This window comes from Triticum dicoccoides, chromosome 5B (assembly GCF_002162155.2).
Source record: "Triticum dicoccoides isolate Atlit2015 ecotype Zavitan chromosome 5B, WEW_v2.0, whole genome shotgun sequence".
Lineage (NCBI taxonomy): Eukaryota > Viridiplantae > Streptophyta > Magnoliopsida > Poales > Poaceae > Triticum > Triticum dicoccoides.
In genome coordinates, this window is record NC_041389.1 from 407,470,675 (window position 1) to 407,532,505 (window position 61,831).

Genomic DNA, 61,831 nt, shown 5'->3' on the forward strand with positions numbered 1-61,831 from the left:
TTGTTCTATTTACTTGAATAATATGTTTCATTGCTTTGCACCCATTGTGAATGGGTTATTTATCCTAGATCTTGAAGGTGAATCAGTCTATAACATAAATGTCAAGAGGCATAAGCCTAATGAAATAAATCTGACTTACATCTGGCATTGTCGACTAGGACACATTAGTCAAAAGTGCATGAAGAATCTCAATGATGATGGAATTCTATCTTCGTTTGAGTTTGAATCATTTGAGACATGCGAGTCTTGCCTACTCGGTAAGATGACTAAGACTCCTTTTGCAAAGAGTTGCGAGAGGGGGTCTGTTGGGGATATAACTATTGGGTACAACACGCCCAGGAGGGGCCGGGTCATACCACTGGAGGTTCATAATGGAATGCCCAAGAAGATGTTGAAGATGGCGGTTCATGAAGCAAGCTTACTGAAGGCCCAAGACCCGGGGGAGACTTTAGGCCCACGGGCATAAACCGCCATATGTTTAACTTGTATGTTAAGGAAAGTTTAGTTATGTCACCGAGCTGGACACGTTGTGTATGAGCCGGCCGGGACTCTGTAAGCCGTCGGGCATCAGCCTATCTGCCTATGTATATAAAGGGGTGACCTGGCGACGGGTTAAGGCAAGAAACAACAAGTTGAGAACTAGGTCAAGCGTATTCGCTCCCTGGTAATCGAAACCCAAGTAATACAACCTAAAGCAGGAGTAGGCCTTTACCTCGTTGCGAGGGTCCAAACCTAGGTAAACTCTCTGTGTCCCTTGTCCTGTTTTAACCCCTTCAAGCTAACTACGTTGCGATGGCTCCACACCTAAGTCCTCATGCTAGGGCATCTGTTGTGACAATTCCACGATAGTTGGCGCCCACCATGGGGCCAGCGCACGGTGGTTTCGAGTTCTTGAAGGGAAGCTTCGTAGGGCTCAAGGGATACGTTGTGGGCCAGATTACCAAGAGTCAATGCAACAAGCTCTACATCGATGATGTAGGCTGGGTCCCCGAGGCCGGCTCGATCGAGTACGGGTACCGGGTCCCCTTCGGCGGAATTCATGTCTTCATCGGCAAGATTGGTGAGTCGGAAGCTGAGCCGGACACCTTCACCGACATCGTCGAGACGTCTCAGCGCGCGCGACCCGCCAAGGTTCAAGCCGCCTTGAAGCATGTATTTGTTTGCTTTACTCCAGGAGTAGATCTACAAGGAGGATCTGAATCCGGTGGTGAGACGGTCGTCTATTCAGGCGATGAGTCCTCAAATAGTGAGACCAATTCCATGTATCAAGTTCAAGATGGTGGGCTTGGGGGCTGTTCTGATGGTGACAGTATTCCGGACACTTACGAGCCGCCAAATCGGGTTACAGTCTTAATGGCCGGTTCACAGCTAGGGCAGAATTCCTAAACTGCGGCAGCAATGACTCCGGGTCAGCAATGGCAACGGCAGCCGGGGCAGGAGGCCATGTGCGCCCGCTGTCTCAAGTTTTATCTGATCTATTGGAGGCTCTGGCAACGTTGTTGATGGCAGAGGTGACCCAGCGACCCAGACCCAGGATAATGTGGACGTTGAAAAGTTACGTGATGAGATAGACCAAGCCAAGGAGGATCTAAACGCTGAGAACACCTGGGTGGCGACAGAGCGAGCCGCCTTGTAGAGGGAGGCAGAACGACTTCAAGCAGAGAATTTTCAGTTGAGATTAGATCGCGACGCATCAAACATTGTCTTCAACAGAAGGCATTTGAGTTGTTTACCTCCAGTTTACGATGTGAGGAATCTTTTCAACATGCCTGGGGCAGGAACCAGTAACCCACCTGGTGTGGATCAGTCCGTTGAGGCACCGACGGCTGGAGCACCGGTTCAACCTCGAGCTGCAGACCCCCCCATGTTTGAATTGACCCCTCCTCAGCACGTTCCGATGCCCCCGGGTCATTTTTCTAATCCTTTGGATAACATGATAGCTGCATCTGCTCGATTAGCGGCTCTCCTGGTTCAGGATGAGTCGCCAGCGGCGATGGAAATACGGAGAGCTAGAAAACTTCTTCAGACAGCAGTGGCTCAACAGGCGGCTTATTCATATAGTCGTGATTGGATTCATTCAACCCCAAGTCCGAGCTGGAGTTACAGCAGACACATTGATGAAGCGGTTGTGTCGAGCAGTGAGCGGCATCACAACCAACCTCGCGGGCCTGACCCGCCTCGCACTGGTAATGAGGCTCAGATTTTGGTGGACCAGGGCAGAGCGCGGCGTGATGCGGAGTTGGCAGCTCAGCTGGCGGCTCAACAGCAATCTTCAGTTTATCTGTCAGCGTCTGTCGAGGCAGGAGTGACCTCTAGAACCTTGGGTGTCCCGTGTTTAGTGTCGGCTCTACGCAATGAGCGCTTGCCTGAGGATTTCAAGGGCCCCCATAAGGTGCCTAATTACATGGCGGATCAGCCCCCAGAGGCTTGGATTGGGAGCTATGAGATGGCTATGGAGATGCTGGATGTCAGTGACGCTGCATGTGCTAAGTATTTCACCATGATGTTGGATGGGCCGGCTCGTACTTGGTTGAAAGGGCTGCCTGCTAACACCATTGGGTCATGGGCAGAATTGAAAAAGCGATTTATTCAAAATTTCAAAGACACGTGCAAGCAGCCTATGTCGATTTTGGATTTGGACTCTCGCGTCCAGGGTGAGGGAAAGTCAACAACCAATTGGGTGCGCTGGATCTCAGCCGTTATACACTCATTGGACAGTATCAACACCGGTTCAGCGGTCCTGATGTTAGAAAAGAATTGTTGTTTTCTTCCCCTTAAGCAGAAATTAGGGTGGCTTAAGCGCAATTGTAATGATATGGGGGAGCTCATGGCGGCACTCGTCAAGTATGCCTACTCTGATAGCACTAAAGACCCTGAGTCTGATGAGGAGAAGATTGGGAAAGGGAAGAAGAGTGTCAATGCAAAGGGGCAGCATAACACAACAAGTCATGGTGGCAATGGTAAACGTAAGGTGGACGGCGGGTTAGACTTTGTGGCTAACACCAATACGCAGAGTAATAACCAGCGTCGAAAGGGGAAAACGCAAGCGCCCCAGTTTGGAGGGCCAAAGTTCAACCTTGAGGCCATGATGAATCAGCCTTACCCGAAGCATGGAACCCAGGATAAGCCGGCCAGTCATCTGTGCAAGGATTGCTTCATCTTGAGGGAGTACAGAAACTCTAATTTTTCCCAAAATAATCATGGCCCGTACGGTGTTTCAGGTTCCGGCTCTCACGGGCCTGGCTTTGGAGGTGGCGGTTCAAGCTCTGGCTTTCAAGGCCAAGGTAATCAAGGTGGTTTTAATCAGCAATCTGGCCAATGGAATCAGTAGCAGCAGTGTGGTTACCAGAGCAATCTAAAGCAGCTAAATAGTGGTCAATATCATGTGTTCACCACAAGCCTGTGCAAGCGAGATCAGAAAATACATAAGAGGGTGGTGAACTCAGTTGAGCTGGCAGTGCCTCGTTATTTGAGGTGGTCTGAGTAGCCTATCGTTTGGAGCCGGGAGGATCACCCGCCCCGGGTTGACAATCCTGGTCAATTGGCGTTGGTAGTTGCTCCTCAGGTAGGAGGGTATAAGCTTACAAAAGTGCTCATAGATGGGGGCAGTAGCATCAATATCCTTTACTATGAGACTTTTCGTCGTATGAATTTGACTGACAAGGATCTTAAGACGTCTTCTATGGTTTTCCATGGGGTGGTGCCTGGTAAGTCGCGTATCCAGTGGGTAAGATAACCCTGGAGGTGGCCTTTGGAGATGATCATGATTCCGGAGCTGAGAAATTGACCTTTGAGGAGGTCAAGATCAAGAGCCCGTATCATGCTTTGTTCGGGCGGCTAGCTTATGCCAAGTTTATGGCACGGCCTTGTTATTTTTATTTGTAGCTTAAAATGCTGGGTCATAAGGGCAACATCACAGTGCATGGTGATAGGAAGATTGATCTAGACTATGAAGAAGGTATGTTGTGTATGCTGAGTCGGCTTGTGCTACTGAGGAGTTGAAATTTTATAAAGATAATGTTGACCCGGCGGATATGACACCTTTGAAGAAGCCAACTACAGAAGATGACCCCTTGTTGAAGTTTAAATTGGCAGATGACACTAAGTTGATTGATTTTGTGCCTGGCGACTCGTCCAAGCAGTTCAGTGCCAGTGCTAATATGGATCCAAAATAGGAAAGTGTGCTCATCGAGTTCATCCCTGAGAACCGGGACAGCTTTGCATGGAAGCCTTTTGACATGCCAGGTGTACCGAGGGAACTCGCTGAGCACACTCTTAATGTAGATCCAAATTTTAAATCGGTCAAGCAATTTCTTCATCGTTTTAATGAAGAGAGGCGCAAGGCAATTGATGAAGAAGTGGCCCGGCTCTTGGCAGCAGGGTTCATCATTGAAGTTTTTCATCCTGAGTGGTTTGCCTACCCGATGCTGGTACTTAAGAAAAATGGCACTTGGCGTATGTGTGTGGATTATACAGACCTTAATAAGGCATGTGCGGCAGATCCTTTTGCTCTCCCATGTATTGATCAGATTATTGATGCTACGGCGGGTTGTGAGCGTTTGAGCTTTTTGGATGCTTATTCGGGTTATCATTATATCAAGATGGTAGTTAAGGACCAGGAGAAGACAGCTTTCATCACTCCCTTTGGAGCCTTCTGCTATGTGTCTATGCCCTTTGGGCTCAAGAGTGCCCAGGCGACTTACCAACGGTGTGTTCAGAATTGCCTTCATGGCCAGATTGGACGCAATATTCACGCCTATGTGGATGATATCGTTGTGAAATTCAGGAAGAAGGAGACTTTGATAGATGATCTGAAAGAGACCTTTGGCAATCTCCGGGTCTATAAAATGATGCTTAACCCGGCCAAATGTGTCTTTGGCGTGCCAACAGGAAAGTTATTGGGTTTCCTGGTCTCTGAGAGGGGTATTGAAGCTAACCCAGAGAAAATCAAGGCTATCACTTCTTTGGCTAAGCCAGCATGTATCAATGACGTCCAGCGATTGGCGGGTCATATTGCAGCTTTAAGCCGGTTTATAGGCCGCCTGGGAGAGAAGGCTATCCCTTTGTATCAAATGATGAAGAAGACATATAACTTTGTCTCGAGCGATGCTGCTAATGAAGCATTTGAGACGCTTAAGAGACAGCTGCTGAGCCGCCGGTTCTTGCAGCTCCTATTAATAAGGAGCCCTTGCTGTTATATGTGGCTGAAAACAACAGAGCCGTTAGTGTCGTAGTTGTGGTTGAAAGGAAGGAATCGGGCAAGGAGTGCCTTGTTCAAAGGCTGGTTTATTATGTCAGTGAGGTATTCATTGAGTATAAACAGAGATATCCACATTGGCAAAAATTGGTGTACGACGTGTTCATGGCTAGCCGCAAGTTGAAGCAATATTTCCTTGGTCATCCCATCACTGTGGTTAGTTCTGCTCCCTTGGGGGATATTATTCAAAATGGAGAAGCCAAAGGTCGGGTAGCTAAGTGGGCCATTGAGCATGGACCCCATGCCTTGAAGTATATGCCTCGAACAGCTATAAAGTCTCAAGCACTTGTGGATTTCATCAATGACAGGACGGAATTGCAGATGCCTGAGGATAAGCCGGACAATACATATTGGACTATTCACTTTGATGGATCCAGGCAATTGTAAGGATCGGGGGCTGGAGTTATATTGACTTCCCCCACGAGGTGATAAATTTTGTTATGTTTTAAGGCTGATGTTCCCTTGTACTAACAATGCAGTTGAGTATGAAGCTTACTCCATGGTCTTCGGATGGCTAAAGAGATGAATCTAAGTCGGGTGAGGTGTTTTGGCGACTCAGATTTGGTGGCTCAGCAAGTGTTAGGAACTTGGGATTCAAAGGATCCACTTATGGCGGCTTATCACCGAGAGGTTGATGCTATTGTTGGTCATTTCAAAGGTTATCAAGTGGAGCATTTGGATCACAGGAAAAATGAAGTTGCTGACACTTTAAGCCGGCTGGGGTCTCAGCGTAAGCCGGTACCCCCTAATATTTTCCTTGATGTTTTGCATAACCCATCAGTTAAGTTGCCTATGGAGGAAGATTTGGCAGTTCCTGACCCGGAGTCACAGTTGGTGGCGGCTCTCCATGTTATTCCTGATTGGACTATTCCATATTTGGCTTATATGACCCGGTGAGTTACCTGAGGATGAAACCTTGGCCAGACAAATAACCCGGAGGTCTAAGCCAATGACTATTGTCAATGGTGAGCGACACAGATGCAGTGTTACACGGGTGTTTCAACGATGCATTTCTGCTAAAGAGGGCCGTGAAATTCTAAGGGAGATTGATGAAGGAGATTGCGGTCATCATGCTGGCTCTAAATATCTCGTTGCTAAAGCTTTTCGTCATGGGTTTTGTTGGCTGATGGCTCATGCTAATGCTGAAGATCTGGTCAGTAAATGTGATGGTTGTTAGAAATTTTCAAGACGAGCTAATGTGCCGCTCAAGAATTGAGGATGATTACAATTACTTGGCCGTTTGCAGTCAAGGGGCTGGATATGGTTGGACCTTTTAAAAGGTCCAAGGATAAAAAGACTCATCTCCTGGTAGCTGTTGACAAGTTTACAAAGTGGGTTGAAGCTGAGCTGGTCAACAAATGCGATGCAGCCACGGCGGTTCAATTCGTCAAAAAGGTGATCTTTCGTTTTGGATACCCTCATAGTATCATTACTAATAATGGTACTAATCTGTCTAAGGGGGCAATGAAAGAATTCTATCAACAAGAGCATATCTGGCTTAATGTGTCATCAGTGGCTCACCCCCTACTCTAATAGTCAAGCTGAACGAGCTAATCAAGAAATCTTGAGAGGTATCAAACCCTGGCTTATGGTCCCTTTGCAGAGGACACCAGGTTGTTGGGTGGAAGAGTTGCCCTCAGTGCTTTGGAGTATCAATACCACCCCCAATAGATCTATGGGTTACATGCCTTTCTTCATGGTTTACGGAGCAGAGGCGGTTCTCCCTAGTGACATACGTCATGACTCGCCCCGAGCGGTGGCTTATGTTGAAGCTGATAATGAGAAAGCACGTCGGGATGCTATTGACCTGTTAGATGAAGAGCGTGACCTTGCGGCGGCTCGTTCGACGATTTACCAGCAAGATCTGCGTCGTTATCACAGCCGCCGGGTTAAGACCAGGACCTTTCAAGAAGGAGATTTTGTGCTTCGGCTCATCCAGGATCAGACTGACATGCACAAGTTATCCCCACCTTGGGAAGGGCCTTTTGTGGTCAGTAAAAATCTGAACAATGGGTCATACTACCTTATCAATGTTCGAGACCATAAGGACTCACGCATGTCGGAGGAGGAGACCCATCGGCCGTGGAATATTGCTCATCTTTGGCCTTATTACACCTGAGCCACCGGCTCTTGTGATGTACATACTTTTACCAATGTATATATTATGATTAGTATAATAAGGCTGGCATCCCTGATGATTCAGGGCCTCTGTCATTTCATTTTTGAGAATTCGAGTCTTTATTGTTACTTCATAAGGTCACTTGGGGGCTTCCTGCTCATTGAGCATAGCTATGATTACCCTTTTGATCTGGCTTGTACGCCTTGATTGCAAATTGCTTGGGGGATTCCTGCTCATTGAGCATAGCTATGACTACCCAACTGGTCCGCCTTGTACGCCTGGATCCAAATATTTCTTGGGGGCTTCTTGTTAAGTGAACAAGAGCTTTGTTGTCCCTCGTAATAGGCTTGGACGCCAGGTGTATTCACCAAAAATCCGAGTTATCCTACCTTTGTATGCTTGCCACTCCGACCAGGTAATCCTGGAATGACTCGCCGTACTCTTGGCAGTCAATCTTGTAAAGACCCTGAACTTCTCAAAGTTAAAACGGCAATTGGTCATGTGAGGCCCGGCTTACAGGTTTGAATTAAGGAGTAACTCAGTGGTTGTGCAGCCCTTGAATAGCACTTGATGTTGAGGCTTGGCAGCCTTTGAATGCCTTGGTCTTCTGTTTTCTATTGCCATTGAATCTTTTTTGGTGATTTTTGTTTGTGCCATATTGATATATGGTTGAAATTTGATTTAGGCCATGATGCCTTGATCTGTATTTGGTAATACCTGGTGTTTTGTTAACCCGGCCTGGCTTTGGACATTAAGTCACCAGTGTATGATGATCATATGTTTGGAGTTTTGTACTCTAAAAATTTGGGATGTTATCCTTTGTTCTCCCTGGCGTTGTAAGCTGGCAGTATGAATAAATTGCACAGAGCACTACGCTCTGGGCCTGGGTTGTTACCCTCACTTTGTATGGCGTGGTAAGCTGGCAATACGCATAAGTATCACATGTATGATATTTATTTTTATATGAGGTTCTGATAAACCGGCCCTGGTTATGGACAATGCAGTCACCAGTTGTTTCCTGGGTCGACATCCATTTGATCCATGGAGATCTTGTGTTCGACCAGCGGTGGTTCATCGGCTGTGGCTTCAGGGGCATGGTGGGAGGTCTCTGTTGTCTGCTGCTCCAGCTCAGAAGGGTTTTTAGTGGTTTTTGTCACCTTCATTTTCTTGCTGGGCTTTGCCATAGCTCTGTGAATGAAACACAAGATGAGTTTAACACGACATTTGAGTATATTATTGAAAGCAGAGATTTAATATTCCTACCCAGGCACAGTCTTGAAGATTGGGACATGAGTCCCCGTTGAGTCGCCAAAGGAGGAATGAGATGTTCCCTGATAATTTTAATCGGAAGGATTAAGAGGTTGTTGAAAAAGGCCGGCCTTCGGATATGTTAAGTCGGAAATTATAGAGACCTCTGGACAATGCTTGCGGGGAGCTGGAGTGTTTGCTAAGCCGGAGGAAAGGATACTGCCTCCACTATTCCGGGTTGTGCGGCGAGCTTCGTGTTGCTGCTTCTTCAAAATAAAGTTGGGATCCAAATAAGCCAAATGATGAGAAAACCTTACTTTCCGGCTTGCTTGTCGAGTTTTCTGTTTTGGCAGAGATTCAGAGCCAGAGGAAAGAACAATTACCTCGTCGTCACCCGCACGGCTGGCTTCCACTTCATCCTGGTAATAGTCATTGTCAATGAGATGTACAAAAAATGAGCCAAGAGAGTCAAGTTCTACCTCCGACTCATCATCATCACCATCATCATCCAAGTTAAGTAACTTGGAGGGGTTGGTCTTATTCTTGGCAGGCTTTTTAGCCTTCGTCTTGGTCCGGGTCTGCTTGTCCGGCTTATCCTGCAGCTTCTTCTTCCAAAAAGGAGAATTGGCCTGTGGAGGTCAGATGATCATAAGTGGACAGTAGTAATGAAAACATGATTAAAAACTGGAAACATTGTGTGCAATACTTACAGCTGGCGGCTGGTTGAAGGTGCAGAAAGGACTAAGTCCGGTTTTACTGCACTCTGCCCAGCTTTCATTCAACAAAGCCTTGGTCGCTTCATTGATTTCTGTGTCAGATAATTGGTTTCATAGTGGCGTTGAGGATCTTTCAAGTTGCCAGTGTACTCGCACATTAAGCCGGGGCGACGGCTTAAAGGCAGAATCCTCCAAGACACCCAGCACCGAACAAGGTCGATGTCGGTTAAGCCATTAGCCATGAAGGCTTTGATCTTTGAAAAAATGGGCGCATACTTGTCCCGTTCCTTCGTGTTGATCCACTGTGGGAGCCGATGAAAGCACAAGTGCTCCCTAGGTGGTTTTGGTAATTAATGTCAACATATCTCTTGTTGGACTAACACTTTTACCTAGTATGTTTCAGATAAGTTCAACAATGAAGTGGCATGGACTAAAGGATGTGGAACCCCTTCAAGATGCTAAGGACAAAGGATTGGCTCAAGCTTCAAGCACAAGACTCTACATTTTATATTTTAGTGATCCAAGATCACATTGAGTCTATAGGAAAAGCCAATACTATCAAGGAGGGATGGGGTGTTTCTTAATGAGGTTCTTGCTTCAAGTGCTTAGTGATATGCTCCAAAACCCTCAACTACTTTCCCACATCCACATTTGACCAAAACCTAAAAGTCTAACTCGGCCCCACCGATTCTTTCTATCCGGCGCCACCGAGTTCAGATGTCATAGCCACGGCCACAAACCCTAGGCAAATTGGTCTCACCGATAGGGATCTCGGTCTCACCGAGATGGGATTGCAATCTCTCTGTATGTCCATTACCAAAATCGGTCTCACCGAGTTTGTGTAACCGGTCCTACCGGGATTGCAATGTAAACTCTCTGGTTCCTTTTTGTGACACTTCGGTCTCACCGAAATGAGCGAACCGGTCCCACTGAGTTTATCTGACCAACTCTCTGGTTAGCTTATTACCAAAATCGGTCTCACCGAGTTTATTACCAAAATCGGTCTCACCGAGTTTGTGTAATCGGTCTCACCGAGATTACGTTATGCCCTAACCCTAACCATATCGGTCCTACCGAGTTGCATGTCGGTCCCACCGAAAACCCTAATGGTCACTAGGTTTACTGAATCGGTCAGACCGAGTTTCTTGTTCGGTCCCACCGAGATTGGTAAATTGTGTGTAACAGTTAGATTTTGTGTGGAGGCTATATATACCCCTCCACCTCCTCTTTATTCGTGGAGAGAGCCCTCGGAACAAACCTACACTTCCAACTTACATTTTCTGAGAGAGAACCACCTACTCATGTGTTGAGACCAAGATATTCCATTCCTACCATATGAATCTTGATCTCTAGCCTTCCCCAAGTTGCTTTCCACTCAAATCTTCTTTCCACCAAATCCAAATCCTGTGAGAGAGAGTTGAGTGTTGGGGAGACTATCATTTGAAGCACAAGAGCAAGGAGTTCATCATCAACACACCATTTGTTACTTCTTGGAGAGTGGTGTCTCCTAGATTGGCTAGGTGTCACTTGGGAGCCTCCGACAAGATTGTGGAGTTGAACCAAGGAGTTTGTAAGGGCAAGGAGATCGCCTACTTCGTGAATATCTACCACTAGTGAGGCAAGTCCTTCGTGGGCGGCGGCCATGGTGGGATAGACAAGGTTGCTTTTTCGTGGACCCTTCTTGGGTGGAGCCCTCCGTGGACTCGCGCAACCATTACCCTTCGTGGGTTGAAGTCTCCATCAACATGGATGTACTGTAGCACCACCTATCGGAACCACGGCTCAAAAATCACCGTGTCTCCAAATTGCGTTTGATTTCTCCAAACCCTTCCCTTTATTTTCTTGCAAATTGCATGGTTTACTTTCTGCTTCTCATATACTCTTTGCATGCTTGCTTGATATGTATTGTGTTTGTTAAACTTGTGCCTAAACCCACTCAAACTTAGGGAAATTAAAAACTGCTACTTTTAGCACTTAGTGTCTAATCACCCCCCCCCCCTCTAGACACCACTTCTCGATCTTCTCAATTGGTGGTCTCCATTGCCTTGGTTTAATCACCATTGGAGGAAGATGTATGAGTCTACTTTGGGGAGTCTTAGACATAGAGTGCCTATACTTGATGGAGAGTATTTTCATGAGTGGAAAAATGAGATGCTTGTGATTTTCAATCAATATCATTTGAACAAATACATTGCTAGCCCTTGTGCACCTCATGTTGATCCTATGCATCCTACCCTTGATGAGACAATTGACATGATCAGGAATCTTAGAACTGTTAATCTTATCACTAGAGGCTTGCCTAGAAACTTGATTAGAAATTTGCCTACTCTTGAGTGTGCCTATACTATATGGAAATTTCTTGAGGAACAATTTCCGGATTATTCCTTGAAAAATCTAGATGAAATTCTTCATAAGTCTATTACCTTGAGTAAGATGAATTCCAATGACCCTATGTTTGGTGATTGTCTATTCGAACTTACAAATCTTATGCGTGCCAAAGGAAATGTTGGGATCATTAGCGATATTATTTCTGAAGCTACTAGACTACATAAAGGAGATCATTGTCAAACTCACACTAACGAATCACCCTCTCTAGGAATTGATCCACCACATGACGATGTTGAACATGGATACTATGACGAGGATGATGATAGTGACTTTGATCTTGATGATGCAATGAGACACCTTGGTCTTATGGAAAATCTTCGGGGATATATGGCAGGAGGAAAGGAATGGGTTCTTGACAGTGGATGTACCGATCACATGACCGGAGATAAAGACATGTTTCATGAGCTTGCTGAAAATGATGGTCCTCGAAAGTGTGTCACTTTCGGTGACAACTCAAAGGGTAAGGTGGTTGGCCTCGGTAAGGTGGCCATCTCACATGATAGCTCCATCCAAAATGTTATGCTCGTCGAATCTCTTGGCTACAATTTACTTTCAGTATCTAGACTTGCTGATTTCGGTTTCAATGTCCTATTTACTGAAGTAGATTGCCAAGTGTGTCTAGACAATCATAAAATGGTCTTTACCGGTATACGTAGAGGTGATCTTTACATTGTTGACTTCACTAAAAAGGCTCAACCTAGAACTTGCTTTATTGCTAAATCCTCTAATGGTTGGTTATGGCATAGACGATTAGGTCATGTTGGCATGCGAAATCTTGACAAGCTTATTAAAGGAAATCATATCCTTGGTGTTAATGATGTCATATTTGATAAGGATAGACTTTGCAATGCTTTTCAAGCAGGTAAACAGGTTGGAGGAAGGCATCCCGTAAAGAACATCATGACCACAAGGAGGCCACTTGAGCTACTTCACATGGATCTCTTTGGTCCCAACGCTTACAAGAGTCTCGGTGGAAATTCTTTTGGTCTAGTTATAGTTGATCATTTTTCAAGATTCACATGGGTGTTCTTTCTCGATGATAAATTGCAGGTCCAAAAGATCTTCAAAAACTTTGCTAGGAAGGCCCAAAATCAATTTTAAGTGAAGATCAAGAAGGTTCGAAGCGACAATGGAACGGAGTTCAAGAACGCAAATGTGGACACCTTTCTTGAAGAAGAAGGGATTTCACATGAGTTCTCAGCTACGTACACACCTCAACAAAATGGAGTTGTTGAGAGGAAGAACCGGACGCTCATCGAAATGGCAAGAACGATGCTTGATGAGTACAAGACGCCGAAGCAATTTTGGGCAGAAGCGGTTGAGTCAGCTTGTCATGCAACAAATCGCTTGTATCTTCACAAGCTACTCGGCAAGACGACATACGAGCTTCTCACTGGTAACAAACCCCAAGTTGGATACTTTCGAGTATTTGGCTCAAAGTGCTACATTCTTGATAAGCATCATCGTTCTAAATTTGCTCCTAAGTCTCATGAAGGTTTCCTAATTGGTTATGCATACTTACCGTGTCTACAACAATTTCACCCGAAAGGATGAAGAAACGGTAGATGTGAAGTTTGATGAATCTAACGGCTTGCAAGTAGAGCAATTGCCAATTAACGTAGGAGACAAAGAACCCTCAGAAGCAATTCAAGACTTGTCTATTGGCAAGATTCATCCAACGGAGGTGAAGGAAAGTAACTCGTCCGTCCAAGTGGAAGCTTCTACCTCATGAAAAGGTGAACCAAGAGTTGATATGGAAGCATCCACAAGTGGGACACACCAAGATGAAGAAAACGAGGAAGTACACCAAGAACGTCAACAACCTCCTTCTCCACCACGACAAGAGAACGACAACGCCAACATTGAAGAAGGCCAAGAAGAAGAACAAGATGAAGAAGATGTTCAACCAATACCCAAGCAAAATCTTTCACGAGTTCGAGCAAGAATTGCTAAAGACCATCCCGTCGAGCAAATCTACAATGATATCCAAACCAGGATAATCACTCGCTCTAAAACTCGTTTAGCTAACTTTTGTGAATACTATTCATTCATCTCTAGCATTGAACCTATGAAGGTTGAAGAAGCATTGGAAGATCCGAATTGGATAAATGCTATGCATGAAGAGCTACACAACTTTGAAAGGAATCAAGTTTGGACATTGGTTGAGAAGCCCGAGAACAACCACAACATCATCGGTACCAAATGGGTGTTTCGCAAAAAGCAAGATGAAGATGGACAAGTAGTTCACAACAAAGCATGTCTCATCGCCCAAGGCTACACACAAGTCGAAGGTATGGACTATGGTGAGACTTATGCTCCCGTTGCTAGACTTGAGTCCATTCGCACCTTACTTGCCTATGCCAATCACCATGATATCACCTTGTACCAAATGGACATCAAAAGTGCTTTTCTAAATGGTGAAATAGAGGAGGAAGTCTATGTTAAACAACCTCCCGGCTTTATCAATCATAAGAAAACTAATCATGTCTACAAACTTTGCAAAGCTCTTTATGGTCTTAAACAAGCTCCTAGAGCTTGGTATAAATGCTTAACCAAGTTCCTTATTGAAAAAGGCTTTGAAATTAGAAAAAATGATTCTACACTTTTTACTAAAAGGGTCAATGGAGAATTATTTGTATGCCAAATTTATGTCGATGATATTATATTTGGATCAACTAACCCTCATTTTAGTGAAAAGTTTGGAAAGCTAATGTTAGAGAAGTTTGAGATGTCGATGATGAGTGGACTCAAATTCTTTCTTGGGTTGCAAATCAAGCAAACCAAGGAAGGTACTTTTGTCTCTCAAACGAAGTACACCAAGGACTTATTCAAGAAGTTTAATTTGCAAGAATGCAAAGGTATGTCTACACCCATGCCTACTAGTGGACATCTTGATTTGACCAAAGATGGTGAACCGGTTGATCAAAAGGTTTATCTCTCTATGATTGGTTCATTGTTATACCTATGTGCTTCACATCCCAATATTATTCTAAGTGTGTGCATGTGTGCACGATATCAAGCTGCACCTAAAGAGTGTCATCTTAAGGCCGTGAAAAGGATAGTGAGATACTTAATTCATACACCAAATTTTGGCATTTGGTATCCTAAGAGGGCCTCTTTCAATATTCTTGGCTACTCCGACTCGGACTATGCTGGTGACAAGGTTGATAGAAAGTCCACTCCGGGTACTTGTCAATTCCTTGGTAGATCTCTTGTGTCTTGGTCTTCCAAGAAACAAAACTCGGTATCCTTATCCACCGCCGAAGCGGAATACATTGCCGCTGGTTCATGTTGTGCTCAATTACTTTGGATGACCCAAACTCTTAAAGATTATGGGATATATGTGAAACATGTTCCATTACTTTTTGATAATGAAAGTGCTGTCAAGATTGCTCACAATCCCATGCAACATTCTCAAACTAAGCATATTGAAGTTCGTCATCATTTCATTTGAGATCATGTTGCCAAAGGAGACATTAATCTTAAGCATGTTCGCACTGAAAAACAATCAACGGATATTTTCATTAAACCTCTTGATGAGAAAGTGTTTTGCAGGTTGAGAGGTGAATTGAACATCATTGATGCTTCAAACTTGGAGTAGGAACTCCATTTGATACATGCAAGACATGATCCTATGACAAATCCTTGATATTTCACTTTTGATAATAATCTTACGTCTTGGATATATTTGCACCTTGCATGTTATCTAACCCTTGTAGGAACTTGGATGGATCTAAATCTATGAGATTGCAACTCACTCACATCTTGAGCAATCTCTACATCACCAAGTCTCTACATAATGGTGGTTGAAAACAAGGAAGCACAAATCCATTCAAACATATCCTTTGACAAATTTATTATTGAGTTTCATGATTGTAATTTTGGATACACAAGTGCTCTTCCTTGCAAAAACTAATCCATGTAGGAAGGTGGACTCAAATTCCAAGTGGTGCTCCCAACTCTTGATGAGCTACATCAACCTTGAGCAACCCACACAAGTTCAACTACATGATCACGACCAATACCACTACCCAAGGTGTGTTATTCCATCTTAGAGAAGCTTTACTCCAAGTCACGAGTCAAAGCAACTCGACAAGATGTGAATACATCAAGATGCTTAAACGAAAAATGGTAACCCCATTTTGAGCTTAAACGATTAGTATGGCCTATGATCAAGTGTTCTCACTTGACTCCTAAGTCAATATACTCTAACATAGGTGACTTTGTCGCCGACCAATTCTAGATGAAGTTCTCTCGTTTTCCTTTCTGTGCTCTTGCATTTGTCTCATGCATATTTGTTTCTTCTTTTAAAAAAACTTCATCTAGATTTCTTTCAAGTTTCTTCTCTTTTACTTCCTGTTCTGCATTACTGCATCCAATTCATTGCAAATCATTCAGTTAATTCCTTGCAAATCCTTGTGAGATCTTACTTGTCTAGTGAGCTAAGGTCACAAGTGTTTTCTCTGTAATGAACTCGGTCACACCGGCCTATTATTCTCGGTCCAACCGAATCCTTTCGGTGCTACCAAAGCATACATCCCGGTGGCACCGATTTCACAACAGGAAAAACAACTTGCCACTTGCACCTGTGTTCTCTTAAACCAGCTCTACTTAATGAATCTTGTCCTCTACCAGCATCACAATATTCTTGCTGCTTTGATCTATGACTCAAGGACCAAACCCATGTGATGACAAATCCAGAAGACCCTTCTTGGAAATTGATGTCAAAGGGGGAGAGAGAGAGATCACATCAAAACTTTATCTATAGAGAGAGATCACATCAATACTTTATCATATCTCTAGGGGAGAGAATACTCAAGGGGAGAGTAATCTTCAATGATCCCAGATGCTTGGTGTTCAAGAGGAGAGATGTTACATGTATTCTAGAGGGGAAAGACACGTTCATATGTGCTTATTTGCTTTAGCTCTATTCAGTTACTTCCTTGAGCTCTGATTTTCTGTTCCCTATCTTTTCCCAGTATCCCATGCTAGATTCAGGGGGAGAAATACATAAGGGAAAGGAAATCTTTAAATTCATTGCATATCTTTACCTTTGGGGACATGTCTAATCCAATGTGGTACTTGGTACTCACTCTGTACATGTCATCCCAGTCTTGGTATTCGTGTGGTTTCTTCTTGTTTGCTCTAGCTAGTAGATGCATCTGTGTTATCTAACCTTATTTTCACAGGTTCACTCCATCCTAAGCCAACTCAAGACCACAAGGTAAGTATATGCATCACAGTCATGTGTATGAGGAATTCTTGCTAATGTACATACTGTTTGCAAGGAGGACTCATGAGCATGAAGGTACATTTCCCACATCTCTTTGCTCTGATGCATATAGCCAAGATACATGTAACACATTGCTTACTCTGTCATGATTATGCATTCACATGCTTCTATTTTCCATATTCACATGACTGCATATATGTAGGGGGAGCCTATGCATGTTACATGTCTTTCCAAAGCTTTACTTGTTATTCACTATATATCCTCTATATAAAGCTTTGATGTATGTTTTCATCAATTACCAAAAAGGGGGAGATTGAAAGCACAAGTGCTCCCTAGGTGGTTTTGGTAATTAATGTCAACATATCTCTTGTTGGACTAACACTTTTACCTAGTATGTTTCAGATAAGTTCAACAATGAAGTGGCATGGACTAAAGGATGTGGAACCCCTTCAAGATGCTAAGGACAAAGGATTGGCTCAAGCTTCAAGCACAAGACTCTACATTTTATATTTTAGTGATCCAAGATCACATTGAGTCTATAGGAAAAGCCAATACTATCAAGGAGGGATGAGGTGTTGCTTAATGAGGTTCTTGCTTCAAGTGCTTAGTGATATACTCCAAAACCCTCAACTACTTTCCCACATCCACATTTGACCTAAACCTAAAAGTCTAACTCGGCCCCATCAATTCTTTCTATCCGGTGCCACCGAGTTCAGATGTCATAGCCACTGCCACAAACCCTAGGCAAATCGGTCTCACCGATAGGGATCTCGGTCTCACCGAGATGGGATTGCAATCTCTCTATATGTCCATTACCAAAATCGGTCTCACCGAGTTTGTGTAACCGGTCCTACCGGGATTGCAATGTAAACTCTCTGGTTCCTTTTTGTGACACTTCGGTCTCACTGAAATGAACGAACCGGTCCCACCGAGTTTGTCTGACCAACTCTCTAGTTAGGTTATTACCAAAATCGGTCTCACCGAGTTTGTGTAATCGGTCTCATCGAGATTACGTTATGCCCTAACCCTAACCATATCGGTCCTACTGAGTTGCATGTCAGTCCCACCGAAAACCCTAACGGTCACTAGTTTTACTGAATCAGTCAGACCGAGTTTCTTGATTCGGTCCCATCGAGATTGGTAAATTGTGTGTAATAGTTAGATTTTGTGTGGAGGCTGTATATACCCCTCCACCTCCTCTTCATTCGTGGAGAGAGCCATCAGAACAAACCTACACTTCCAACTTATGTGTTGAGACCAAGATATTCATGTGTTGAGACCAAGATATTCCATTCCTACCATATGAATCTTGATCTCTAGCCTTCCCCAAGTTGCTTTCCCCTCAAATCTTCTTTCCACCAAATCCAAATCCTGTGAGAGAGAGTTGAGTGTTGGGGAGACTATCATTTGAAGCACAAGAGCAAGGAGTTCATCATCAACACACCATTTGTTACTTCTTGGAGAGTTGTGTCTCCTAGATTGGCTAGGTGTCACTTGGGAGACTCCGACAAGATTGTGGAGTTGAACCAAGGAGTTTGTAAGGGCAAGGAGATCGCCTACTTCGTGAAGATCTACCGCTAGTGAGGCAAGTCCTTCGTGGGCGACGGCCATGGTGGGATAGACAAGGTTGCTTTTTCGTGGACCCTTCTTGGGTGGAGCCCTCCGTGGACTTGCGCAGCCGTTACCCTTTGTGGGTTGAAGTCTCCATCAACGTGGATGTACGATAGAACCACCTATCGGAACCACGGCTCAAAAATCACCGTGTCTCCAAATTGCGTTTGATTTCTCCAAACCCTTCCCTTTACTTTCTTGCAAGTTGCATGGTTTACTTTCCGCTGCTCATATACTCTTTGCATGTTTGCTTTATATGTATTGTGTTTGTTAAACTTGTGCCTAAACTCCACTCAAACTTAGGGAAATTAAAAACTGCTACTTTTAGCACTTAGTGTCTAATCACCCCCCCTCTAGACACCACTTCTCGATCCTCTCAGCCGATGTGTGTTGCTGAGCCGGTGTTCACGGTAACCCGACAGGGGATTCTCGCCCTCTGGAGATGTATCTTGGCAATAGAACCAAGTCTGGTTCCAGTCCTTGGGATGGCTGGGCGGCTTGGCATAGGGGAAGGTGGCCTCTTTCCGTGTCTGAATTGAAACTCCACCTAGTTCCAAGTTGGGCCCGTCGGCCAACTCCATCTGCCGGTTCAAATAATAAAATTCCCTGAACAGTTCGGCAGTAGGTTCCTCTTGAAGATAAGCTTCACAAAAGACTTGGAAGTTGCAAATGTTGGAGATAGAGTTGGGCCCAATATCTTGAGGATGAAGTTTGAAGAATTGTAGCACATCTCAAAAGAATTTTGAGATGGGCGGGGTGAACCCCAAGATCATATGATCAGTAAAAATGATCACTTCTCCTTCCTTGGGTTCAGGAGGATTTTTGGTGCCTAGGACCCTCCAGTGAATGTCGTCCTTCTTGGCTAAGATGCGAGTTTCAACAAAAAATTCCAAATCTTCCTTGGTGACCTGGGATGGAACCCAATTACATGAAGTGAAGGTCTTAGTCATTGTTGATGATGATCTAGAAAGAAAATTTTGGCGGTTTAAGATTATGTTGTTAAGCCGGCTATTGGTTCAAAGCAGTGGATAGTATTCAAGGATTGTAAACATGCAGTGTGTTAAACCGGAGGATAGTATTGAAGTTATGCAAGGCAATCTATTGGCAGCTTAAGAGGGGACTAATGGTACCTGGCGGGTTATTGTTTATGAGTTAAGCCGCCTACACAGCTACCACTTTTAGATCTATAAGTGAAGAATTGCTAAGTGTTGGACAAACAATTTTCATAGATCGGTGCTATAATTTTGGATCTGCAGCAGTTCAGATAATGAAGAAAAAAATTGAACCTAAGTGGAGGCAGCAGAATAGTTCATGTGCTCAGATGGGATCTCTCATGGAGCGGAGGCGTTCAAATATCAAAAATGAGTGCTAAAACTGATGCCGCGCAAGATGAGCACTAAACTCAGATCAAAACTACAAGAAACAGGGAGGAACAAAGAGGAACAGAGATGAACTCTGAAGAACTCAAGCAAACCCTAATGCAGATCTATGGTGAGGAAAGAGGAAGGCTTACCGGGGCTGGTGGACAGCGGAGGCGCACAGAGGAGCTCTGGTGCGTTTAGGTTGATGCAGCGGCTGAGGTTGAGGCAGTGGACGAAGGTCAACGGTGGCGGTGGAGCTCGGGCGCTTGAGGCGTTGTGAGTAATAGGACGAAGACAAGGAGGCAAGGGGGGAAATGAAAAGGACCCCTGTCCCTATTTATAAGTAAGTGGATAGATGGCATGCGCTGGAATCGAGGAGGCTGAAAAATGGGTATGTGACAGCACAGATGCCTCAATTTTTGGAGGTTCATTAAAAGTGAAGACATATTGAGATTTGGACCTCAGGCGGTATTAATATGAGATGACGTCATGGCGGGTTACCACAATTGTTATTATGTTCCAGCTTTGAGTCGAAACATTATTTCTGCCACATGTTTGATGAGACAAGGTTATGAATTTAGTATTAAGGACAATGGTTGTTCTATTTACTTGAATAATATGTTTCATGGCTTTGCACCCATTGTGAATGGGTTATTTACCCTAGATCTTGAAGGTGAATCAGTCTATAACATAAATGTCAAGAGGCATAAGCCTAATGAGATAAATCCGACTTACATCTGGCATTGTTGACTAGGACACATTAGTCAAAAGCGCATGAAGAAGCTCCATGATGATGGAATTCTATCTTTGTTTGAGTTTGAATCATTCGATACATGCAGGTCTTGCCAACTCAGTAAGATGACTAAGACTCCTTTTGCAAAGAGTTGCGAGAGGGGGTCTGTTGGGGATATAACTATTGGGTATGACCCGCCCAGGAGGGGCCGGGTCATACCACTAGCGGTTCATAATGAGAAGGCCCAAGAAGATGTTGAAGATGGCGGTTCATGAAGCAAGCTTACTGAAGGCCCAAGACCCGGGGGAGACTTGAGGCCCACGGGCATAAACCGCCATATGTTTAACTTGTATGTTAAGGAATGTTTAATTCTGTCACCGAGCCAGACACGTTGTGTATGAGCGGCCGGGACTCTGTAAGCCGCCGGGCATCAGCCTATGTATATAAATGGTGACCCAGGCGGGTTAGGGCAAGAAACAACAAGTTGAGAACTAGGTCAAGCGTATTCGCTCCCTGGTAATCAAAACCCAAGCACTACAACCTAAAGTAGGAGTAGGCCTTTACCTCGTTGCGAGGGGCCGAACCTGGGTAAACTCTCTGTGTCCCTTGTCCTGTTTTAACCCCTTCAAGCTAACTACGTTGTGATGGCTCCACACGTAAGTCCTCATGCTAGGGCATCTGTCGTGACAATTCCACGGCAGGGTCCGAGCTGTTGGAACTTATACATAGTGATGTATGTGGACCAATGAGCACGACAGCCAGAGGTGGTTTCCAATACTTCGTGACTTTTACCGACGACTTGAGTAGATATGGATATGTCTACTTGATAAGGCACAAGTCAGAAACTATTGAAAAGTTCAAGGAGTTTCAGAACAAAGTGGAAAATCAACTCAGCAAGAGAATCAAACTTCTATGATCTGATCGTGGCAGTGAGTATATGAGCCAGTAGTTTGATGATCATCTGAAGAGTCATGGAATAGTTCCACAACTGACTCCCCCGGGTACACAACAGAGAAATGGCGTGTCAGAACGGAGGAATCGGATTCCGTTAGACATGGTCCGATCAATGATGAGTCAGTTGGATTTACCATTTTCATTTTGGGGATATGCTCTAGAAACTGCAGCTTTCACACTAAACAGGGTACCATCTAAGTCCGTAGATAAGACACGTATGAGATATGGACTGCGAAGAGTCACAGTTTGTCTTTTCTAAAAGTTTGGGGAAGTGAAGCATATGTCAAGCGACTCCAGTCGGACAAGCTCACACCCAAATCGGACAAGTGCATATTCATGGGATATCCAAGGGAAACCTTGGGATATTACTTCTACAACTGTGAAGAGGGCAAAGTGTTGTCGCTCGACATGGAGTTTTCCTTTTCTCAATCGGAAGGCTAGTGGGAGGACGGTCCAACTCGAAGAAATTCGAGAACCACATGGGGACGTTTCGGTAGGTGATTCTATCACAACGGAATTAGTCAGGGAACCCGTGGTGGGGTCGACGTCGGTTCCACAGAGGTCGGGAAGGTTACAAAATTTTCATGATTGCAATGTGTTATTCTTGGAGAATAATGAGCTAACTACGTATGCGGAAGCAATGGAGAGCCCTGATTCCGAGTTATGGCTTGAGGCCATGAGATCCGAATTAAAGTCCATGGATGACAATCAAGTTTGGAATTTGGTTGATCTGCCAGATGGCATTCGAGCCATTGAGTGCAAGTGGATATTTAAGAAGAAAATTGATATGGACGGAAAAGTCACAGTCCATACGGCTCAACTTGTTGCTAAAGGTTATCGACAAGTTCAAGGAGTTGACTACGATGAGACTTACTCATCGATAGCGATGCCTAAATCAATTCAGATCATTCTTGCTATAGCGGCATATTTCGACTATGAGATATGGCAGATGGATGTCAAAACGGCTTTCCTTAATGGAAATTTAACTGAGGATGTGTATATGACACAACCCGAGGGTTTTGTCGATCCAAAGAAGTCTAGCATGGTATGCAAGCTTCAGAGATCCATTTATGGATTAAGGCAAGCATCTCAGAATTGGAACATTTATTTTAATGAAGCGGTCAAAGAGTTTGGCTTCATCAAGAACGACTGTGATCATTGTGTATTCAAGAAGGTCAGTGGGAGCTCAGTTGCATTTCTGATCTTATATGTGGATGATATATTATTAATTGGAAATGATGTTCGAATGCTTCAATCTATCAAGGACTCATTGAAAAATAGTTTTTCAATGAAGGACTTGGAAGCAGCTTATATTTCGGGAATCAAGATCTATAGAGATAGATCAAGAAGGCTTATTGGATTAAGCCGGAGTGCGTATATTGACAAGGTGGTGAAGCGGTTCAACATGCAAGATGCTAAGAAGGGTTTCTTGCCCATGTCACATGGCATTAGTCTTAGCAAGACTCAGAGTCCCTAGACTCCTGATGAGCGAAGATGCATGGATGGGATTTCTATGCTTCGGCTGTTGGGTCCATCATGTATGCTATGGTATGTACTCATCCCGATGTTAACTTTGCTCTCAGTGTGGTGGGCAGATACCAGGCTGATCCAGGTGAGAGTCACTGGGTAGCGGTTAAGAATATCCTTAAGTACTTGAGAAGGACTAAGGATATGTTCCTGGTTTATGGAGGTGAGGATGAGCTTGTTGTGAAGAGTTACACCGATGGTAGTTTCCAAACCGATAGGGATGATACTCGATCACAATCTGGGTTTGTGTTCATTCTGAACGGAGGAGCAGTGAGCTGGAGGAGCTCCAAGCAAGATATGGTAGCTGATTCTACAACAGCGGCTGGGTACATTGCGGCTTCTGAAGGTGCAAAAGAAGGTGTTTGGGTGAAGAATTTCATTTCTGATCTTGGTGTGGTTGAGGGCGCGTCTAAGCCATTGGACCTCTATTGTGATAATAGTGGTGCCATTGCACAAGTCAAGGAACCATGGAACCATCATAAAACACAACACATACTCAGGCGTTTTAACCTTATTCATGACATTGTCGAAAGAGGTAATGTAAACATATGCAAGGTACACACAGATGCAAATGTTGCTGATCCATTGACGAAACCTCTCCCACGGCCGAAGCATGAGGCGCACATGAGCTCCATGAGCATACGATGCCTAAATGATTTACTCTAGTGTAAGTGGGAGACTGTAGGAGATATGCCCTAGAGGCAATCATGTGATGATAATATTTCTATATGTATTCATGAGTCATTTGTATTGTCCTTGAACATCATCAATGATATGTATCAATAAGTATGTGACTTGTTTGTGGAACTATGTATTGTATGATGATTGTTCTAATGGTCCCTAGTTGATAAGGTTATGCGGACACATATCCTTGACTAGTATACGACTCGGTTGATGACTTTGTTTCACAAGTCATGTGCATGGAGATGCTAAACCGATAGTATGGACTCGGGGATGGAGGTCACCAAGTCGGACATACCCACTTTGAGACGCAACGAGATATAGTCATCTGTTAGTCTCAAGTACAATGTCTATGCCATGTCCTAGACCTGAGGTCCTCACATGTTCTCGGGATGAGGATCGAGTCACTTAGTGTCTATCAAACGCTACGCCGTAACTGGGTAGTTATAAAAGGTAGCTTTCAGGTGAGTCGTGAGACATGACGCAAGATATGTTTGGCCAAGATGGGATTTGCCCCTCCTATTTGGAGAGATATACTCTGGGCCCTCTTGAGTGATTAGATTCAGAAAGCATGGCCATGCAACTTGGGTTAAGTGTTAACCTAGTTCGCGAATCTGTATCACGGTTTCGAGAAGAGAGGTCAAGCTATCACAAGGGTGACAAGTACTCGCCTTGAGCTCGACAACAAATATCGTGAGGCAAAAGGAATGTTGCATATGACACATTGTCGAGGTTCGTCAAACGACTTTACACACACATGGGAGTTGGCACGTTTTGCTAGGAGCCGCTACCAACTATCGACTTGGTCGTGTCCATGTGTACGTGAACCCATAGGGTCGCACACTTAAGGGGTTGCAGCCCATTCGGATTGGATCCAAGTGGAAAATGGACGCAGACCCCTAGTGGGCTCAAGTGTTGAGCCCACCTCGGAGGTCTATATAAAGGGGAGTGGGTGCACCACTTAGGGTTGATATTTTCCCACCCTCGATAGCCACCGCCACTCCCTATGCCCATGACGTGCAATTGGACCTAGCAGTTTGCCGCCCACCGCTGCACCCCGCACGTGTGGATACCTTGGAGGCATCGCATCTGCGGTGCTTGGACGAACCGTTCGAGGGAAACACGAGGTGCTGTTCACGGGAGATCATCGTTCACAGGTCTTCGCTGTTCGCGGGAGATCACCGTTCACGGGTCTTCGTTGTTCGCGGGAGATTGGCGACACGAGGAGGAGACGACCCGAGAGACCGGCTAGACGCATCACCAACTCTACTTCTACTGCGGTGATTGTGCGTCTAGTGGTAAACCCGATCTCGTAATCTATTTCCAGCAGCATGATCTTGGGTGCGCGGTAGAAAATTTTATTTGACGCTAGCGTTGTTGGGGAACGTAGTAATTTCAAAAAAAAAATCCTACGCACACGCAAGATCATGGTGATGCATAGCAACGAGAGGGGAGAGTGTTGTCCACGTACCCTCGTAGACCGTAAGCGGAAGCGTTATGACAATGCGGTTGATGTAGTCGTATGTCTTCACGATCGACCGATCCAAGTACTGAACGTACGGCACCTCCGTGATCTGCACACGTTCATCTCGGTGACATCCCACGAACTCACGATCCAGTAGAGCTTAGAGGGAGAGTTCCATCAGCACGACAGCGTGATGACGGTGTTGATGAAGCTACCGGCGCAGAGCTTTGCCTAAGCACCGCTACAATATGACCGAGGTGGATTATGGTGGAGGGGGGCACCGCACACGGCTAAATATCAATGATCAACTTGTATGTCCATGGGGTGCACCCCTCCCCGTATATAAAGGAGTGGAGGAGGGGAGGGGCCGGCCCTCTCTATGGCGTGCCCTAGGGGAGTCCTACTCCCACCGGGAGTAGGATCCCCCCCCCTTCCAAGTAGTAGGGGTAGGAGAGAAGGAAAGGGAAAAGAGAAGAGAAGGAAGGAGGGGGAGCCGCCCCTCTCCCTAGTCCAATTTGGACTAGGCCTTGGGGGGGCGTGCGTCCTGCCTCTCTCTCTTTCCCTTAAAGCCCAATAAGGCCCATATACTCCCCGGCGAATTCCCGTAACTCTTCGGTATTCTGATAAATACCCGAACCACTCAGAACCTTTCCGATGTTCGAATATAGCCTTCCAATATATCGATCTTTACATATCGAACATTTCGAGACTCCTCGTCATGTCCCCGATCTCATTCGGGACTCCTAACAAACTTCGGTCATCAAATCACATAACTCATAATATAAATCGTCACCGAACGTTAAGCGTGCGGACCCTACGGGTTCGAGAACTATGTAGACATGACCGAGACACGTCTCCGGTCAATAAATAATAGCGGAACCTCGATGCTCATATTGGCTCCTACATATTTTACGAAGATCTTTATCGGTCAAACTGCATAACAACATACGTTGTTCCCTTTGTCATATGTATGTTACTTGCCTGAGATTCGATCGTCGGTATCTCAATACCTAGCTCAATCTCATTACCGGCAAGTCTCTTTACTCATTCCATAATACATCATCCCGTAACTATGTGAGAACCCGGAATTAACTTCCAGACCCTCCTGTGTATATTTGTCAACCCCAGGATCATTGTTGACAACACAGCGAAATGATATCATTGCACAATGCGTAAAAGGTATTACAAGTTTAAATATATCTTGCCACAAGGCATACATAGAGGAATGTCTCATGACATTTATTACAACCAGAAAGCAGCGAAAAGTACAATGCGTAGCGACTCCATCTCAGCCATAGGCAGTCGATGTAGTCCACGTGACCTCACTCCTACGGATCGCCATAGTTGTCATAGTCATCACCTTCGTCTTCATGGAACTCTGTTGTTCAACAAAAGTATTGCCATGAGTACATTACATACTCAACATGCCTCCCACGGGGAAGGACCTAATAGCTACATGTGGCTTCAAAGGAAGGTTGTATGGCTCATTTGCATAAAAGCTAATTTTGTTTGAAATAACATAGTACATGGATAATAGCAGTTTTAGATGAAAACATGTTTTGTCTCCAAAATAACTTTCATCAAGAGAGGATCCTCAATCAACTCACGTCCTTCATAGGTTTCAAGAATAGGGGCAAAGAGGGAATAAGCAAGACAGGTCCCGTACGTCAAGAAAGATTCATGTGTTGCCCATGACCGTGGACACGGCTATTCGAATAGTTTTACACTCTGCAGAGGTTGTACACTTTACCCACACGACACAATCTCAACTTGTTGCCACCAGTGGCCGCTGGCGTAGTACACCATTTGGTATACCGGCAGGGAGATTGTGACGAGGTCTTTCATTAGACCAAACTTACTGTGCCAAGCCCACTAGGTTTCAACACGGAAGTAACAGCAGTTCATAGTCCGGGCCCCCCTTTTGTGCCTAGGATACTCCTCGCAAGGCAGCTATCGCATCTGCGGTACAGCGATGACGACAATAAGAGTGAACTAACTAATTAACCAAGCCAGTGCCCATATAGCATGTGGCTGTACTGTTATCACAATCTTCAAATCCAAGACTTATTAGGCCTCATGCGGCACGGACGACTGATTGCCCCCTTCAACACGTGAAGGGCAGCCAATCGCTCCTTCAATCCTTGATTCAGCTGTCGCCCGCACCAGTATTCATATGGTAAGTTTCACCCAGAGTAGAAGAGGGTAGAGAAGGTCAACAAAGGCCAACTAGCCTAGCTCAGCGTTAAGTTTCAACTGTCAATGACCAAGAGGTCAATTCAAAAAGGCACCTATAGGGTGATAAGCATGGCTAAGCATTTCTACTCTACCGGAACCTTATACTTCTACTCAGGTGTCAAGTAAATAGGCGACAAGCGGATCAAGGTAATGTGTCAATGGACACGCTAGCTACGAGAATTAAAATAGCATGCATATAGTAACCATAAAAACTCAATGCAATTTTGTAAACCATAGGATAAGTATGATCAAGAAGGAGGCATGCCTTCGTTGTTGAGTCCTTCTTCGGTAACCTGATTTGTCCTTGTCCAACATCATCGTCACTCCCTACTCGTCGTAACGATAGCAAAGGCAAACACAATAAATACCAGAGCAAAAGTAAATCCAAATAACATCCAAAACAAATTAAGAGTTGATGGATGAAAAGATATTGATCAAGATGGAGATTCCGAAGATGAGGAGCATGATAGGAATGTAAGAGATATGATTCAATGAAGGAACATGGTTTAGGTTGAAACGTCTAAGGAAGGCTTGTCAACAAGACTAACATTTATATGAACTATGTTATGAACCACTAGTAGTTCCCACTACGCATCTTTGCTAAATTGGAAACTACCATATCACAAACACAATGACATCAACACACATGGAATAGAACCAAGGTATGCATTTAATTACACAACCACAACATCGCATGATCAAGGTGAAAGTTAACCGCAAATAAACATTTAGATAGGCTAAATATTTATAATGGTTAAAAGCAACCAAACATGCCAACTATATGGTAATTCAAAAAGGAAGCATTCCCTAAGATGACCAAACCAACATTATAAACCGTACTAGTCAAGCAATCAAACATCCTTCAATGACATGAATTGACTTGATATAGGTCTAGACCTAGATCGTTATTAAAAGAAAATAGGATCAAGTACATTATATCAATCCAATTCATTTGTAAAACAATTAAAAAGAAACTATACAACACATGGAACAAATGGATACACAACTTTATAGACATGATATGATTAAGATTAATAATCAACCACAAGTAAATATTTGAATGAATCCAAATATTTATAATGGTTACAATAAGCAAAGACTAAACACTAATCATACCAACTATTAGCAAGCATTTCTACAATGAAAGACAAACTAATGCGATCACAAACTAATTGGACAATTAAATAATCATACACATCCTATAAGGCATGTGAGTATAGAATCATGAAGATGTCTTATCTAATACCACAAGCATTGAACATATGAGTGATCATGAGAAGATACTGAACTAGGAAATGATCTTAATAATAAAAAACAACTAATAGGAATAACCATTAGCAATAATATTATTACCACATGCTTACAATAACAAAGTATGATGCACACACCGAGTGTGTGATCAAAGCACAACTCTACTCACATGACATATGAATCGTCCTAAGTATATGAGTCATAGCAACAAGTATTAAAACACTCATAAGACTAAGATGTAATAAAGTTAAACATCTATAAGGAAGAACTAAACTAAGCAACTATAACACACACAACATCATAAGACATGAAATATTACTTGCATGAAAGATGTCTAGGAATACAATAACGCATCAAAATGTAATGAAATCCAGGCATATAACAATGTAACAACTAGATATACCACTAAGCATGCAAGATCAACACATAAGTTACACACTATGCTACCAATACAATACACTCATAGTAACAACATAACCCAGTTGATATCAACTAACCAAACATCAAGCATGTCATTGGCACACAACAATATCATGCTAGTTGGTACTTATAAACACAAAGGATAAATCATACTAAGTAAGTAAACATCTAGGCCATGGCATCAATCACATCAAGCGATGTGCTATACTAGCATGAATAATGGAAACACCATGCATTTCCTATCCAGTACAACTTACACTTGCACAAACGTAGGACATTCAACTAGGCATGATCTATAACATGAGTTGGTACACACACACACACCATACAATATAGTTATCCACACAACATCATAATATGGCATTGATCAGGCAAGAAGGGATCCTACTTAAATGAATATACGAGATCATAAACTACTAGATGTATCTACTAACAAGTAAAGGTTAACCCTATGCGTGACCATACAAATGTATTAGCAATCTAATAACACATGGGAGGACATAATGAAAGCATGATTCACCTTGAGCAAGTGCTAACATGTCATGACGACGAACTAAGCATGCATAGATATTGATTTAGGTAAACAAAACACCATATAATTACCCAAACAATAATAAGCTAAAGATATATGCTAGGAGCATAGATTGGACAACAAAAACACAAACAAATATGTTATATAAACGAACTAGCCATGTAATCTTAAATAACAAACATCTACAAAACAATAGAAACAAAGGCAACAATATATTATGCGACAAGGAACTACAATGGATATGTTCCAAACAACATAGCATTTCATTTGTCCTCTAGCATAAAGAAACTATGCAACAACATGTACTAAAAATATGTAAATATCTATCGTAAACATGGAAATGATTTCAAACAAATAAAACAAACATCCGACATGTATGGAAATTAATATTTAAACCGTATCTAAGATATCACCATGATAAACAAATTTAAAATAGCCAAGGCATGAAGTATTTCATGACTAGATAGATAAGTAAATCAACACCTAGAGCAATTCAAAGAATTATAAGCACAATGAACACTCACCGCAATTATGTACACGTTCTCACTGTAAAATAATAAACAATATCAATCATTACTAAAAATAATAATAATAAGATTACACTAACAATGCTCCAAACCAAATCAAAATAATAATGCCCGCCAAGCATGTATGAACAAAGATAATACGATACACCGAATCAATTCCTACACATGATAATAATTCAAAAATATTAGTACGCATGCATAAAAGAGAAATACATGCTACCACAAATTATCGAGCCGAAACAACGTTCAACTATTTTATCAATTTAATAAGAGTAAACAAAATTTAGAAAATTATATGTTATCCTAACAATATAACAATATGAAATAACTAGGGGCGACTCCTAGGCATATCATGAGCATACGATAAATAACATATTTAACAAACAAAACGAATATCACCAATCAATAAACAATAAAATCTACAGTACATCCAGTTGACCAAACAAGTAATCTAACATCTCCATGGGGTTACGAAGATCCTAGGGAATATTTCATCTATGGGAAAAGAAGTCATATGATGAACGAAAACTAAAGAAAAATGGTCGGTTGGCCTCCGGTTCATCGACATGGCAAAATTGGCACGGCCAACTACCACCATAGGATGTAAAGAGATGTCTGTAGCGTATTACGGATATGATATAGCACACGTATAAAAGGAATTAGGCAGAGGCTCACCGAACATGATGAATCAAGATGATGAACTCGACGAACAGTGTACGTGCACATGTGAAATTCTTCGCGTATGGTCGACCGAATGCGTTCCTTCTTTCCTGAATGGATTCATCGCATCGAGGGAAACGTTCTGGCGCAAGGGAACGGACGGAGATGGTTGAAGTCGCCGGGAACAAGCACTGGCGTTCATGGAGCAGCAGCACTTCGTGGATGTATTTTTGGAAGAACAGAGAAGGAAGAGGACAAGAGTTTCTACGGGGTGGAAGAGGATATCGTGGAGCGCACAATAAGGAGGGGCTGCAGTTTTGGAATCTGATGGGATTTATGGGAATTAAGGAGGAGTGCAGGAGGCAACCGTCACGCATGAGTGCTGGCTGTTTCTCTTCATGTACCATGTGAGCGTACAGAAAAGGAGGAGAAAGAGCGTCGGCTCGCTGGAGAGATGGGCCAAGTGGATCGAAGGCCAGGTTGAGGAGGGAAAAGGAAGAGAGGAAAAAAACATAGATGGGCTAGGCCCTTGCTACTTAGACAGGAAAAAACAACAGTGGCTCAACTCAGGGAAGAGAAGAGAGATGTACATATACGTGTATTGGTGGATTTGTCTAATAAACAATGTACATGTGAAAGAAGTATGAGTAAGATATCTGAACAATTCAAATGGTAGAACGTATCTAATGGTCCGATGGAATTTGGCCCGAGATTGAGAAAAGGAAAAGAAATGGATTTCCGTTTTAGGAAATCTAGAGAAGGAAAAGAAGCTCAAACAATAAAACGAATTTTAGTAACCCAAAGAAAATTCAAGGCGCATATTTAAATATGCCAAAGAAGAGAAAATAAAGCCCGACTAAAAGAAAAAAACTAAACTCAAATTTTAATTTAGGTTCACGTTAGTTCAAATTAAATCCTTCAAATTATAAAAGTCCAATTTAAGCTTTGCTAACAAATAAAACAAATGAAATTTTCTCGCCCTGATTTTTGGAAAACTTTTTCTTAAACATTCCGAGAATCGGGATGTTACAAACTAACTCATTAGTCACATTGCTTGCAAGGCTTACAGTGATGTGCATTATCGAGAGGGGCCAAAGATACCTCTCCGACAATCAGAGTGACAAATCCTAATCTCGATCTATGCCAACTTAACAAGTACCATCGGAAACACCTGTAGAGCACCTTTATAATCACTCAATTACGTTGTGACGTTTGGTAGCACACAAAGTGTTCCTCCAGTAATCGGGAGTTGCATAATCTCATAGTCATAGGAACATGTATAAGTTATGAAGAAAAGCAATAGCAGTAAACTAAAACGATCAAGTGATAAGCTAACAGAATGGGTCAAGTCAATCACATCATTCTCCAATAATGTGATCCCGTTAATCAAATGACAACTCATGTCTATGGCTAGGAAACTTAACCATCTTTGATTCAACGAGCTAGTCAAGTAGAGGCATACTAGTGACACTCTGTTTGTCTATGTATTCACACATGTACTAAGTTTCCGGTTAATACAATTCTAGCATGAATAATAAACATTTATCATGAATTAAGAAAATAAATAATAACTTCATTATTGCCTCTAGGGCATATTTCCTTCAGTCTCCCACTTGCACTAGAGTCAATAATCTAGTTCACATCACCATGTGATTTAACACCAATATTCACATCTGTATGTGATTAACACCCATAGTTCACATCGGCATGTGACCAACACCCGAAGGTTTTACTAGAGTCAATAATCTAGTTCACATGGCTATGTGATTAACACCAAAGAGTACTAAGGTATGATCATGTTTTGCTCGTGAGAGAAGTTTAGTCAACGGGTCTGTTACATTCAGAGCCGTATGTATTTTGCAAATATTCTATGTCTACAATGCTCTTCACGGAGCTACTCTAGCTAATTGCTCCCACTTTCAATATGTATCCAGATTGAGACTTAGAGTCATCTAGATTGGTGTAAAAGCTTGCACCGATGTAACTCTTTACGATGAACTCTTTTATCACCTCCATAATTGAGAAACATTTTCTTAGTCCTCACTAAGGATATTCTTGACCGTTGTCCAGTGATCCACTCCTAGATCAAAATTGTACTCCCTTGCCAAACTCAAAGCAAGGTATACAATAGGTCTGGTACACAGCATAGTATACTTTATAGAACCTATGACTGAGGCATAGGGAATGACTTTTCATTCTCTTTCTATTTTTTGCCATGGTCGGGTTTTGGTTCTTACTCAAATTCACACCTTGCAACACAGGCAAGAACTCCTTCTTTGACTGTTCCATTTTAAACTACTTCAAAATCTTATGAAGGTATGTACTCATTAAAAAAATCTTATCAAGCGTCTTGATCTATCACTATAGATCTTGATGCTCAATGTGTAAGCAGCTTCACCGAGGTCTTTGTTGAAAAACTCGTATTCAAGTATCCTTTTATGCTATCCAGAAATTCTATATCATTTCCAATCAACAATATGTCATCCACATATAGTATTAGAAATGCTATAGAGCTCCCACTCACTTTCTTGTAAATACAGGCTTCTCCAAAAGCCTGTATAAAACCATATGCTTTGATCATACTATCAAAACGTTTATTCCAACTCCGAGAGTCTTGCACCAGTCCATAAATGGATCGCTGGAGCTTGCACACTTTGTTAGCACCTTTTGGATCGACAAAACCTTCTGGTTGCATCATATACAACTCTTCTTCTAGAAATCCATTCAGGAATGCAGCTTTGACATCCATTTGCCAAATTTCGTAATCATAAAATGCGGCAATTGCCAACATGATTCGGGCGGACTTAAGCATCGATACGGGTGAGAAAGTCTCATCGTAGTCAACCCCTTGAACTTATCAAAAACCTTTTGCAACAAGTCAAGCTTTGTAGATAGTAACTCTACTATCAGTGTCCGTCTTCCTCTTGAAGATCCATTTATTTTCTATGGCTTGCCGATCATCGGGCAAGTCCACCAAAGTCCACACTTTGTTCTCATACATGGATCCCATCTCAGATTTCACGGCCTTCAAGCCATTTCGAGGAATCTGGGCTCATCATCGCTTTCTCATAGTTCGTAGGTTCATCATGGTCTAGTAACATGACTTCCAGAACAGGATTACCGTACCACTCTGGTGTGGACTGTACTTTGGAAGATCTACGAGGTTTTGTAGTAGCTTCCTCACTAATTGGTGTAGGAATCACTGGAACTGATTTCTGTGATGAACTACTTTCCAATTCGAGAGAAGGTACAATTACCTTATCAAGCTCTACTTTCCTCCCACTCACTTCTTTCGAGAGAAACTCCTTCTCTAGAAAGGATCCATTCGATCTTGCCTTCGGATCTGTGATAGAAGGTGTACCCAACAGTTTCCTTTGGGTATTCTACGAAGACGCGCTTCTCCGATTTGGGTTCGAGCTTATCAAGTTGAAACTTTTTTACATAAGCATCGCAGCACCAAACTTTAAGAAACGACAACTTTGATTTCTTGCCAAACCACAATTCATAAGGCATCGTCTCAACGGATTTTGATGGTGCCCTATTTAAAGTGAATGCAGCTGTCTCTAATGCATAACCCCAAAACGATAGTGATAAATTGGTAAGATACATCATAGATCGCACCATATCCAATAAAGTGCGGTTATGACGTTCAGACACACCATTACGCTATGGTATTCCATGTGGCGTGATATGTGAAACTATGCCACATGTTTTTAAATGAAGGCCAAACTCGTAACTCAAATATTCTCCTCTACGATCAGATTGTAGAAACTTTATTTTCTTGTTACGATGATTTTCCACTTCACTCTGAAATTCTTTGAACTTTTCGCATGTTTCATACTTGTGCTTCATTAAGTAGATATACTCATATCTGCTCAAATCATCTGTGAAGGTCAGAAAATAATGATACCCGCCACGAGCATCAACACTCATTGGACGCATACATCGGTATGTATTATTTCCAACAAGTCAGTAGCTCGTTCCATTGTTCCGAAGAACGGAGTTTTAGTCATCTTGCCCAAAAGGCACGGTTCGCAAGCATCAAATGATTCATAACCAAGTGATTCCAAAAATCTATCTTTATGGAGTTTCTTCATGCGCTTTACACTGATATGACCCAAACGGCAGTGCCCCAAGTAAGTTGCACTATCATTATCAACTTTGCATCTTTTGGCATCAATATTATGAATATGTGTATCACTACGATCGAGATCCAACAAACTATTTTCATTGGGTGTATGACCATCGAAGGTTTTATTCATGTAAACAGAACAACAATTATTCTCTGACTTTAAATGAATAACCGTATTGCAATAAACATGATCAAATCATATTCATGCTCAACGCAAACGCCAAATAACATTTATTTAGGTTTAACACTAATCCCGAAAGTATAGGAGTGTGTGATGATGATCATATCAATCTTGGAACCACTTCCAACACACATCGTCACTTCACCCTCAACTAGTCTCTGTTTATTGTGTAACTCCTGTTTTGAGTTACTAATTTTTAGCAACCGAACAAGTATCAAATACCCAGGGGCTACTATAAACACTAGTAAGGTACACATCAATAACCTGTATATCAAATATACCCTTGTTCACTTTGCCATCCTTCTTATCCACCAAATATTCAGGGTATTTCCGCTTCCAGTGACCATTTCCTTTGCAGTAGAAGCACTCAGTCTCAGGCTTAGGTCCAGATTTAGGTTTCTTCTCTTGAGCAGCAACTTGTTTGCCATTCTTTTTGAAGTTCCCCTTCTTCTTCCCTTTACCATTTTTCTTGAAACTGGTGGTCTTATTGGCCATCAACACTTGATGCTCCTTCTTGATTTCTACCTCCGTAGCCTTTAGAATTGCGAAGAGCTCGGGAATTGTCTTGTTCATCCCTTGCATATTATAGTTCATCACGAAGTTCTACTAACTTGGTGATGGTGACTAGAGAACTCTGTCAATCACTATCTTATCTGGAAGATTAACTCCCACTTGATTTAAGCGATTGTAGTACCCAGACAATCTGAGCACATGCTCACTGCTTGAGCTATTCTCCTCCATATTTTAGCTATAGAACTTGTTGGAGACTTCATATCTCTCAACTCGGGTATTTGCTTGAAATATTAACTTTAACTCCCGGAACATCTAATATGGTCCATGACGTTCAAAATGTCTTTGAAGTCCCGAGTCTAAGCCATTAAGCATGGTGCACTAAACTATCAAGTAGTCGTCATATTGAGCTAGCCAAACGTTCATAACGTCTGCATCTGCTCCTACAATAGGTATGTCACCTAGCGGTGCATCAAGGACATAATTCTTCTATGCAGCAATGAGGATAAACCTCAGATCACGGACCTAGTCCGCATCATTGCTACTATCATCTTTCAACTTAATTTTCTCTAGGAACACATATAAAACATAGGGAAGCAACAAAGCGAGCTATTGATCTACAACATTATTTGCAAAAACTATCAGGAGTAAGTTCATGATAAATTAAAGTTCTATTAATCATATTACTTAAGAACTCCCACTTAGATAGACATCCCTCTAATCATCTAAGTGATCACGTGATCCAAATCAACTAAACCAAAACCGATCATCACGTGATATGGAGTAGTTTTCAATGGTGAACATCGCTATGTTGATCATATCTACTATATGATTCACGCTCGACCTTTCGGTCTTAGTGTTCCGAGGTCATATCAGCATATGCTAGGCTCGTCAAGTTTTACCCAAGTATTTCTGCGTGTGCAAAACTGGCTTGCACCCATTGTAGGTGAACGTTGAGCTTATCACACCCGGTCATCACGTGGTGTCTCGGCACGACGAACTTTGGCAACGGTGCATACTCAGGGAGAACACTTTTTCCTTAAAATTTTAGTAAGGGATCATCTTATAAAGCTACCGCCGAACTAAGCAAAATAAGATGTATAAAATATAAACATCACATGCAATCAAAATATGTGACATGATATGGCCATCATCATCTTGTGCCTTTGATCTCCATCTCCAAAGAATCATCATGATCTCCATCGTCACCGGCATGACACCATGATCTCCATCATCTTGATATATATCAATGTGTTGTCACATGGTCGTCTTGCCAACTATTGCTATTGCATAGCGATAAACTAAAGCAATTATTTGACGCTTGCATCTTATGCAATAAAGAAGGCTTCTGCCAGTTGCCGATAACTTCAAAAAAACATGATCATCTCATGCAACAACTTATATCTCATCACGTATTGACCATATCACATCACAACAAGCCCTGTAAAAACAAGTTAGACGTCCTCTACTTTGTTGTTGTAAGTTTTACGTGGCTGTTATGGGCTGAGCAAGAACCGTTCTTACCTGCGCATCAAAACCACAACGATATTTCGTCAAGTTAGTGTTGTTTTAACCTTCAACAAGGACCGGGCGAAGCCACACTCGGTTCAACTAAAGTTGGAGAAACTGACACCCGCCAGGCACCTATGTGCAAAGCACGTCGGTAGAACCAGTCTCGCGTAAGCGTACGCGTAATGTCGGTCCGGGCCGCTTCATCCAACAATATCGCCGAACCAAAGTATGACATGCTGGTAAGCAGTATGACTTGTATCACCCACAACTCACTTGTGTTCTACTCGTGCATATAACATATACGCATTAACCTGGCTCTGATACCACTGTTGAGGAACGTAGTAATTTCAAAAAAAAATCCTACGCACACGCAAGATCATGGTGATGCATAGCAACGAGAGGGGAAAGTGTTATCCACGTACCCTCGTAAACCGTAAGCGGAAGCATTATGACAACACGGTTGATGTAGTCATACGTCTTCACGATCGACCGATCCAAGTACCGAACGCACGGCACCTCCGCGATCTGCACACGTTCAGCTCGGTGACGTCCCACGAACTCATGATCTAGTAGAGCTTCGAGGGAGAGTTCCGTCAGCACGACGGCGTGACGACGGTGTTGATGAAGCTACCAACGCAGGGCTTCGCCTAAGCACCGCTACGATATGACCGAGGTGGATTATGGTGGAGGGGGGCACCGCACACGGCTAAAGATCAATGATCAACTTGTGTGTCCATGGGGTGCCCCCTCCCCCGTATATAAAGGAGTGGAGGAGGGGAGGGGCCGGCCCTCTCTATGGCGTGCCCTAGGGGAGTCCTACTCCCATCGGGAGTAGGATTCCCCCCTTCCAAGTAGTAGGAGTAGGAGAGAAGGAACGGGAAAAGAGAAGAGAAGGAAGGAGGGGGCACCGCCCCTCCCCCTAGTCCAATTCGGACTAGGCCTTGGGGGGCGCGGCCTGCCTCTCTCTCTTTCCCTTAAAGCCCAATAAGGCCCATATACTCCCCGACGAATTCCCGTAACTCCCCGGTACTCCAATAAATACCTGAACCACTCAGAACCTTTCCGATGTCCGAATATAGCCTTCCAATATATTGATCTTTACATCTCAAACATTTCAAGACTCCTCGTCATGTCCCCGATCTCATCCGGGACTCCGAACAAACTTCGGTCATCAAATCACATAACTCATAATATAAATCGTCACCGAATGTTAAGCGTGCGGACCCTACGGGTTCGAGAACTATGTAGACATGACCGAGACACGTCTCCAGTCAATAACCAATAGCGGAACCTAGATGCTCATATTGGTTCCTACATATTCTACGAAGATCTTTATCGGTCAAACTGCATAACAACATACGTTGTTCCCTTTGTCATCTGTATGTTACTTGCCCGAGATTCGATCGTCGGTATCTCAATACCTAGCTCAATCTCGTTACCGGCAAGTCTCTTTACTCGTTCCGTAATACCGTAACTAACTCATTAGTCACATTGCTTGTAAGGTTTATAGTGATGTGCATTACCGAGAGGGCCCAGAGATACCTCTCCGACAATCGGAGTGACAAATTCTAATCTCGATCTATGCCAACTCAACAAGTACCATCGGAAACACCTGTAGAGCACCTTCATAATCACCCAGTTACGTTGTGACATTTGGTAGCACACAAAGTGTTCCTCCGATAATCGGGAGTTGCATAATCTCATAGTCATAACATGTATAAGTTATGAAGAAAGCAATAGCAGTAAACTAAAATGATCAAGTGATAAGCTAACGGAATGGGTCAAGTCAATAGCATCATTCTCCAATGACGTGATCCTGTTAATCAAATGACAACTCATGTCTATGGCTAAGAAACTTAATCATCTTTGATTCAACGAGCTAGTCAAGTAGAGGCATACTAGTGACACTTTGTCTATGTATTCACACATGTACTAAGTTTCCGGTTAATACAATTCTAGCATTAATAATAAACACTTATCATGAATTAAGGAAATAAATAATAACTTTATTATTGCCTCTAGGGCATATTTCCTTCAAGCGTAGCGTACCACGTGTTCCAACACGATAATGTGATTAAAATGTGCTGTTGATTAAGATTTGAAGCATACTGGCAATTTATTAAATGGTTTTCGGGAAGGGGTGGCTGTCGGTGACGCTAGGAACAAGGGCAACTCCAACGCGGATGATCAATATGGATCTCATCAAATGCCGTGGACACGTTCGGACGTATCTGCGGACATTTATAGGGGCGGAGGCTACCCAACCGTAGACAACAAATGTGCGGACCAGCTCAAATGTTTTAAACACGAACACACGTGAAATTCATGTTAAACACACACAATTTGTTAATTTGATACATTTACAACTAAACGAATGAAATTCAACAATTTTAACCTAAACTAAACTAAATGGGGTACCGAACGGTGACCTTGCAGGCATGACCTCCTTGGCCATAGGGACCTCCATCGCCGTCTATGTCGTTGCCGAGCCGCCGTACGTGCCGCTGTCATCATCGGAGTCGTCATCTTTCTAGTGATGAAAAACCCGCCAAGTGTTGTGGCATCCATGCCCGGCCGCCGCAAGCCGCAATCCTTCCAGTGGCGGAAGACTCGCCAGGTGTTGCAGCATGCCTGCTTGGCTACCACAGCACGCTCGATGCGCAACCACCAGGCTGCCTCCACCTAGTGCAGACGCTCGGCCACCTCTACCTGGCGGTGACAACAGTCGTGGACTCTGCCCGATGGCGCCTACCCTTGCCTTAGAGCCTGGCAGTATTTTTGTCCTCTGGGAGATCCTTGTTTAGGAGATAAGCAAGGATTGGTTTGGTTCACTCCAGGATTACAGCCAATATCATCACTCCCTACCCTCCGAGTTCTTGATCCGGCTCCGTTTTGATGGAGGGTTGATGGAGATGTTGGGGCAAGGTGTCCGACGAGACCTGGTCCTAAAGTGTGCCCATCCTCGCATGGGTGTCAACCATCAGAGCTCTTGATGTGATGAAGCTCGAGGGTGTCGAACTGGCATTTGGGTCGGCGCACCTCGAAGTAATAGGCCGCCATCTTTGTATCCTTCCTACCGAAGGGCTTCATGACTCATTAAACGATAAGACTGGAGTCGCTGCGATAGATGAGCCGTCGTATGCCCATGGAGACAGCAAGGCAGAGACCATGGAGGAGGGCTTCATACTCGATTGCATTGTTGGAGGTTGGGAAGTGTATCTAGAGCACATAGTTCATCTTGCCCCTTTTCACGGACATCATGACAACGCCGGCCCCCAAGCCCAAAAGCATAATGGAGCCATCAAAGTACGTCGTCCAATGCTTGAGGTCGACACACTTGGGGATTTGCTGGGCCTCACTCCACTCGACAAGGAAATCGGCCAAGACCTTCCATCGCTAATGATGATGAGTCGCCTTGCCAAGTTGGTGACAAAGCTCAAGTAGCCAATGGCGATCCTCTAGCTCGGAGCAAAGACGCCAGTTTGGACCAGAGACCCCATATAGATCGGTTTACCGGGCCACACAGACAGTCCCCTGGCGCGCCAACTATCGGCGTATGAAACAAGGTAGTCACCGTAGGGTGATGTGCGTGATTGGAAGTATTAGACGAGGGAGCACGCGAAGATTTTACCCCGGGTTTGGGCCCTCATGATGGAGGTAATACCTTACTCTTGCTTGGATTGGATTGATGGAAAGGGTACCATGTGAGAGGGGATCACAATGGAGAATAGTAAGCTTTATCAAGAGTATTAGATTGGACGCAAGGTGTCTCTAGGCTAGCCCTGACCCCGTCTTATAAAGGAGGATGATGCCTAGGGTTACAAAGAGTTTCAGTGTCTTATAAAGGAGGAGGATGCCTTAGGGTTACAAAGAGTTTCAGTGTTAATTTGTAATCTTTGGTATTGCCTTGTATGCCAAAATATTTTAACGTCTCAAAAGCAGGAAATGTCAACGCTCCACAAAATATTTTAACGTGAGCGTTTATTTGCACAAGTCCCCAAGGAAAGCAATATAAATCTCGTTTATTGGAACAGACAAATTACGAATCAAATACAGTATATGTAGGCACGCCACCCTTATGTAGATTGCTTATCGAGGACATAATCCATCAATCCATTCATTCTGCTCTCTTCATCCGGGTTTATAAGTTGGACACGGGTTTTCAGGTCTTCAGTTTGACTACCAAAACATACGTGTCAAATTAAAAATCTAAAAACCCATGCGCCACTTATAAATCCCGATAGGGGCAGTACGCAATCTTGCTTCCTCTGTTTGTTTATATGTTCTTGGCGAACTACTAGTTTATGCAGAGGCAACTCCGGTTGATATTCCCGGTAATTTAGCTGCAAATGAACACCAAAGTCAAGAGAGAAACAGTTAGCTGCAAATGAACACCAAAGTCAAGAGAGAAACAGTACACGACGAAAGATGCTGGTAGTAGACAACTAATCTGTCACAGCTGAGCGGATTTGCCTTGCAACCTTCAGTTTGACCAGTGACACAATTGTTAAGCCGAAAAGTCTTCAACGAGTGAATCCTACATAAGAGGGTGCAATGCAGTGCATCTCAGCGCCAAAGAATCTAAAACCTTGCCGTGCAGCACGGAATGGAGAGAACACCCCGAGCAATCCTCTTCCTCTTGCTCTTGCTCCTTGTCGATCCCGGCGTAGCTCAGAACACAACCACCGGCAAAGCAGACGAGTTCCATGTGGGAGTGATCCTCGATCTGGGCTCGCTGGTGGGAAAAGTGTCACGAACCAGCATTTCATTGGCCGTCGAAGACTTCTACGCGGTCCACCAGAATTACAGCACAAAGCTTGTTCTCCATTTCAGGGATTCCATGGCCAGTGATGTAAAGGCTGCATCAGCAGGTATGTGTCTGCAGTATGTCAAAGTTAAGTTGTCAGGATTCAGGAAAACGGAAGGACTTAGTTTTCCTATTTTCCATAGTTTGACACCTTAAACAAGAAAAACATATTTATATTGGCATTTGACACCTTAAACAAGAGTTGTACTTAAATTATTTAGAGTTATCAAGCATTTGACACCTTAAACAAGAGTCATATTTAGATTAGCATCTGATCAGTTCCTTAGTAGGAAAACCCTAGTTGAAGCCAAGCAGAGTCTATAAAATCACAGACCGAGAAAATATATGTTCATTTTCAATTGCAAACCATAACCTACATAGCGGCCGCCAAAGGATAAAAGCAGTCTTAGTTATAGGAGTCGTACAAGGCTTACGCAAATAGGTGTCAAATGATCAAGAAAATAGAAAACATCACAAGCAACACGAACACAAAAACCTAAACTCACCATTATTTTATATATATGCTTTGTTATGTGCTATGATGTTGTTTCTACATTATTAAACCAATACCATCTGACCGAAATTTCCTTATGCAATTTCAAAAGCGATTGAATTACTGGACAATTACAAACTGCAAGCCATCATTGGTCCCCAGAAATCATCAGAAGCTGTATTCATCTCCAAGATCGGAAACATAACCAAAGTCCCCACAGTATCCTTCACAGCAACAAGCCCCTCTCTCACTTCAGATACTATGCCATATTTTGTGCGTGCAACATTGAATGACTCAGCTCAGGTGAATAGCATTGCCTCGCTTGTAAAAGCCTATGGATGGAGAGAAGTGGTGCTAGTATATGAAAACACCGACTATGGTAGAGGCATTCTACCATACCTCATTAGTGCACTTCAAGAGAGTGATGTTCATGTCCCGTATCAGAGTGTTATCCCTCCATCAGCAACAAGTGAAATCATGATGCAAGAACTCTATAAGTTGATGACAATGCAAACAAGGGTGTTTATTGTTCATATGTCATCCACGATGACTTCCCTTCTTTTTAAAAAGGCCAAAGAGGCAGGGATGATGGACAAAGGATTTGCGTGGATTACTACAAACGGAGTAGCAAACATCATCGACTCACTCAATCCAAGTGTGACTGAGGTGATGAATGGTGTACTGGGAGTAAGGTACCATGTCCCCAAATCAAAAGAGCTTGATAGTTTCTCCATAAGGTGGAACAGAATGTACCAACAGGATAACCCAGATGAATCACCCTTCAATAAACTAAGCATTGTTGGACTACGGGCCTATGATACGATATGGGCATTAGCACAGGCAGCAGAAAAGGTTGGGATATCCAGTGCCCCAAATAAGCAACCATGGTCCATTAAGAACTCCACATGCTCGGAATCCATGGTTATTTCCCCAAATGGTCCAAAACTCTTAGCAGCAATTGTACAAAATAAGTTTAGAGGTATAAGTGGCGACTTTGACCTTACAGACAAACAGCTTAAAGTTTCTGTGTTCCAAATAATAAATGTGGTTGGGAGAGGTTGGAGAGAAATCGGGTTTTGGAGTGTGAAAAGTGGACTTTCCCGGCAGTTGAATCAAAACGGCTTAAAAACAGCAGGATCAGCCTCAATGCTTGATCTAAATCCTGTAATTTGGCCAGGAGAGTCAACTGAAATACCGAGGGGCTGGGAAATTCCTATAAGTGGTAAGAAGCTTAGAGTCGGTGTGCACACGAGCAATTGCCCAGAGTTTATAAAAACATTCAGAGATCCTGTTACAAATGTAACAAGTGCGAGTGGCCTTTCAGTTGACATATTTGAGGAGGCAATAAAGAGGCTACCTTTTGCACTTACTTATGAGTACCTGGCATTTGACACAGCTGATACAGCAACTACAGGAAGCTATAACGATTTTATTTATCAAGTTTATCTTCAGGTAAGAAATACATTACAAAAGATTTGGTTTCAATTTCTTAATCTACCATTGCAGAAACTAGAAGCTGCATACATTCCACTGTTAAGAAGAAAACTCTAGTAGCTAAAACATTTTACAAGATATTAACTATGTTCCACATTTTCATCCAGTGTTTTGTTCTGCTTTCAATTGAAACCAGGCTCCTATTTTATTTTACATAGAAGGATGTCAGATAGAAAGGCTCATTGTATTTTGTTTTTCTCAAAGCAAATCAAAAGTCTATTTTGCATGCTAAAATATTTTCCTCTTATTGAACAATTTACTTCCAGTGTTTAATCATTCTTAGAAGTAGATCATCACTTTCTTATTTCTCAAATATATGAAGCTGATTCATGCCATTGCAGAAATACGACATAGCGGTTGGAGATATTACTGTAAGGTACAATAGATCATTGTATGTCGACTTCACTGTACCGTACACAGAATCTGGAGTAGGGATGATTGTTCCAGTCAAGGAAAACATGATCAAGAATATGTGGATTTTCTTGAAACCATTGAGCACTGGAATGTGGTTTGGAAGCATCATATTCTTTATTTACACAGGAGTTGTTGCCTGGCTTCTGGAGTACCTAAATGGCAATCAACATGTACATGGCCCCTTTTCACTCAAACAAGTGGGGATTACAATGTTCTTCTCCATTTTTGAAGAGAGTTGAGTAAACATTACAGTTTCCTAGATCTTTGCTTAATTTTGAACAAGTATTTCAGTTGCATAGACAAAATATACGTTGCACTACATGAAAATAAGAAGCGCCGAAAGATTCCTTCGAAAAAGATTACTGCAGTGATCTAACTAAACTGCACCTCCACAACTTTTAGGAAAGAAAATCATCTGTATGACCCCATTTTAGTTAAACTTATCTTAATGTTTCTCAGCATAAGAACCTAGATCTGTCTAATTAGTACTCCCTTCGTTCCACAATTATTGTTGTGGTTTTAGTTCAAATCTAGCTGGGGATGAACTAATGCTAGTACGTATCTGCTTTAGAAACATGAAAGCAATACACCTGTTCTTCATAATTGCGCTTCACTAAAGGAAAAAAATTATAGCGTCAATTGAAAAAATGATGGTAAGACTTGCATTTATCATATCAAGAAATAGATATTGCATATGCTTTCAAGCAAGTCCTGCAATGGCATGCATTGCAGTATCCCAATCAAGTCCTGGAATGTTATGCATTGCAGCATCCCAGCTTTCAAGTTTGTTTACTGTCTCAATAATATCTTCATCATTATTGCAGAGGAGAAGCTAGAACGATTTCTATCCAGAATTGTTCTACTTGTATGGATGTTTGTTTTTCTGGTACTTACATCAAGTTATACAGCAAGCTTTGCATCAATGCTGACTGTACAGCAGCTTTCACCGACAGTGACTGATGTTCATGAACTCCAGAGGAAAGGAGAATATGTAGGGTTCCACCGTGGTTCCTATATAGAGGGTCTACTGGTGGATATTGGTTTTGAAAAATCAAAGATGAGGCCCTACGAAACACAGGAAGATTTCGCTGCTGCTCTTTCTAAAGGAAGCAAAGATGGTGGCATTGCTGTGCTTGTACATGAAATCCCCTACATCAAACTGTTTCTTGCAAAGTACAGCAAAGGTTACACAATGGTGGGACCTATCTACAAGAGTGCAGGTTTTGCATTTGTAAGTTTAACTACACTCACTAGGCTGCTTTGTTTTAATCTCTTGAATGACAATTCTGCCTTGAAGTTTGCTACAAGTCAAGCAAAATGTTATACTCATGTGTCTCCTTCAATTCTACATACCATGACCCCTAAGATTGCTATATACAAATTCGAAGTTACGAAATAAAAATAGAAATAGTGAGGCTATCTAATAGCATACGGTGAATAATGTATCTTCCAGTTGACTGATGAAAAGTTGAAAAAGGGTGGAGATAAATGTCAAAGTGAAAACGATGCCCTTTTCTAGTCTGTCTGTCCCCAATAATGAACTCTCACTGACCGCACCCTATGGGGGATCATCAATGTAAGCTTAACTACCATATACAACAATATAGAAGAGGCAAGCAACAACCATCACATAAAAATAGATCCATCCATTTTCTATCAAAAAAATTATATGAGCTGATATTTCCATTTGGCACTGCAGTGGATTATGATAAATAATCTTGGAGACCAAGCAATAGCTTGGATGGTAGCCGTGCTGGTGGTCTTCCACCAGCCTGGGATCGACCCTTCGTGGTCACATTTCCAGGAGCCTCTCTCCGTATCAAAATATAAGCACAGAGGGACTTCACCCCCTTAAGCCATTCATTTTTATGATAAATAATCTCGGTTGGATGGATTGCTTCTAGATAACCTTGGCGTTTAGTTAGTCTGTTTTTTCCTCTTCTAAAACGAATTGCATAATCTGCATTCGAGAACATATGAGATGTAATGTGGGAGGTCAACCATTCGATAACACTATATCTAACTCTAGTCTGATTTATCAAACAGAGTAATAGACTTTTCACAACTTCCTTCTTAAAGCAACTTCAAAAATAAGTAACTCTCTCCGTATCAAAATATAAGACGTTTTTTGACACTAGGAGTACATCACAACACAACAACCACAAACTAAACCTGAAAACAGGCCCTATGGTCAGATTACTGGATTTTTGTACTGCTTGAGCAACTTTTAGTATGATTGTGTGAAAGTATGGTACTGCTGCTAAGCAACACCATCATTGACCATCTTCCATTATATCTTGTTAGCTAAGAATATTCAGCCCAATGGAAATTTTACTTTTCAGGCTTTTATAGTCAGATATTATGATGAATAGAATTCTCTGTATGTTAGCTTGTGCAAGCTTATAATAATGATCTCTTTGGTAATCAGGCGCTTCCCAAGCAATCACCACTAAGAGCTGAAATATCAAGGGCAATACTCAACATAACAGGAGAAGATAGTATCAATGAAATTGAAAAGAAATGGATATATCAAAACAGCCATCAACATGAGGATAAAATTGATGGGTCAGGCGCTATCACTTTTGAAAGTTTTGGGGGGTTATTCCTCCTAACTGGGATTGTGACAACCTGTTCCCTTGCTGTAGCCATGCTGATGAACCTCTACAAAAAATATCAACAAAATGCATGGAGCAAAGAAGACGATCAAAATGAATGTGGACACGGGCAACAAGGAGAAAATGGACATTCACAGGAAGAACAAGGAGATCAAAACAGCAATGAACACGGAAACTGCAGTGATATAGAGAAGCAGACAACATTGACAGTGCCACTCAGTTCGAACACAGAGTGACCAGCTACCAGAACAGTAAGAACAACCATATAGGCCGTGGATTCACACAAAAGAACAAGGCAACGTCGCTGACTCACATTGGTCCGCAAACCATTCACAGGGGCGACAAAAGTAGTATGTAATTGAGTGGATCAAGCTAGTTCCAAGCTGAGCAAAGATCACCTTCCAAGCTCAAAGATCCACAACTAACTGCGGGGAAAGCCCGGCAGAACTTTGGGTATGTGGAGCTTCCTATGGATGCAAAACACCAAAATCAAGTAAAGTTTCAGTCTGTCTTATTATGCTTCACCCTTCCGGGCATCACCTGTCTCGGTATATCATGTACTGTTGTACTTTTCCAGGAAAAATCAAGGCTATACACTCCTTGAAAAATTAAGAGACTATTTCTGTAAATGCTTTATACATTCAGGTTTTCACACGGAAAGGAGGTGGACGTGGACCATCCAATTATCGTCACTTCTTTTCGCGAGCTGGAAAATACGAGGCGGGCATTCTAACGAACACCTTGGCTGCAGTATCCGTCTGTCCCCAGAAATCTCAACCCACATCAAACTAGTGTTCTGCGAAATTTTTCGGTAGCACATTCGCGAACGCATATGGTAGGAACCGAATTTCGATCTTAAGGAGGGACGGGAAGCAAGAGTTCATTTCGGAAGTTTGCACTCGGCAGAACTGATCGAATCTCGACGTACCTTGCTGATTGCCGCCAGGGTCGCCGCGCACCGGATGGGCTCCTCCATCTGTCGCGACGGCGGGCGGGCGAGCCCCTCAGCGCGGCATGCGGAGGAGCCGTTGCGGTGCAAGGCGGACGGAGGCCGCGGGGCTCGAAGATAGGGAACGAGCAGGGTGTCTGACATGTGGGCCTGGTTCGTCAGCATAGCTGCTCAACGTTAAGAGCATCTCCAGCCGAGCCCCACGGCCCCCACTCGATTTTTTCGCGCCGGCGCCGAAAAAACGGCCAGTCGCGTCCCAGGAACCCTTTTTCGTCGGCTTGGGCCAAAATTAGTGCCGGCAGACCCAGGCCGAACCTGGCACGCTGGGGGGCACCGGGGTGAACGATTTTGGCGCGAAAGAGCCGCGGGCCGTCGAGTCAGCGACGCGCGCCTCGTCGTCGTCGGAACGTCTCGGTTTCTCGCGTGGAATCAATGGCAAGGCTGCCGCCCGGCAGCCTTGCCATTGATTCCTCATCACAGGCGGCGCGTCACGAGGCGGTGCGGCGACGCCTTCCCTCCCGCCACGCGTACACACGGTGCGGGGCTGTATAAACCAGTGGCCTCCCTCGCCTCTGGCCACACCAGCCCACAGCCGCTCGCCGACCGCCGTCGAGCTCTGCCACTCTCCCCGTGCGCAGCCACCCGCCGACGCTTCTTCCCTCCCCTCTCCCTCTCTCCCAAGCCGATGGCCGCGCGATTCCCCGGCGATGCGGCGGCGGCCAACGGCTTCGGCCGCCACTCGCTCCGCGAGTGGGAGGCCTGACTGCTCTTCGAGGCGAACATCCCGGCGTCATCGGACATGCGCGCCGGGCCGACGGGGTGCAGGCTCAGCAACGGGGGCGTCCCCATTCCCCCGATACCCCACGTCGAGGCGCGCCCCGCCATCTTCGCCATCGAGGTCGACCGCGTGCGAGCCTTCCTGACAGAGGAGAAGCGCGCCCTCCCCCAGTACGCCGCCGACAACCACGCGTCGTGGGCGGCGTACTTCCAGCACAGCCAGGAGCAGAGGCAGGCGTCCACCAACGGGGCGCCGATGGTGGGCGGCGTCAAGAACAGCGAGGGGCGCCGCGTCAAGAACAGCGAGGGGCGCCGCGTCAAGGAGGAGAAGGCGTCATCGTCCTCGTCCTCGACGACAGCGCCGCCGCCGCCACCGGTCCACCAGGGCGACGCCGGGCAGGGGTCCAGTAGGGGCGGCCGCGTCAAGAAGGAGAAGGCCGCCGACGACGACGGCGAGGATGGCAGTGACGTCGGCGACTTCGCCGCGCTCAGCGACTTCTTCGGCCCTTAAGTTGTAGTTGCGGCCCTTTTCTAAATAACTTTGTTATGTAATGTCGAACATGTCAAATTAATGCGAATTTGCCGAATTTTAACCGAATAAGTTGTCCAATTTGCCGAACTTTGCCAAAATACCTTTTTTTTCTAAAACATAAACGGCGTCTGGGGGGCGGCCCTGGGATCGGCGGCTGGGAACCCACTCGCCCCCACGCCAATTTTTAGCGCCGGCTCGCTCCCAGGCAGTGATTTACGCGTCCCCTGGAAGCCAACGACTGGAGATGCTCTAAGATGCATATAAATTACGCTCACACAGAGTGAAAATTGACATCTGAGCACGGGCACTTTGTGCCCGTCGTTTTTAAGTTAAAAAAAGAATTTATACGGCTTAAAAAATTCTAAAATTTTGTGTACATGCACGTAAGCAGTGCAGTATAGCGGGCCAAAATTTCACCAATGTACGTGCTTGCATGCCAGAGATAAAAAAAGACAAAATACATGCAAATTTAGGGCCAGTTTTATTCAACTTTGAGTCAGAAATTTTGTCTTTTTGTGCAGCGTACAATATAACTTATTTTCAAACGAAATTTAACAGGTACTTGGACCACATGCATGCGTATTCATGTAAAAGAATTCAAATTTTTTCAAATTATTTAAGCACTTGTTTTAGGGGCTTTAAAATATCGTTCTCCACTGCCCCCGACCACCGAAAATCCATTTTACTCACAGAGGCGGTTAAACACAAAACACATTGGTGTTCCCATTACTGCAAGAAAACACTTTCTATCATAATTCATACGTCTGACTGATCCTGTCATTATTCACGAAACGAGCTGCCAACACTATAGGCATCCGAGGGCACATAGAAATGGGGAAAACAAAAGGATCGTGATATCAATGCCTTTTTGAATCATATTCCTACACGATTTTCTTTTGTTTGATTGCATTAAAAAATCTTTCTAAGGGTTTAAGCAAACGCTGAAATTTCTATGAAATATAGTACAAAAGAATCCTTAGAAAAAAAACATGTAGGATTCAATCCTACAAACCAAACAATCATCGTAAGAAAAAAAATCCTGAAGATTCCAAATTTCTATAAAAATCATTTCGTGATTCTCAAACGTCCAGCATAATCATTCAGCTACTTGCAACCACAAAACAAAGGCACATTAACTTGACATTACAACATGAAATGCTTCTTGGGCCAAAGTAGGAGTTATTTATAGAATAAAAATTGGCATGGATTTACAACAGAATTGTCTGCATGGCCATTGACTAACTTATTGCTTTTAGTTTTTGAGAGGAATCGACTAGCTACATTTACACAAGCGCCTAGAATGGTGCATAGTTTTACAAACAAAAGACATACACATACTACACACCCAACTATAAAATCATAGTAGCAGAGTAGGAGGAGCATCTGGCAGTGCCAAATGAGTTCCTTGACTTCTTCCTCATGATCCCACGGTTAACTAATTGAGGAATCTGTCCTGCTCAGTCTTCTTGGGATCTAGTTTTACTTTTACTCAAAACAAATCCCAACTTATTGACATGTGCTAGAAAAGCAAGCTCATAAATTTGTTTTGCTTTTTCAGGAGAAAGTTGCTTTTCAAAAATATTTATCGAAACATGTTCATGTGGGATCTAATTTTGAAGATCTTGTAATTATGAACGCAAAGTGAAAGCAGGTTTTGATTTGGTTGATTGGTTTGAAAGTAATGTGTTTTTGAAATGTCAAGATAGATATACCTTGTGCTGACATCAGCTATTTTCTTTGTATGTGTGCATTTTGCTGAATTGTTAGTACGAGGGGTAGAGAGGTGCATGTCCTTACCGGGCTCCCTTTTTATTAAAAAAACATATAACTACGCACACAACTTTATTATAGTACTTATTATAGTACTCCATAGAAGAGCAGGAGCCTCTGTCACTGCCAAATACGAGTTCCTTGACTTCTTCCTTGCGATCCCATTGGTTAATTGAGGAATCTGTCCAGCTCAGTCCTCTTGGGTTAGGGAATTTCCTTGAATTTGCACAGCCATCACTTTAAAAATACAGGGGTATCTCTTCTTCTACGCCACACAAATAGTCATACTTCTGCACCTTCTTCTACGAAAGGTGACTCAACTTTGCAAGTAGCAGATGGTCGGCCAATATTTTCATTAACAGATAACTTCTCTGATCGCAAAAAAAAAAAGACAATTCTCTGTTGGTATCACTTATAATACGCTAATATGATTGTCATTATGTAGTGCACTCAAACTGATACACACCTCCTTGACATCTACTAAAATGTTATTGTATTATGGAGATCAGACAGCTCAAACTGATACACAACCTCTTTGCAAGTTCGTGTCTGACTTTGTTATCATTGGTTTAGAAAATTATAGGTTTCCACTCAACAGCCGTGCTAAATTACAGTAAATTGAAAAGACCAGCAACCCAGCAATATTAACAAACAAGCTGAAGTTCATCTGATAGAAATTTCGCAAAATAAATTTTAGAGAGGCTACGTATGTTCATCACAAAATACACCATATAGTATTTTTTTTCACGAATCACCATATAGGTTTCGGTAATTACGTAGATATAATTCTTTGCACAACAAGACTACCCCGGCAATCCATTCTCTCCTACAAGTAAGCAGTCAAGATAATTCCACAAATTTCCCTTTCTCAAATGTCAACACCGGCATTCTGGCGTAGAGAAATCTGATTGTCACATTCATCTGGTTCTGACATATATATTAAAAGGGGGCAATTGGAATTTATATAAACAGCAAAAATCGTGTCAACAGAATTCAGTTGCTTCAGGAAACAGAGCAAACGTTTGAAAACAATTAGATAACAGCTCCTGTCACTTTCAAGTGATATATTGCAAGATTGAATGGAAGGAGCTACTGGTCAGTTAGTATTTAAGTACCTGGGTAACATGCAGAGAAGGAGTGCTCCACTATTATAGAACTCATCACTGCAGCATGTCCTAAGCTACCTATTAGTATTTAAATTCTTGGCCGGCCGTGCTACGTCATTTGACCTTCGGAAACTACAACTGAAATGAGGTAGAAATTAGTAACATTCTTTCTGCAATAAAATATGCATGGCTCAAGGCATCGAAGAGTAGTCACCTACGCCATCATGCTAAGCTTTTAGCTTGAAGAAACCAACTTTATAAAAGCCACAGTAGGCTTGGATTCTGGGCACAAAATACTTCACAAACCTTGCAGCACCGTCAATGGAGAGAGCATCTCAAATCACCTTCTTCCTGTTACTCATCATCCACTCCGGCATAGCTCAAAATGCTACCACGAGTGGAGCAGATGAGTTCCCCGTTGGAGTGATCCTCAACTTGGAATCATTGCGGGGCAAGATGGCGCGGACCAGCCTTTTGATGGCTCTGGAAGACTTCTATACGGTCCACAGAAACTACAGCCCGAAGGTAGTTCTCCACATCAGGGACTCCAAAAGTAACAGCGTAGAAGCTGCATCAGCAGGTAAAAGTTCTGCAGCCCATATAAAAAATAAAAACTCTTTACTACTCCCTCCATTGCTTACAAATATGCTTTCTCAACTTCATATTGTCTTTGAAGTACAACTTTTTACGCTGTCGTAAAAAAACAACTTCTAAAACTGTTTTTTTTTCATCGAAAGCCCCACCCCCCACCCCTTTTATTAAACAAGGCAAGCAAAACACAGATTACTGTTCACAGCGCTCGGCTAAACCAAAGTAGCTGAGCTAGAAAAGTTTAAATTCCACCCCAAGCCGTACATCAGGCTGGTGGAAAGGGCAAGAACTCTCAACACAGCGAGCAAAGGAACATAACTGACTTTCATCATTCAACTTAGTACAAGCTACAAAACTGCAATATTATGAACACAGTTTTGATAGAATCAACATGGTTATTTACCAATGTACCACTACTAATGGACAAAGTTGGAAGCGTTTGATAGTAACATTTATCAAAAGGATTTAATGGTTTTTACTTAGGAACGAGTGTTTTTTTGGCTATATCTTTACTTTCCACGTGCTCCATATATAATACTTCATCTGTTTAACAATAGACATCCAACTAACAAATGTCCATGGAAAGAACAGTTGTAAATCAAATAAATAAACACTAACAAGGCTAGTTTATTACATTCCTGTTAAACGAAGTACTTTGAGCATATATCTCCTGCTAAAGTTTAGAAACATCAAAAGGACAATGTTTGGCTACTAAACTCTTTACTATTGCCAACAAATATTTACACTTCTTTTCAAGGAAATATTATATGAGTTTTACTCTCAGAAAAGTTAGTGCATACATATTTAATAACCCGATTATGTTTGCCTTAGCTTTCCCTTGATGGGTTTGTTGGTCTGAGAAACCTTAACAACAAAAATGATTCCTGCCAGTTGCTACCTGGTTATAATCCGGTTAGCCACCTAATTGTTGTGAAGTGACTGTTCAAATTTCAATACCCAGAGATTATAGATTTACTCATGGTTTCAGATGTATGGTCATCTGTAGTCTGTGAAATTTAATCGTATGACATATTCATTACATAAATTTTCGACAATGCATAGCTAATCTTTGCTGGGCAAGTGCTTTAGCATGCTTTTTATGATAAAGTTCTGTGGAAGCGGTTGCTTGACCTGAGCCACAGTGTTGAAGTCCCTTCGTATCTGGACTGTTCTCTCTGTACTAACAGAGAGATTCACTAATCAACTGTTTCTATTCACAAGAAAAACAGAACATAGCAGATCAGTAGGAAATAGGAAAAAGATTGTAGGATGTGGTCTTAGAAATCGAATGGCGTTATTAGCAATAATCTTTCTACTCGAGGACCCTCTTTTGTCAATGGAAATATGAAGTTTATTTCCAAATGAAAAATCACACAATAATACCTTGAAAAAATCCTCCAGATGGATCAAGGAAATATCCCTATGATTATCTCACCTGAAATGGAAAAAGGAGAGTCAAGCATTCCTTAGAATTGTTATTGTAGTAAAAGAACATTGAATATACTCCATAAAAGGCTTCTAAAAGTTCTGTGATGAAATCAAAGGTAAAATAAGCACTATTTATCAGCGTAACTAGTAATACAGGTTATAAATGTCATATTTCAAAACAACTCAAGTAAACAGACCGAACTGTAATTATATTTTATACTGACAAGTTTAGTTACGTTCATCCAAATATTGTGGGTTCAAATTTGTAGTTTCATCTGCAAATCTGTAATAATTTTCAATCCTGTTTTGCACAAGTTTAAGTTAACTAGGACAACAAAAGCATAGCTACAGAGTGCTCTGAACCAACATATATATTTTGTAAATACTATGTCATTTTTTTACTCTCCGATTCTGAATTTATGAAACTTCTCGCAGCAAATATTTGCAATCAAATAAAATTTGATTATGAACCTTTACAGCTCTCGACCTGCTAGAGAATTACAATGTCCAAGCTATCATAGGCCCTCAAACATCTTCACAAGCAGCATTTGTATCGGATCTCGGGAATAAAAGTCAGGTCCCTATCATCTCCTTCACAGCAACAAGCCCATCTCTTTACTCTGGCAGTCTTCCATATTTTATTCGTGCAACATTGAGTGACTCTACACAAGTGAATAGCATTGCCTCCCTAATCAAGGCCTACGGGTGGAGACAGGTGGTGCCAATTTATGAAGAAACTGACTATGGTAGAGGTGTCATACCATATCTCATCGACGCCCTCCAAGAAATTGATGCTCGCGTTCCCTATCGGAGTGTGATCCCTCTGTCGGCATCTAATGAACAAATTACCCAAGAACTCTATAAGTTAATGACAATGCAAACAAGGGTCTTCTTGGTGCATATGTCACCTGATCTGGCTTCGATCCTCTCAATATTTGGATGAACGTAACTAAACTTGATAAGTTAATGACAATTACCCAAGAACTCTATAAGTTAATCAGATGTATTACCCAAGAACCCAATGCAAACAAGTACTACATTTAAGTTTAATGCAACCATGTAAAAGATAATAGCACACAACCCACCCAAATAATGTATTGCAATTGAGAGGAGATTTTGAGCAGGAATTTCAGTGCATTGGGTTCTTTCTTAGATCTAGATGGAATGAGATAGTGAAATAGATTATTTTTTTAATGTCCTTTCGGATGAAAATGGAAGAATAGTATGCAATAAATCTCACCTGGATAATGTAAATTAAAAGGAATTTTCTCTTATCCTCGTTTGTTCCTTCCTTTAGATAATACTTGAAAATCCCCTTACAGCAACAAATCCAATTTCGAAGGGACTTCCTCCCCCTGTTGAGAAAACTTTTCTTCTTCCAGTTCTTATTTTCTCCATCCAATTCAGTTTAAAAAAATCCTCAAAATACTTCAATTGGTAGCTACGCGCAAGAAATAGGCCAATTTGGCAGCTTTTTGTTCAATTTCTGATGGAGTAAAATATCATCAGTAAGAGTCAAGGGAATGATCCCCTGGCCCTGGATTTCCATATAAAGGATACGACGAGGATAAATACCCAAATTGAATTCTAATTGGGGCCATATTTCTCCATTGTATAGTGTGTATAACCACCATATCATGCTTCCCTATTGGTCTGGTAACCATTCTTGTAAGTACTATGCTATTGTAGCAAAAAATTGTAACATGCCATCTGTTGCTTGCAACTCATAAGGTAAAATACAATATCAAAGGAATATACACGTCATCTTTACATGATAAGAACACATGGCATAGTTAGGCTCTTCTCAGTTAACCTATTCATATCCTCATGGCATAGTTACAGCTTTCATAACAAAGATTAAGCATCATCATTTTGCTGGTCAGTAAAGTAACTCTGTTTGATGCACTTGCAGAAATACGATATACCAATTGGAGACATAACAATCTCAGAGAACAGAATGTCTTATGTCGACTTCGCTCTACCGTACACAGAATCAGGAGTGGCAATGGTTGTTCCAGCCAAGAGCAGCAGAACTAACAACACATGGATTTTCGTTGAGCCATTATCACGTGACCTGTGGCTCGGAAGTATCATATTATTTTTCTACACATGGGTTGTTCTCTGGCTATTGGAGTTTCTTGGAAATAACACAAATATCCCGGACGAAGTTCCCAGAAAGCTCGGGATTATGACCTTCTTTTCCCTGTTTGGAGACAGTGAGTATATTTATCAAAATACTTCCGTTCCTTAAAAGAAAATGAACGTTTGCATAGTATCTTACTTGAAGTATCAAGTTGCATGAAGAAACAGTGTTTTAATGTTGGTGCAACAAACAAAGCTACAAAGTTGTAGTGAATAGACATGCTTCTGGTTGCCTGAATGATGCAAGAATGTGAATGTGTAGAGATAGCTTAGAAAATTAGATTCTCCTGCAGTTGGATAGGCCTGGGGTGTACAAAACAAAGCTGAAGTGGCTAGGTTACTTTGTAAGTCATTTCAGTACCTTATTTAACGCAATAGCTTCTGTCGTAGAAATATTGTACTCCCTCTATAAACATAACTAGACTACCAAACAATTTCCACAATCAAAAGAACTTAATAAGCACAATATGTACTTATGTAGAAATTTACATATTAAGTTTCATGACTTTCATCTACATTATGCAGTTATGTGGGTTCCTGCATTTTCCTTTCATATAACAGAAAAACTTATTGAAGTCCATATAAAAAATTTCAGAGGACAGAGTGGAACGCTTACTATCTCGGATAGTTTTGATTGTATGGGTATTTTTCTTCCTTGTATTGTCAGCAAGCTACACCGCGAACTTGGCAACGATGCTTACCATACGACAGCTAAATCCAACTATAACTGATATCCATGAACTCCGTAAAAGTGGGGACTATGTAGGATGCATTCGTGGTTCCTACGTCGAGAGAATATTGGAACAACTCAATTTCGACGGATCGAAGATCAAGACCTATAATACCTATGATGGATTTTACAGTGCACTCTCAAAGGGAAGCAAAAATGGTGGAATTGCTGCGCTCATTCATGAAGTCCCATACATCAGATTATTTCTTGCAAGGAACTGCAAAGGGTACACTATGGTTCCATTTTATAAAGCAGCGGGTTTTGGATATGTAAGTAACAAACTTTCATCTGTCTGTTTGCACTATGTCTCTGAAGCTGACAGTCATTAAATTTGTTTGAAATACGAATATATCATAGACATTCCTGTACGCATCTCATCACTGCTAGTTTTATTTAAGATGTGACCATTGCTAGCTTTGCATACCTAATTCCTAAGTGAATGAGTAGAGGGGAAATGATACTGAACCAATGCTCACATAATTACCATATGCACTTTTGTGAACATTTGATGTTTACTAATAAAATGGCCGTTAATCACATAACTCTTGTACACTGAATCAACAAAGTGTGCTACTAGCCTATTACTAGTGGTGTCTAGTATTTATTTATTTTTCTTTCAGGAAGTCGCATATGAGCTTGGGTACAGTTGCTACTACCATATCAAGTTGATGTATCTCAAGGTTTTCAAAAAACATGAAAACAATCGTGAATATAGTATTATAGTGCATGCCATAATACATGAACCTGTAAACAATCATCCATAAATATGACCAGGTGTGGCAATAAAGGGAAGAAGAGAGCTAAGTGAATACTATTGCAATTAAAGTGATCAACTCTACATACATATGAACTAAAGGCTACATGTTTTCCAAGGGACATGCTAGTAGGGAAATAGTCAAATTACAAGTTAATATAATCAGAAATCAAACTAAAAAGACTTTGAAGAGATAAATTTGGGGAGACAATTGCAAAATGAATTTAAGAACAAAAACACCCACAAGGAAGCTCAAAATTCAGCTTACATATATAAACAATATTATCCAAATAAAGTCGAGAAAATTCATCATCCCAGTTCATAGAGCGGTCATGTAGGATTTACTACTCCCTCCGTTCCTAAATATAAGTCTTTTTAGACATATCAAATGGACTAGAACATATGGATGCATGTAGACATATTTTAGAGTGTAGATCCACTCATTTTGCTCCATATGTAGTCACTTGTTGGAATCTCTAAAAAGACTTATATTTGGGAACGGAGGGAGTACTATGCAAGATGAAATCCATTATTTGCAACTTGATAAAACTTTGTAGCATTATGGTCAAGATCTACTTCACCATAGCTAACCAAGAATATAAAGTTATAAACACATCAAAAAGCATGGATTCAACTCCAAATACATAATAAATCACAGCATAGCCGTGGTCTCCGCCTAGTTTTGTTCACCAACAACGCCTTCATGCATCACTAAATGCCGGGGCTGGTCAGTGATAGCATGTCATGGGCACACCTGGGCATCATCTACCTCCGCATCTCAACCAGAAAGACAGTGCCAACCATCATAACCAGTTTGGCCTTGTCCTTGTAGCCAGTGAGAACCACCAGATTCCTTGAGAATGTGCGGTGTGGAGTGAGCGAGATAAGAAACCCCCTTTTTTGCATTTCATAAGGAGAGTTAAAGTATGGTGATTGGTGGATCACTTCCAGGACGCATGTGGACAGTACTCAGTAGTATTTTAAGAAAGGGCTTTGGTACCTTCTCATCCTGGTTTCTCAGATGGTGTGGAAGGAGAGGAATAACAAGGTTTCCAATTAACCACAACTTTCTGTTTGTGCTTAGTGTCAACAATCAAGGAAGAGTCCAGAGAATGGTTTATTGTCAGAGTATCCTGCATGGATTGGGTGCTGGACAGTTGGGTAGTTCGAGTTGTGGATCATTTTTTTTAATCTGTTTGTCATTTCAGCAGCTCAATTCATTTTCTTCAGGTCATGCCTTTCTTCCTTTCATTTAATCCAGAAACATAGGCTATCTCAAGCCAGTAACGCATTGACTGTTAATCTCTTCTTAGTGGAAAGACATGTAGTTCTCAAGAAAAAGAGCAATAGAGAAATAAATATGAACTGCTAAAGTCAATATGGCAAATCATGAAGTAATCAACCTCTGGAGTGGCAAATAATGGATTACATTCTATACAGTGGCATACCCTAAAAGACCACTGTATGAATTGACAATGATTGATTTTATCATTGAAATTTGATAATGATTTATGCCACCACAGGTGCTATACTGCTATTACCTAAGTAAGTGGATGGTATCACCACTTGTTAATGGGAAAACAAGATGTGCTTCTATGGGTATTACATAATTCTGGATGCAGTTTGTGCATAAAAAAATAAATATAAAAACACTAATTCTCTTTAAGATACACAAGTACTCAATTCGAAATCGTGTACAACTCACCCATACAAGTGAAAAAATCCTCTTTGTTTATCACATAAATATATAATCTATTATGCATGTTCATTTCTAAGTAGTTTCTTACTTCTTCCCAAGTCAATATGTGCTGCCACATACGTTCATATATATATATTAAGAAGAATTTAAATTTCTTAGCTCTTACCAAGCAATATGCGCTGCCACATAAGTTCATGTATGTGCACCAGAGTTAGTTTCTATAACACTTAGTCTCATGACAATCTGGACTTCTTTGCTACCACATGGGTTCAATTTCATCTTGCGTTAGGCATCACCGTAGCAGGATACGAAGTGTGCTGGAGCTATGATATAAGCTAACAGGACACTCAATGTCTTTAACAGGCATTTCCAAAAGGATCTCCTCTAGTTGGGGACATCTCAAAGGCAATCCTGAGCGTAATAGGAGGAGACACTATTAATCAAATTGAGAAGAAATGGATCGGAATCGGATATCAAAACAACTGCAACAATGCGGGGCGTGCACCTGATCCAGAAAAACTCACACCTGATGGTTTTACAGGACTTTTTATACTTAGTGGAGTTGTTTCAACTTCTTCTCTTCTGATAGCCGTGGTGATTTACTTTTATGAAAAGAAAAACTCAACAACTAAGACGCAACCTGAACCAAAGGGAGATCAGGCAGAAGGAAATGAAAGAGGTAATGAAGCTGGAGAAGAGATGCAAAACATAGGTCTACAACCAAGTGGCCACAGGCACAATGCTTCAGCTGTCTCTTGGGGGTTTAGAAGAAGTTTTGGCACAAGAGTGGCACCTGTTTCAAGTTCAAGTCGTTTCTAGCTCAGCTAGCTGGTATTACATAAAGCAGCCTCCAGCTAAATAAATTTCTAAAATGGTAAAAGTTTGGATTGAAGTAGCTCGACATACAACAGCTAAGTATGTTTATAGTTCATACATAAAGCTCAACTTATCCTAGGCATCCAGTCTGCCAACACTGGTCCCAGTCGGATGATTGTTTGTACTAATTTTCACGTGTAAATCTTGTTTAAGCACACTGCCATACCTATTCAAACCTGGTTGAACAGAACCATCTAGTCAAGTGTTTGCTTCATACGTACAAGGTTACATTCTTTTTCTCGTGAATTTAAGAACTTCACATGTCCCATACAGATTGTCACCTGTCGGCCACTCGGATGGTTTAGGGATTTAGGGGTTTTCGTAGAAAGTGCGGGCATTGTTTCGCACCACTAACAGACATGTTTTCAAATGTATCCCTAAGTCGGCATTCTAACAAACACCTGGCATGCATCGGGACATCTTGTTTTGGTTTCCTCCAGCTAACACTGATGTTTCGCGCGAAGTTGGTATTTTCATAGCATGTGCGCGGCATGAAATAATCACATCATGGAACATCCTTGGAAAACATATCCCAAAATTAGAAAGAGAAGAGGGTTTTTGCGAGGTCTAGACCAAGAGTTCCGGGATTTGCAGAACTGAGCGAGGCTCGTACCTTGTCGCGTTGTCGTCGCACGGGCGCAGCACGGCGCGGGCTCCGGTAACAGCCGGTTGAATCCTCCTGGAGTACGTCGAAAGGGTGGTTGGGTGGTGGAGCAGAGCACAGCCGGAAAGCCGCTGTGATGTCGGCGGCGAAGGCGACCTCCACGCCCGCCACTCGCCGAGCGCGCGCGAACATAAAAAATTGCGGAGACCCTGCGCACGGGATGTGGGGTCAGGCTGATCATAACGGGGAGTAACTTAGACTAGTGTCATGCATATGACATTAGTCTTTGTTACTATTTTCATAGTGCAAAATAACATACAAATAGTATCATAGATGATTGCATTTATTACACTATAGACTCATTTTGCTTTGAGTTGTGTTATGTTACAGTAACATATTATGTTACTCCAAACACTTCTCTCTTCATTATCTATATGCCACGTAAACAAACTTGTCTTGGAATGCGCTATGTTACTTGCTAAGTTACTCCCACTATGACCAGCCTTAGAGCAACTTCAACAGCTCCTTCGAAAAACTTCCCATAAAACTGACAGTAAAATTTAGAGAAAGTTGTCCCAGAATTACTTTTATCAGTCCAGTAAGCATCTCCCCCTAAATCTACTTTTATTTTACTTTTAGTTAGACAAAAATAGATAATGGCGTAGGACCCGCCAGTCAAGTGACACGCATGACGGTCGTTGGTGAGGGCGACGCAAGACGGTGCGGGGCAGCCGGCGCGAGGCGGTGTGGTGGCAAGGTTTCGTCGGGGCGGATAGTAAAGTTTTAGGCGGATCGTC

General features: G+C 42.5%; 2 protein-coding genes and 1 long non-coding RNA gene across 3 annotated transcripts; 2 read left to right on the forward strand and 1 right to left on the reverse strand.

The window, feature by feature from the left end:
• Positions 1-41,615: 41,615 nt before the first annotated feature.
• Positions 41,616-48,161, reverse strand: LOC119309564. The gene is made up of 2 exons (XR_005150561.1): positions 48,005-48,161; positions 41,616-42,132 (listed from the first exon to the last, which is right to left on the reverse strand). It is a non-coding gene; the product is annotated as an uncharacterized LOC119309564 (long non-coding RNA).
• Positions 41,860-47,781, forward strand: LOC119309563 (glutamate receptor 2.8-like). Its single transcript, XM_037585543.1, has 5 exons — positions 41,860-42,124; positions 42,666-44,005; positions 44,389-44,695; positions 45,286-45,692; positions 46,890-47,781. Exons 1-5 carry the CDS (start codon positions 41,860-41,862, stop codon positions 47,310-47,312), a joined length of 2,742 nt encoding a protein of 913 aa, XP_037441440.1. The 3' UTR covers positions 47,313-47,781.
• Positions 48,162-52,430: 4,269 nt separating the features above from the next.
• LOC119309609 (glutamate receptor 2.7-like) lies at positions 52,431-60,620 on the forward strand. Its single transcript, XM_037585583.1, has 5 exons — positions 52,431-52,790; positions 54,709-54,806; positions 56,136-56,445; positions 56,967-57,370; positions 59,918-60,620. Exons 1-5 carry the CDS (start codon positions 52,532-52,534, stop codon positions 60,371-60,373), a joined length of 1,527 nt encoding a protein of 508 aa, XP_037441480.1. The 5' UTR covers positions 52,431-52,531; the 3' UTR covers positions 60,374-60,620.
• The last annotated feature ends 1,211 nt before the right edge of the window (positions 60,621-61,831 follow it).

Coding starts and splice junctions, on each gene's coding strand:
- LOC119309563 (XM_037585543.1), top strand. CDS start 41,860: ATGGAGAGAACACCCCGAGCAATCCTCTTCCTCTTGCTCTTGCTCCTT. Junction 44,006..44,388: donor TTTATCAAGTTTATCTTCAG/GTAAGAAATACA, acceptor ATGCCATTGCAG/AAATACGACATAGCGGTTGG. Junction 44,696..45,285: donor CTTCTCCATTTTTGAAGAGA/GTTGAGTAAACA, acceptor TCATTATTGCAG/AGGAGAAGCTAGAACGATTT.
- LOC119309609 (XM_037585583.1), top strand. CDS start 52,532: ATGGAGAGAGCATCTCAAATCACCTTCTTCCTGTTACTCATCATCCAC. Junction 54,807..56,135: donor ATCTCGGGAATAAAAGTCAG/GTCCCTATCATC, acceptor TGTTTGATGCAC/TTGCAGAAATACGATATACC. Junction 57,371..59,917: donor AAGCAGCGGGTTTTGGATAT/GTAAGTAACAAA, acceptor TGTCTTTAACAG/GCATTTCCAAAAGGATCTCC.